The 72,089-nt window shown below is 43.7% G+C and overlaps 1 pseudogene and 2 gene segments (V, D, J or C); 2 read left to right on the top strand and 1 right to left on the bottom strand.

The window, feature by feature from the left end:
- The first annotated feature begins 34,832 nt into the window (after positions 1-34,832).
- LOC136323208 (immunoglobulin lambda variable 8-61-like) lies at positions 34,833-35,275 on the top strand. The segment is given in 2 exon segments: positions 34,833-34,895; positions 34,994-35,275. Coding segments are annotated over 2 exon segments (306 nt in total).
- Positions 35,276-46,019: 10,744 nt separating this feature from the next.
- Positions 46,020-46,647, top strand: LOC136324085 (immunoglobulin lambda variable 1-40-like). The segment is given in 2 exon segments: positions 46,020-46,096; positions 46,208-46,647. Coding segments are annotated over 2 exon segments (498 nt in total).
- An 8-nt stretch (positions 46,648-46,655) lies between these two features.
- LOC136324077 (vacuolar protein sorting-associated protein 26A pseudogene) lies at positions 46,656-54,322 on the bottom strand (annotated as a pseudogene).
- Between the last annotated feature and the right edge of the window lie 17,767 nt (positions 54,323-72,089).

The following is a 72,089-nucleotide window of genomic DNA, read 5'->3' as shown; positions in this document are numbered from 1 at the left end:
GATGATGAAATTACAAGACAGATGTTTTTAGGACACAATAGTAAAATCCATTGAACAAGCAGCTACTGACACTCTCAGAAGAAAAGGGAGAGAATCTCAAATAGAAAATAGAAGTGATAAAAAGAAGCCAAATAGAAATGTAGAGCTAAAAAATGCAATAGATGGACACTTTTCTAGATGTATCGATAATAGACAATATTTATTAACTTTGTTTGTAATATGTTTATGGATTTATTGGTTGATTGTTGAAAAGAAAATGGCTACCATTCTTACTGCAGTTCCCACCACCCTGAACAGTCTGTTTTGGATGTCACCAGGGGGAGCTGTGGATCTTCTCTAAGTTGCAAGGGCTAAAATAAACTCAAATGTTTCTAACTGAATGGACCCTGTGCTCATGCACAAGGCCTGATTTTGAGGTGACAGCAAGTGCTTCCTCTCAAGGAATAAAGGAAAAGCTTACAATCACCCCAGCCTCTTTCTAAGAGTAAAACTACAAACTGGGCCCAGTACCCAGAAATAAATGATATTGTGGGCTTATATTTGCATAATGCCACCCACACTCTCCCTTTACCCATAAGGCTGAGGAGATAAAGGGACACACCAGACAACATCAGCCAGATGAGGCAAAAGATCTTGGAAAGTCTCCACCATGCCCTGGACTCCTCTCCTCCATCTACTCCTCACTCTGCCCAGGTTCATGGACATTTCAGAGACCAGCCTTTGGAGGGATCTCTCTGTCTTCGTTCTTCATTCCTGTCTGTGTCTGTTTCTATTTCAGGGTGCAGTTCTCAGGCTGTGGTGACTCAAGGGCCCTCTATGACCCCAGGAGGGACAGTCACTCTCACCTGTGCCTTCAGCACAGGAACAGTCACCAATGGTCACTATTCACACTGGTTTCAGCAGAAGTCTAGCCAAGCTCCCAGGAGATTGAGTTATGATACAAGCAGGAAACAATCTGGTACCCCGCCCAGTTCTCAGGCTCCATCATCCAGGGCAAAGCTGCCCTGACCCTCTCGGGAGCTCAGCCCGAGGATGAGGCTGAGTACCACTGCTGCCTATACTCTACTGGTGATTGGCACAGTGGGAGACCCAGAAGGGGAGCCAGGACATTAACCTTAACAGAGTCTGGTTATGATTAAGGTCCTGAGATACTGGTGTCATGTAACCAGACACATGAGCTCTCAGGGCAGCCATATTGTTGAGCATACATGAGGAGAGGTGAAGGGAAGGGTCTGAATTGATTTCATCCCTGTCTGAGTCCTAAATTGATAAACAACTTTGGAAGAACTGGTCCACAAAAAGCAGAATTTAAATATTTTATTTTGTTGCAGGAAAGCAACCCAATGGAGGATTGACACTCAGATAACTATAAGAGGAAAAAAAAATTATTAAAGTTGGCAGAGCACGTGGGGCCTGTGGCTCCCAAGACACGTGCTCCCCTAAATTAGATTCATTACATCTTATATGCCCTTCACAGAACACAGGTGAACATACATGAGTCTCGGGATCCCTTTGTCAAAGGTACATACATCAATCACACGATTTCAAGATGTGAGGGGCTCTACATGATGTCAGAGGATAAGAGTTTGTAAGTCGCCCATTAAGGAGAAGAAAGGGGAGAGGAAAGGGCTACTCAAATCTCCCTTCCCCCTCTTGCATTCCTGGCTGTTTGCCTTCTTCCTCACAGGTGAGGGGAAGGGAGGCGGTCTGAGTCTCCTTCCTCCTTCCTCTCAAATCCTTCCAGTAGGAAAACCTCTCCATTTACAATATAACAACCCTTCCTAAGCAGAATGTGATCCGCCAGCTTGACCTGGTGTAAATCACACACAAGTATAAAAATCATATTTATAAAATCTCTCTGAATGTTTGACTTAAATCATAAAATGTCTTTTAAGCCTCTTAGTAAAAAGAAGGGTTTCTTATTTCAATTTTACAAAAGAAACAGTATTTGCTAGATCAGAACTAAGGCTTATGGTCAAACACATTTCCTCCAGATAAAAGTATCTTCAAAGCTCTTTGCCAATTATAAAGCCAGTAGCTTTAAGGACATGCATATAATAAGAATGATATTGTAAAGCCAGTAGCCACAGCCACCATCACAGCCACCTGGCCCTTGTAGGTTTGCATTTGATTCGGACAGATGGTAATGAAACAATGGAGCCAAGAACTGGTGGGCCATTAGCTTTAATCCTAGCTCACACTTGTGGGTGAGAAATATAAACAGTGGGAAAACACTTCCCTTTCCATTCAGGGCTCCCAAAGCCACTGACTTATTCAAGTTTCCTAGAATCAAAGTTTTCTACCTCACCAGCTTTATTCACCTCTGTTCCCCATCTCCTTCTCTCTACACAAACTGGCTTCTCCTTCAGCACTCCACCATCTTGGCTGCTTCTCCTCTCCACGTGGCCTTTCTCTGCTCTCCTCTCTTGCATGGGCTCCTCTGCCCCATTTTATAGTATAGAAATCAAAACCTTTAATCCAATATACAAAACAAAGAAGTCTCTGATACAACTTCACTTATCTGAGACATAATGGGATTCCCTGAAAAGGTGGAAAAGGCTTAGTCCTAAAACTAAGCTTTAGGCTACAACAACCCTGACTGTTTACAGCCTATCCCCACACACCCAATGCAAACTATAAGCACGCAAACCTATATATCATATTTACAAACCCATTTGACCAACACCAATTATGAGCAAAAGGGAAAAACCCTTCTTTTGTATGTTACTGAAGTTGATTTTATTAGGTTCTATTTTAACATAAGGCATTATTTAATAAATACCGTATTTTTCACTCCATAAGACACATGGGCATTTTCCCCTACACTTTTGGGGGGGGGGGAAGAGCTTCTTATGGAGAGAAAAATATGATATATTACATATACTTAAAATACATTAAAAATTATAAACATGAAAGGATTATTTGTCCCTAATGGTTTTGGTTAAATCGTGTCCTCCATGACTCCAAAAACAGTATGCTAATGTTATAACCCTCGGTACCGAAGAATGCCAAATATTGCTCTCAAGTCACTACTAGTCATAGAGAAGCAAGGGAGGTTCCCTTTCAGGTTTCACAGTTGCCCTGCCTGATGGATTTTGGACTTTTAGTCTCCAGAGCTCTGAGACAATAAATCACTACTGTTTAAGCCACTAGTTTGTGGTACTTCTAGGGAGGGACACGGAAATGCCATTTTCAGTGAAAAGCCTTGAGTACATTATTCTTGACACACAACATACAAAATGATGAAACAAAGAGTTAATTTGCTAGACATGTTGGTTGGAAGAAGAATAGATTGAGACAGAAAAAGTACAAAAATAAAAAAACGCACACAAAACACCTACTGCCTCCATGCGTGTGTTAAACCATTTACTCATCACACCAGTGAGTCCACTCTCCACTAGGGATTCACCAGTCTGTGACACTTTCTGGATTACCTTCAAAAATTAAAAAATAATAATAATTATATCACAATTTTCAATCCCATAAAAGAATAACAACACCCTGTTTCTAGAAGCACATGTTCTACAATTGGGAAAACTGCTGAAACCACTTTCAGGTGAGAAGAAAGACACGTGGGTTGATGCATCAGAGACAAACAAGGGTTCTGCACACTCTGAACAAGGCGGCGCTCCTGCATTAGAGCCGTCCAGCCTGTTAGTGACCTACCGTCATGAGAAAGACGGAATAAGGAAAACGTCGTGTGAGATATTCTGAAAGTATTAATATTATTATAAAGTGTTCCTCTAGGGTTCTGGAGTAATACGTAAGTATAAACCATTCAAAACTTCTGGAATGTTTCTGGGCCCTGGAAGAGACCAAGCTTCTGACTATGGGATGGTTCACAGATCGTCTGGCGAGATAGACAATATCCATGGGGTATAAGGGGCAGCTAAATTGGAGAACCGAGGAAAAACCCAAGATCCGGGCTCTTTACTCTGTGTGGGTGGGCACTGTGTGAACTGGACTTAAAGAGGAAGGAGCTGGCTGTGCATCTCAGCCTCCTCGTTCCCTACTTTCAGCACCAGGTTCCCTGTGCAGAATCTCAGGCACAGAGTCACCTCCCACAGTAACTGCACATTCAGACCTGAGACCAGGGAGGGAGAAACAGAAAGGTCTGCAGGAGTGCGTCCCTCTGCCAGTGCAGACACAGGGGCCCCGGGCAGACCCCGGAAGAAGAGGAGCAGTCGGGGTCCTCCAGGGCCTGGGGGCCACTCACACTTGGTCAATGACATGGAACAGGTGAATAGCTATGAACTGGCCCCCTTGCTGAGTGCCTTTCAGAAGGGAGCTCATTTGCATGGCAGCCCCTCCCCCACAGCGATAGGAGCTATAAGGAGAGCTGTGCTGGGGACCCTGTGGGTTTCCTGAGAACACAGGACTGAGACGTTTGCACCATGGCCTGGGCTCCCCTCCTGCTCACACTTCTGGTTCACTGCACAGGTTGGGGGGACTCTCTGGGCTGGGGGTGAGGCAGGAGGTGAGAGAGGTTACGCTGCATCCCTTTGGACCAGTCACCTCTCCTGACCTTTGGTGTCTCACCTGTTTTCAGGAGCCACTTCCAGGCTGTGGTGACTCAGGAAGCTTCACTGTCCACAACCCCTGGGGGGACAGTCACACTCACCTGTGGCTCCAGTGCTGGGACCGTCACCACTAGTAACTATGCTGACTGGTTCCAACAGAAGCCCTACCAGGTACCTCGGTGTCTAATAGGTGACAACAGCAATCTGGCCCCAGGAGTTCCTGACCGATTCTCTGGCTCCGTGCTTGGGGGCAAAGCCACACTCACCATCACGGGGCCCAGCCTGAGGATGAGGCTGAGTATTACTGTGCTCTAGATTACAGTGGCCATTTCCATAGTGACAGATGCAGGTGGGGAAGTGAGACAAAAACCCCTGTTGACTCAGTACATCCTCACTCCTAATGCCCCCCCATCTCCTGCTCACAGAGGCTGTGTCTGACTGGTGTGGACTCAGGGGACTTGTTTTCCATGGTCTCAGAGGACATGGTCAAGTTCATTGATCACATCTTCAAAGTGTTTTATTTTTCACCCACTATTTTGTAATAACAATGAGTTCCTAAGAATGAATACAAATATATATATGTATGTGTGTGTGCATATATATACATGTATTTATACACACAATAACTGGGCAACTGATGATATATATCAGGAGTGACAAAAAATGTTATACAAACATACAAACACAAACATACACAGGCACACTTGTCAGAGTCAAGGTCAGATTCAGGTCAACTGTCATTTCCACATGATTTTCCTCGTTTTTCTAACCAGAACTTCACTCAATAGCTGTGAAAATATTTAAAATTATAAAATACTGAGATAAAGAATATTAGAGAGGAGAATTATCATGATATCCTCTATCCAATTATTTTCAACTTTAAAGCACACCAACAATACCTCACTCTCTATGACCTCAGCAGAGTGGAAATTCTGAAATCTTCATGTCTACCAGGCAGGTGTCCATGAGTTTTCAGCCACTTTTCTCCCACATTATCCCTAAAAGCCTTAGACTTGAGTGTCCAAAGAAGAGAGTGACAATATAACTCAAATAGGGTCCTGGTCAAGAGTCTGAATGATGAGCTACTGTGCCTGGGCCACTGCCACAGCCAGTCTATTCTGTGATTGTGCCTCACACAACATGAGGTGGACACAGTCAAGTGGTACCAGGTCTGCCTCTCAAGACTGAGTTCTGTCCCGGTTGTTGGGAGGGCTCCCGTTGTCAGCCATCCAGGGGCTAGCCTCGGCTACGAAGTGTCCTCAAACAAGGATGTCCATCCCAGGCCAGGGTTATCTCAAAACTCATATCCACCTGGAGCCTCAGAATGTGATCTCACTTAGAAATAGGTTATTTGCAGATAAACTGGTTAAAATCAGTAAAACTCAACAATTAGGTTATCTTTTAATATATGGTAACAGAGTATTTGGTATTTCATTTAGCTGTCTGGAGGTCATCAGTGATTTGGAAAAATTAATGGTTTAACCCCAAAACCACAGAGGAAACCTACTCATCCCACTGCCCTGTGACATTAGCAACATCCAACTGCAAAACCAGAGCCCTTCCAGAAAGGATGGGTGGTGTGAAGAGCTGCTGGATGTGCGTTCTGAGACCAGCAGGGGGCGCTGGTGGACTGTGCCTGAGAGCTCAAGGTCTAAACCAGGCCCATTCGAAAAACACTTTACTGACTCTTGAATGCTTGGGCAGGCATTGTCTTCACTGAAGTGTGACTTTTTAGCACCTGGTCCCCCAATAGCCACATGAGTGCTCAGCTCTGACACACACTCATGTCTCATATCTCATCCTTCTCTCATGGAGTTATTGTCCAGGCCTGATTTATAGAAAAGAATAGATGGACAATCACACAACAGAAATAAATCTCCTTGAATAAACTTGACCTACCGTGCTCCCTGAGCATAGGATCGGTGACACCTGGGCAGGGAGTGTCTCAATGCTGACAGTTGTGTCTCAGCAAGCAGAGTTTTGGGGCCCTCACCATGGCCCCGATTCCTCTCCTCACCTCCTCAGTCCCTGAACAGGGAGTTTCCTTTGGGGAAGTGTGAAAGGATGGGGGCAGGGGGAGTACTGGCACTGCCTTTTGCTCCTTCGAGTGAGCACAAAGGGTCATTGTCCATAATTTCTGCCACCGTCTAAGTCTCCTACCAGTGTCAGTCAGATGCTGCTGGCTCGGCCATCCACGATGTCTAAGTTGCTGTTTTAAGCTGTGGAAAATTGATATATGAATATAGAGAGCATGTAGCCTAAGTCATTGTCTTACTCTAGTAAATAATGGAGCCCAACCCAATGGAAACAGAATCAGTTTTATAAATTACAAGCCAATCTCTCCCTGGCCAGCTGGCTCAGTTACTTAGAGCATGACACAAAAGTGCAGAGGTTGCTGGTTTGATCCTGGCCTGGGCACATATAGGAACAGACCAATATTCTGGTTTCTCTCTCTACCCTTTATGTATAATATTAAGGTGACCAATCTTCCTCCTTTAGGGAGGACAGTCCTTCTTTTGTAAGTTCTATCCTGCCTCGAAAAGTGTCCTCCTACATCTCCTTTTTGATATTGGAAGACTCATCTGTAAATGTCTGTATTTGATCGATGAAGACTTGACCCATTGCATGTGATGTGACATATTTGTATTTCGCATGACGATTTGTCAAGGATCAGTACAGTGCGGCAAGACAAAATTATGAGACATGTGTCTCCCTGCACGGGAGACCTTGAGAGATCGTGCGATATACTGAGTGTGCAAATGGCTTTGTGTCCTTCTTACTGAATCACAACACTGCATGCACATACAACATTGTGGACTCATGATTATTTCTTTCTCGGAATATTCAATCATAGACTGGTAAGCACACTTCACATTTTATTAATTCATTATCTATTTAATAATTTTCAAGTACATATAATTTTACTTACAAAAATTTTCCCAAAATTTGAGTTTTAATGTGGAAATCAAACCTTAAACCATATCTATTAATAATGCATTTTGATTTAATAGTTGCATAAAACAGATGTTTTTTAATTAGAAAATTATAAATATACTCAAATATCACTGCAAATTAGTGGTTTTGTTTGATATTTAGTTTTGTTAATTTAGCTTTCTGAAAATTCACGTAACATGATGTAACGTTTTCAGCTCCTAATGTGCTTGCATCGTTTGTGTAGCTCTATGTTTTATTTTTAATTTTAAATTTTACTTAAGGGATGAAAAAATCAAAAAGAGAAAATGCCATTTCAACAATAAGTTAAAAAAGAAATTTCCATTCCTCATATCAAAGAAAGATACCATTGTTTTCTGCAATATTTGCAGCAGAGAATCTTGTATTGCAGTTGGGGGCAGAGCAGCGGTAATGAAACACTTGACCACCAACAAACATAAGCAATCATTAGATGCATCAGCTTCCAGTTGTAAAGTAACAAGTTTTTTTTAAAACTTCAAGTTATTCTGAAGATGAAAAATAGTTGGCTGCAATGGAGGGAACATTTGCATTTCATACCATAATTCACAATCAAAGTTTTCATAGTATGAATTGTACAACTAAATTATTGAAAAAGTTTCACAATACAAAATTTTCATGTGCCAGGAAAAAATGCGAGGCTATTTTGAAATCAGTATTTAAAAATACTGTGACAAAATACTTACAGAGGACTTGGAAACTGCAGCATTTGTAACTATTTATCTGATGCATCAGATCATAATGAAATTAAATTGAATCCAATAATACTAAGATATTTTAATGTTACCAGGGGCATTCAAGTAAAAACTTTAAATTGAGAATCCATTGAGGACGAAACTTCTGAAAACTTGTCAAACCATCTATACAGAGTAATAAATGAAAACAATTTGAAATCAAAAGTTGTTGCACTAACGACTGATAATACAAATACAAATTTTGGTGGGCGAAGACGCAAAGGGGTGAATAATGTGTACGTAAAATTACAAGTTACTCCAAAAGAAAATACTAGGAGTAGGTTGTAATGCACACATTTTGTCAAATGCAATCTACACAGCGTCATGTACCATGCCAATTGATGTAGAAGTAATAATAACTACAATTTATTTGCATTTTAGTCATTTTACCGTTTGCATTGCTACTTTAAAACAATTTTGTGAAGAAGCAAATGTTGAATACAAAGAACTTTTAGGATATTCAAGAGTTAGATGCTTGCTCTAACACCTGCTATAGAGCGTGTTCTACATTATTTGAGCCTCTCCGTTCATATTTTTTAAGTTTAGACAAATGTCCTAAAATCCTGAAACTGTTTTTCAATAATAAAATATCTGAGATATTAATGTATTTTGTACATAATCAAGCACCTATTTTTCACAAAACAATTCAAAAGATTGAAAGTGAACACATTTCAGCTATAGAAGTTAGTCTTATTTTGAATGACTTTTTCTTCAATATAAATCTGGTTTTGAAGAAAAATTTCTTCCTTTAATTATAAAAAGAAAATTGTCAGAGGAATCAAATCCAGGCATATCAGAAAAGTTTATCAAAGAAGCACAGAATTTTTACCAGACATGTTTTTGATATATCGGAGAATTGTCTGAATCAAACATCATGGGAAATAACAGTTTTCAATGGTGTTTTTTTAATTCATCACAAGAATATTGGACAGATATTGAAGCTTGTCTTGAGTTTTTATCTAAAAAAAATGCCAGACATCAAAATAGATGACAATTGTCTCTTTGAAGAAATTAGAAGACTGAATGTATATTTAAATTCTGAAAACTTAATACAATGGGAAAATGAACATGTCAAAAATTATTAAAGATAGGTGGAAATATTCAGCCATTTCAAAAATGAACATATTTCATATGAAAATTTATTTATTTTTGTTCAACTTACATTGCGCTACCCTAAAAACTAATGCAGCAATTGAAAGAGTTTTTTCAACAGCTAATAATTTTTGGACAAGCGAGAAATTGAGATTGAATGTTGATACTCTGGCTGCAGCACTTGCCGTAAAATTCAATATGAAGGATATTTCTTGTTCAGATATTTCCAATATATTGTTACAAGATGATACATTGACAAAAAATATTCATTTAATGGTACTTTTTTCTTAAAATTATTATTAAAAATTAATAGGCATGGAAGTATAATTACAATATAAAATATTACAAATGTTTTTATTACTCATTTATTATATTATAGTGTATTAATGTTGCAATGAATAAAATGTTTCTTTCATTTGTGATATTGTTTTCTTCAATTTATTTTTGTCCTCCTTTTCATTGTAAAAAAATTGGTCATCTTACAATTACACAAACCAGAGCCCTTTCAGGAGAGCTGGGTGGTTTGAAACGGGCTGTAGGCCATGCGTTCCGGGACCAGCATGGGGCGCTGGTGGACTGCGCCTGAGGCTCAGGGCTGTGGTCCAGGCAGTCTAGGAAAATTCTGTACTGGCTCTTGCACACTTGGGCAGGCAGTGTCCTCACTGCAGTGTGACTTGCCTGCACCTGTGGGCCCGGGAAGGCCCAGAGGGCTGTGACTCACACACTTACCTCATATCTCAGCCATCTCCCCTCATGGATTCAATAATCTGGGCCTGATTTACAGCTCAAAATAGGTAGAAAATCACACTACAGTTCAATTTTCTATTAAAGACATAATTAAACTGCAAACAGAATGAAATACATATTGATACTAAATGGTAAAAAATGCTTTGAAAACTTCGTTTTGATATCATCCAAAGAATGCAAGTGATTATGTATAACATTAAAATTTAATATGAATATTACATTATTGCATTATTAAATTTCCACCACTTAAAGGAGTCTGGGTTGTATTTATTATTTAACATGTAACATTTTTGCAATCTGTGTATTTTTACCAATTATTAAGGTATAGTATATTATATTTTAATAAATATAAATAATTTTTATAATACAGCTCCAGTCCCCAATAGTAGGGAATGCCTGTCCACTGAGCAGATCTGAACAGTCTCATCACTGAGGACTATGTACACCTGGGAGTCAGCACTTGAGAATGTGCCCAACACAGTGTCATTGGACATTACAACTTTAAACAAAAGATACTACTAGTACCATTAGAATGGATAACCCTCAATACATGGATGACAGCAAATGCTACCCAGGATGTGGGCAGCAGGAACTCTATTTTATGCTGCTGGGAGTTCAAATAACGTGACTGCATTTGTAGACCCTATATCAGTTTCTTATAAAACTAAACACACTTTTATATGATACACAAAAACTTGTAGCTTCTTTATTCATGTTTCTTATAACTTAAAAAATTTACTGCTATGTACTTTAATAAGTGAATGAGTTATCAAATTCTTGTCCATTTATACAATGGAATATGATTGGAAATATAAATAATAAGTTATCAGGACACAGAAAAACATCAAGGAACATAATACATGCATATTATCAAGTGAAATGAGCCAATCTGAGAAGACTGGAAACATGAAGGGGCCCCATCAGGGCCAGGAGCCCTTAGACCCATCTGTGGCCTGACACTGCCATCTCTCCTACATCCACCCAAAGGAGCGTGTGCCCCCCCCCCCCCGTTCCTGAGCTGTGAGTCCCCTCCCTGCCTCTGCAGGTTCCCTGTGTCATCCTTGGGCTGAAGCCCTCCCACTCCTCTAGTTTCCTGTTATCAGCTGGATCCTGGCTTTTTAAAAGGAGCCTAAGAAAAAAGAAGATTGCACAACCTCCAGACTGAAGAAGATTTGCATAGACTCCCCCCTCTGTGTCAGGGGGACATATAAGAAGTGTAAAGGCTCAGGCCTGGCTGTGGGTCAGGAAGCAGAGTCTGGGGCGTCTGCACCATGGATTGGGCTCCACTCCTCCTAGCCCTCCTGGCTCACTGTACAGGTGGAGCCTGAGGGAATTCTGGGAGGGCACCTGTTTGTCACCTGGGAGGATGACCTCTCCCCCCTCCCTGGGAAAGGGGTCTGTTCTGTCCTCCCTGATCTCTGTGTTGCTCCCTCCTTGCAGGGTCCTGGGCCCAGATTGTGTTGACTCAGCCAAGCTCTGTGTCGGGGTCTCCTGGACAGAAGGTCACCATCTCCTGCACCCGCAGCAGCGGCAACATTAGGAGCAACTATGTGTCCTGGTACCAGCAACGACCGGGCAGTGTCCCCACCACTGTTATATATGGTTTTGACAAGAGACCCTCCGGGGTTCCAGATCGGTTCTCTGGGTCCACCGACAGCTCCAACACCGCCTCCCTGACCATCTCTGGGCTGCAGCCTGAGGACGAGGCCGACTACTACTGTCAGTCTTATTATAGCAGCGGCAGCAGCTTCTATCACACAGTGCTTCCGACTCATGGGGAAGTGAGACCAAAACTCCCCAGAGCCTCCCCGTCCTGGGTTTCCCTCACCGTCTGCACCACAGAGAGGAGTTCCTTTCTGTCTCCTGCTGAAAAGTTTGTGTTGAGATTGTCGGTTTCTGTGTCCTTCTGGGTTTTTTTTTCCAGATTTCCCCCATGTATTGATTATTGTCTATTTCCATTGTAATCACTTCATGGAGGTGATTTAGTTGAAAACAGGGTTTCTGAGCCTCTGCATGTCTGACATTGGAGATCAGGTCATCGCCTGTGGAGAGGGTCTTCTGTACACGTGAGACATAGAAACATCCATTAGGCTCCATGACTACATTGCTAGTAGTTCCCCGTTCTCTAAGTAATGACCCTCAAAAACAACTTCAGACATTTCCAAATGTCCTCTAAGGAAGCCTAATCATCCCGGTATGAGAACCACTGGGTTAAAAGGACATGCTCTCAGCTACTGGGACACGTTTGACTTTCAGTCCTGTTTAGGCCATTCAGCAGGATGGAGACTAGATGTGTCATCTCTCTGTCTTTCTGTGTTCCTGTTTGTTCGACAGGACAGTTACACACACTCACATGAGGTCAGAGAGCCTGTGGCCCAGTCACATGGAATTTCCTGTTAACCAGAGAACAGAGTACAATTTTTGGCCAGACTATGGATGTAGTTAATATATTGAAATTTTAAACAATGCACATGAAATTCTAGCATATCTATCTTAATATATTATCATTGGGTGTATTTATTTTTTAAAGGTGTCCTTAAAATGTATTTATCAATTTTAGAGAGGAGATGGAAGAAAGACAGAGAAACAGAAACATTTATCTTTTCCTGTGTGTGTACTGACCCGGGATCAAACACATGAACTTTGCGTAATGGGACGACACTCTAAGCCCCTGAGCTATCCAGTCAGGGCTGGAGAAGTTTTCAAGCGTGAGACACAGGATGAATAAACACGTGATAGTTCTTGTACTCTTGGTGTCTGTATTTTTCTATGGGTCTGAAAAGAACAGGCTGCTGTTTAAATTTACTGTCTTCTCCCATTTCTGTGAAGGTCAAAGATACACTTAGGCACCAAGAAACATAATGCAAATCCCTCCTCTTTGGAAGTGTTCCCAAGGATACACATTGTGAAGAGACGTCATAGCCTCATTCACCATACAGGGATCTTCAGTAAGTTTAAATCAAACCACAGCTGTAATATGATATCTGATATGAACATACCCAGAGATATTTCCACAGATTTCATCAGATGGTGTTTCTCTGGAGCAAATGCATTTCTTAAAAGTTCAGAGGACACAAAACACAGAATTTAAAGCAGTGCATAGTCCTGAGGTCACCCCTCCTGGGACTCTTTTAACTTCTCCATAATATATGTGTATAGATACACACTTTATAGACATTAACATAGTAAATCAATGATATACTTTTAAAATTGATTTACTGTAATTATTAACAAAACAAGCCACATGTTTTTCTTTGGGATTGTCTGTCTCTCTAACCTGAAGTTCTATGCGATGTAGATGACAAAGAAGGGTCAAATTTTGGAGGAGGAAACACTGGTTGTGGACAAACAGGAAGGAGCTGGAGAGGGAGGGAAGCCTTCATAGAACAGCTGCTCCCGGGAAGGGGGAGAGAAGGATGGGTAGGAAGAGCCTCAGAGCATAGCGCAGGTCTGGGGAAGTCTCAGGTGGACAGGGGAGACTGAAAGTCTCCTGCATGTGGGGTGCCCATGAAGACACTGCCTATAGCAGGAAAGGCTGGGCTTTAGGCACCTGCTGTGCCAATCATGCCTGGAGCAGCCTCAAGGCTGTGAGACTACAGGGCACCTCTGCTCCCCATTCAGAGTCTCCTGGAAGTCAGTCTGAGTGGTGCACCTCCAGGGCTGCTTAGATGGCCTGTATTCCTACATTCCACCCCAGGAGAGGGGCAGGGCCTGACCTTCCTCCTCTCTGCCTTCTCCTCTAATTTGTCCCTACATCGATAAAGATACTGTACTCACTGCACTAGCTGCAGACTTGGAGGAAAGGATCTGTAAGACACCCACTGTCTTACCTGTTGACTATCTGGAAGATGCCAGGAATCTGTCAGCCTGGAGGACCCTCCAGAGCTATCTGCACCCCTGCCTTGCCTTTGTATGGATCCTCCTGCTCCAGTGATCCAGGCTCTGCCCTGACCCCTCCCATGTCGCAAGCCTGACTCATGAGAGACATTCTTTACTTATCTGTTTAAAGCAGGGGTAGTCAATCTTTATACCTACCACCCACTTTTGTATCTCTGTTAGTAGTAAAATTTCCTAACTGCCCACAGGTTCCACAGTAATGGTGATTTATAAAGTAAGAAAGTAACTTTACTTTATAAAATTTATAAAGCAGAGTTATATCAAGTTATAGCACATAATAATAATTACTTACCAAGTACTTCATGTTGGAATTTTGCTAAGTTTGGCAGGAAATATCTTGATAAAACAACTTAAATCTATCTTTAAATTTATACTTTTTATTTAAATCTATCTTTTTATTTATACATTGGTTGCTCTGCTACCGCCCACCATAAAAGCTGGAATGCCCACTAGTTGGCGGTAGGGACCAGGTTGACTACCACTGGTTTAAAGGATGACTTTATGAATGAATAAATGCATGAATGACACATCCAAAGTCCCTTAGCAATTGATGACTTCTTATACCGTCAGTCTTCCCGTAGAGGAGGACACCAGTCTCTGCAGCACTGATTGTCTCTGAATCTTCCTAACACATCTCCACTTTCAGAGCCTGGCCTCAATGTGACAAATGGACCACAAACCCGACACACAGCCCTCGCACCTGCCCTTCCACCCAACAGCACCGGTGTCGGTGGGGCATCCCCGCCTCTCTCAGGGATACTATTCATCTACCTGATATTGTGGCCCGTTTCTCCCACTTCCCCAGATTGGGGTTCAATCAGTCACCTCCCTGTGTCCTAACTCGTGCCATGAGCCATTCCAGCCCTTCCCAGTTTTCTCTGCTGTCATTTTCCTCCAACTGCCCCAGGATGTCCCCTTGCAAAGTCCTTTGAACGATCCACAGACATAAACCTTTAATTTGAAGCACTGGAGACAGAACAGCCAGATTAATAATGTCCCTGCACACAAGACAAAGTCTCAGGATGGCCCGCAGTGGTCCCTCTGGATGTCCAGGTCACGCTCAGTCCCCTGCTCTGCAGAAGCCTCATGGGTGTGCAGTCTCCTCTCCTCTCTGCCCCGGTAGGGTGAATATTTTTCACCTTCTATGTCCTCTTCTGTGAGGATCTCTTTGCCTGAATAAGTTTCTGTTCACACTCAGCTCCCAGAGAAAGGGCTTTCTTCTGAGCTCCCACCATGGGGACTTACTGTTTTTGTTTGTTTGTTTGCTTTCTGCTCCCCTCGCTGTGTTCCTTAGCTCCACCGAAGTCCTCAGGCTCTCCTAGGTCAGGATTCACGTGTGGCAGAATCAATGACGGTCACACCAGGACCGCACTTGCATTGTCCCTGTAACGATGATTCTTAACGTGTTGAAAACACAGGAGTCAAGAAAACGGGTGAAAGCTAGATGTTGAAGCAGCTTGAAAGAGGGGCGGTTTGCCTGGCGACCAGCAGAGGGCGCCTCAAGACCATCTCTGAGGGTTTCTGCAAAACAGGAGCTCCTGTGCTCCTTGTCCTCCTCTCTCACTGCACAGGTGGGGACAGCACCCAGAGACCCAGAGCATCTGCACCCTGACCCTTCTATTCACTCTGATGTGTCTGTTTGTAGGTACCTGTCCCAGCCTGTGCTGACTCAGCCACCCTCCCTCTCTGTCTCTTTGAGATAAACAGCCAGACTCCTCTGCACTCTGAGAAGTGACAACAGTGTTGGTGGTAAAAGCATCTACTTGTACCAGCAGAAGCCAGGGAGCGCTCCCTGGTACTTTTTGTACTACTACTCAGACTCAAGCAAGGAGCTGGGACCCGGGGTCCCCAACCGAGTCTCTGGATCCAAGGACACCTCAGCCAATACAGCGTACTTGCTCATCTCTGAACTGCAGGCAGAAGACGAGGTGGACTATTACTGTCAGATCGGGTACAGTGATGGTCCTCACAGTCATCCACAGATGCAGAAGTTTGAAAAAAAAACCCTGAGGCCTCGTTTTGTCCAAGCTTCTGGCACATTTATTAAGGTGGTAAGAACTTAATGATAATAATAGACCTGAGCCCAGGGGCTTCTGATTCAATGGTGCCACACTATAGCTTTCTGATTTTTATGTAAAATATTCACTGCCTTAAAAGGGTAAAACAAACAAAAACTTACACCAATATAATAACAACAAGGACAGTCAGAGGCAGAAAAGAGAACACATCTCCAAGAGTAAAAAGCCAATGGAACAGGAAGTGAAATCCATCCATATGAAAATCCATGGTGCCGTGATATATTTTGGGGAATATGATGCTCACATCAGCACGCACGTGTGTGTGTGTGTGTGTGTGTGTGTGTGTGTGTGTGTATTAGTCTGTCTAGAAGTAACCAGATGATAATCACAGCCCCAAAGCTCTTCCTATGTCTCCAAAGGAGAAACTCAACTACAAACAGCAGCCTTCTGACATGTCTTTCCTACAAAAGTAATACTTATCAGAGATCAGTGCCAGTTCCCAGGAGCCAGCCAGAGGGCCTGATGGTGAGAGACAGTGGTCTGTGAATGCCTTGCTTAGAATAAATGATATCACTGAATAAGACATACAAGTAGCATTAGTAGTTTTTCAGACTGGCACTCACACATTTGTGTTTTTTAAATATATATTTAAATTTTTTGTTTCTTCATTTTATAGAATAGCAAAATATTGATAGTTATGTGGGTAACTGAATTCTGAAGGCACATTTCTATTAGAAATTACTGTATTTCTCATAAAGAAAAATGGGACGTTTTAAAATTTGTGCTTTACTGGACTTGACACCACTTTTGAACTTAAAATAAATATCCTTGTCCCTAAGAGATCATTATCTTAACGTCAAATGAAAACACCCAAAAATCATAGAACGTGAATAGAATAAATCCAGTTCGTCATGGTTTGTAAAATCTGCTTAAAGATTACTCTCCTTTCAAGAAATTTCAGCTCAATGATTCTAGAATCAGCACTTGGGTTTAATTTCAAAACAAAAGAGTTTGCAACAATGACTCCACATTCTCTTAAGTGATTCTCCTTTGAGTCATCAATGCATGAAAGCAATGGTGCAACAGCCACAGTTTGGTTTCAGCCAATTTTTAAAAAGAGATAGATGACCACGCGTCTTTCAGTCTTTCTTATTTCAGTTTTATGAGATGGTCCCTATTTTAAACAATTCATCGGCCCTGGCCAGCTAGCTCAGTGGATAGAGTGCCAGCACAGCTGCAGAAGTCCTGGGTTCAATCCCAGTTCAGGGCACACATGAGTAGCAACCATCTGCTTCTCTTCCCTTCCCTCTCCCCCTTCTCTCTCCCTCTTCCCCTCCCACAGCCAGTAGCTTGATTGGTTCGAGCTTCGCCCAGATGCTGAGGATAACACAGTTGATTTGAACATCTGCCCCAGACAGAGGTTGCCAGGTAAATCTCACTCTGGGCTTATGTGGGAGTCAGTATCTCTATCTCCCCTTCTCTCACTTAATAAAAAAGAAAGAAATAAACCAATCAGATTTCTATCCTTGTTACATTGGATTACCATTTATTCCATATCTGAATAACTTGCCAAACTTCACTAAACTAGTTGCTGCACCGATCAGGCTGCCCATTGGAATAAGTACCGGATATGGGCACTGCGGTTCTGGAAAGGTGGAATTGCGATCTGTTTGTAAAGGCCGGCAGCTGGCAGCGATGCCAAACAAGCACACTGTGGAGGCTCTTGGAGTCCTTTCTGATGGTGCTGAAATGGGTTCTGTAGCCCCAGGTGAAACCCTCAGAATCAGACTGGAAGAACTTACAGAAGAGGAGCTTCCTCCCGGAGCCATACTCTGAGCTCCTAATCACCTTTGTCGTTCTGGATGTACCTTTCATGCCCACATAGTGATACAGGGCACAGATCCACCGTCTGGCCAGGTTACACTGTGGGGCTACCTTTGAGGAAGTCAGAGTGACAGCCTTGATTTGCTTGGTTGACAAAAATCAGGAGAAAAAAGTGAGACTCGACCTCATTTTGTGAAACAAGCTCAAGTCTGCTTTGGTCGTGTAAAGACAGCAGGAAGCTTCTGCCTCGAGACTTGTAGAGGCTTCCCTCAGATGGGTCGCTTCAACTAAGAGATGAGGGTAAGGCCACTGCAATTGGAAAATCTCTGAAACTGCTTTTAGAGAAAGACGACACATTTTCTCAATGACCCTGCACAATGCTGTAGGGAAATTGTCCGCCAAAGCCTACATCATGGAGCCTGCTTTCTTACTTTCTGCCCGTTGACAAACATCTCCCGTATTTTGCAGACAAAATTCACAGCAAAAGTCCACATTCTGTTAGCTTTCTCATATTGAGAGCTCTGCTATGCCACTGTTGAAATTTCCCCAATATTCTTTCTTAAAAATTTTTAGAGAGGAATGGGAAACAAGAACGAGAGAGAACCATTGATTCATTGTTCCACTTATTTATGCATTTATTAATTGATTCTTGTATGTGCCCTGACCAGGGATTGAAACTATAACCTTGGCATGTTGGGACAACACTCTAACCAAGTGAACTACTAGGCCAGAACTTCCCCAAGATATTTTTACCTCTCATGATGTTTCTTTGGACAGATTTGGCAATAAGTTTGTAAGTAATGTGGATATAATCGTCTACCATAATAAAAGCCCACAGAGTCTTTTTAAATTTTTATTTTTCGCTTGCATGTACAAAATCTCTTTCTGCAGGAAGATCATTCAAGTGTGTGACAGTGTGTGCACATGTTAAAAGACAACAACCATGTTAACAAAATATTTAAAGTAAAAAAGTACATTAAAGATTACTACAGTTTTATATAGAAAGACAAATGACACATTAAAATGGGCCAAAGATTTTTAACAAACAGTTTATATAAGGAAAATTTATAAGTGGTCAATAATTAACTGAAAAAAAACCTCATTAACAATATGTTGTTAGCAGAAAGAAAATTACAACTACAATGAGATAATATGCACCATGCATAAATATGTAATTGATAAATTAGACTTCATCCCCCGCTCTTTGAAGGGTACTGTTAAGGTGATCATAAGGCATCTGAGAGACTTGAAGGATATATAGTGTATGTAAGCTGAATCTTCGATACAGGACTTGGATCAATAATATATAAAAAACTCCTACAAGTTGGTACTTAGAAGGCAAATCTCTTAAATCTGGGCAAAACTTCACCAAAGATAATATATGATGACAAGGACATGACAAGATGTTCAGAATCATTACATAATATGGAAATAGAAATTAAAACAAAACAATCAAGGCACATGTATGAGAATTTGCAAAAATAAAATTCTGATCAGACCAGTTTTGAGAGGAGATGCGACCTAATAATTCTCAGGTTGGAATGTGAAATCAATAAAGTGCTTTAGAAAACACACCCTGGCCAGACAGCATGATTGGTTATCACACCATCCTGATCCGCCAGGGTTGAGGGTGAGACCCGTGGTCAGGGCGCATGCAGGAACAGAAGGATGCTTTTGTCTCTCTTACTCTTTTTCTCTCTCAAATCAATAGATAAATTAAAATATACAGTATAACAGTTTTTAATAAACTTAAATGTATGCTTCCCTTATAATTCAGCTGTTGTTTTTACCCACAAAATTTAAAGTGCATGTCCATGCAAAGACTTGTCCACAAATATGTATAGCAACATTACTTATTTATAGTATATATGAATTTATATATTAAGATTTATATTCACTAATGAACATATTAAACATTTACATTATTAATAGACATATAGCAACACATATGCATCAATGTGTGTATTTATACTGTAGTCCAGTGTGGACACAATTCAAATGCCTGTCAGCAGGTGGATGGTACGCACGCTGTGGGATAGCGGTCTGAGGGACACTGTTTAGTGAGGAAGAGCCAGTAAGTGCAAACCATGGCGAGACCTCAGAAATATGCTAAATTAAGAAAATCAGAAAAAAACCCAAGAAAAATGAGATTCAATGTATTTAAAATTCTGTGCAATGTAAACTATCTTTAAATGATAAAAGAAGATTAGGGATTGCCCCAGATTTGGGGACTGGGTGGCAGGAGGGAAGACTTCAAAGGGGACATGTGAATGCTTTTGTGGTGACAGATACATTTATTAACTTACTACATTGCACATTTAATTAAGGGTGGTTGATTATATGAAAATTACACTTAAGTTGTCCTAAATATATCTCAGTCCCTTCCTGAGGACAGAGAGTTGTCTCCAGTCTGTCTACAGTTCCTGTGACCCACCCAGAGGCTTTAACACCATCAGGCCAGTGCAGTGGACACCTGCACGATCCACCATCAACCCCCCAAACTGATTCTATTTCATGTCCCCGAGTGTTTGCAAACTCTGCTAAACTTATAAGAATCCTCACATCTTCGCAGAATATTCGGTGCTTTGTTTGTCCCCCAGCAGGATCCTCACTCCCGATTCAGACCCAGATGGCCAGTCACGTCCTCCCTGTGTCCACTCAGGCCTTTGATGCCAGAGCCCTCTGCATTCTCACCCCCTTTAGTCCTGTCTAGTGCAGTGCTCACCTTCTCCACCTCTCTTGCTCGCAGTAGTTTAAGAACTCCCTCAATGGAAAGGGCTGTTTATTAATATCAGTTACCTTTGGACAGAGCAGGGGTTGTGGCCCATGGATGTTGGAGGAATACTGAGACCCTGGCTCTCAGGCCTGCATCTCTACCATCATTTCAATAAATATCTGAAGTTTGATCCGTGGGCAGTAGGGGGCACAGTGGGTCTCCCCCAGGGTCATGGTGCCCCCTGCTTGCAATCCCCTGAACTCTGTCTACACTGTTTAGGCATTGGTGCCCCTTTGCTGGTGAGGACTCAGGGGTTGTGCCCCTGGGCTGGGTAGCATCTCTGGCTCACAGGTCTGTGAAAGGTCCCGCAGCTGCTTCCTTCCAACTCTCCCAGGGGGAAGCTGATACTCAGCCTCAGATTGAGTTTGTGTAAATAACCAGGCTCAGACAGCAGGGCGTGGTCAGTGTGGTGCAGGCTATCCAGGAAGGAAAACAAATTTGTGTGAGCAGCCCCTCCTCTTTGAGGCCTGAAGAAGATAAAAGAAGCCTGGGCAACAGAACTTTAGCTCTGGGGTTGCAGCAGGGCTGTGAGCACCATGGCCTGGACGTCTCTCCTGCTCCTGCTCCTCTCTCACTGCGCAGGTGGGGACAGGCCTTGAGAACCAGGCCTCATTTCCCAAGCTCATTCCCTTCATGCTCACTCTCCTGAGAAACTTCCCCTGGTCCCTCCCCATCACTGACAAGTGTCTTTCTCTGCAGGTTCCCTGTCCCAGCCTGTGCTGACTCAGCCGCCCTCCCTCTCTGCATCTCCTGGAGCATCAGCCAGACTCACCTGCACCCTGAGCAGTGGCTTTGTTGTTCAGGGTTACCATATATTCTGGCACCAGCAGAAGCCAGGGAGCCCTCCCCGGTTTCTCCTGAGGTTCTACTCAGATTCAGACAAGTACCGGGGCCCCGGGGTTCCCAGCCGCTTCTCTGGATCCAAAGACGCCTCGGCCAATGCGGGGCTCCTGCTCATCTCTGGGCTGTAGCCTGAGGATGAGGCCGACTATTACTGTTACACATGGCACGGCAACAGTAATACTTACACAGTGCTCCAAGGTCACGGGGAAGTGAGACTAAAACCTCTCCTTGCCTGGGGCTGTCACCCCTGCTCTGCCTGGGGCCAAGCCTAACTCAGGGTGACATCTGTTGTTACTTCTTCAGTTGGTAACTCTTTTCCTAGAACACATAGAGGTCCAAACTTTTTCTTACTGTCCAGAGTTAAAATTTTTGCTTATCCATTGTTAACACCTTTTCAGCCTGATCATGTCTACACAGGGATAGAACCAGTTAAGATTACATAACCGTCCAGGGGGATGATAAACAAGGAAGGAGGTGGTTGAACCCATGATGCCCAGGGGCAGGCCTGATCAGAGGTGTGGGTGGTCTCAGTGCTCCTGGTGGGTCCCTGGGTCCCACATGCCCAAGCCCATCTCCCAGGAAACCACTCAGGTGTGAGTTTACTTTCCTTCTGCACGTGCTCATTGTGGCCTCTTTCTGGGAACTGTTTTCTCCCCCTGAGGCTCAGAGGAAGCAAGTCTCTGCGACTCCATGGATGCTGAGCAAACAGAGTCTTCTCCACACTGACATACGGTTGAGTGTGACCTCTCCGTGTGCACCAGGATATCAGCAAAGGCTCCCTCACTCCCTCACCTCTAAGGCAGGATTTGTAATAGAAACCTTTCTTCTTCATCCCAACGTGATTTAAGGTCATGCCGAGATGTCAGTGAGGCTGTAGACATTCAGAGGTTGGGGACTCTCAGTTGAAGAAGATGCATCCTTAATACATTTGATTGAAGACAAAGGATACATGGGAGAGTTATGTCACACACTAATGGGTCAGGAACTCAACTCTCCTGACACTCCATCCCTGGCCTGGAGTTCTCCTCTCCTCACCCTTCTCTCTGCACAGGTGAGGGGCCGAGAGATTCCTGGTGATGGCTCAGCAGGAGCACCATCGCTGTTCCTCTTTTCTGTTCACTAGTACAGTTTGGCTATTGCACTGGCTTCAAATCTTACATATGTGAAACAATGGTCTGTAGGTGTCTCAAAGCTCTCGATCAGCATGGGCTGAGCTGAGCTGGCCTGGAATGCTGTCTGCCTCTCCTGTTGACCTAACTCCCTCGAGTCTCCAGGTGCCATGAACTCAGACGTCAGTCACAGCCTCACACGTCCCCTGAGCTGCTGCTGACTCTCCTCCATCGCGTCTCCCTGCACAACCTCCCACCACTTCATTTACTACAGTGAGAGCATTTCAAGCCGGAGCTCCAAGAGAAAACCCCCAATCTATCCCAGGACCCCTGGCCACACCCATGTCTGCTTCTCAGGAGAGAGCAGAGGGGTCCTGGATCTGCTGAGCACATGTTTGTAAATGTCCACAATAAAGCCAGATGAGGGACACCACATGACATCATGGTGTTGTGTTAGCACTTGCTGCCAGATGAGGACAGTCACTCCTCCTGAATCTGGGTTCTAGAAGCTTGGACCAGCTGAGCCTTTCTGTAGCAGGAAGACACCTCTTTTATTGGGGACACTTTGTATGGTAACAACTATCCCTGATCACCTGGCATTGTGATTAATCACATAAGTGCAGTATCACCGATTCCTGGACCCTTAGTTATGCAGAGCGACACTGGTTAAAGTGCAGATTTCATCTCTTAGATGCTCCTAACAATTTTGGACTTCCTTTGGGCTCTAAATTTATAAAGGAAGTGACAAAATCCTCTCATGCTGGCTGCTGTCCTCATAGCAGGAGCAGAGTGTCATCATGCACTGAACTGCTCAGGGACTTGCTGGGGGGTGCAGGGCTCAGGTGCCACCATAGAATGGCCTTTTATGCATTTAGCACAAACACCTCACAGGAGCAGTCACCATAATGGGACATTGTCCTGTGTAGTCTGGTGGTGTTAGTGTGCTCATCAGGAGTGGAACACAGTCATTTGTCCTGGACTGAGGGCTGCAGGTAGAGTTAACACAAGAGTGACTTTTTTTTTTTTTTTTTTTTTTTTCATTTTTCTGAAGCTGGAAACGGGGAGAGACAGTCAGACAGACTCCCGCATGCGCCCGACCGGGATCCACCCGGCACGCCCACCAGGGGCTACGCTCTGCCCACCAGGGGGCGATGCTCTGCCCATCCTGGGCGTCGCCATGTTGCGACCAGAGCCACTGTAGCGCCTGGGGCAGAGGCCACAGAGCCATCCCCAGCGCCCGGGCCATCTTTGCTCCAATGGAGCCTTGGCTGCGGGAGGGGAAGAGAGAGACAGAGAGGGAAAGCGCGGCGGAGGGGTGGAGAAGCAAATGGGCGCTTCTCCTGTGTGCCCCTGGCCGGGAATCGAACCCGGGTCCTCCGCACGCTAGGCCGACGCTCTACCGCTGAGCCAACCGGCCAGGGCAAGAGTGACTTCTAACAGAAGACGACACTGATTTTTTTTTTTCAGCCAGGGACATCGTAAGGAATGGGATAAACTTTGTGGTGTCTTTATGTTCCTTGCCCCAGAGACTAAGGTCCAGAAATAGAGACCAGATTTTTATTCTAGACTGTGATATGTCTTCAAAATGATGCACCAGGAGCCCTGGCTGGACAGCACCGATTGTTAGATTGTCATACCATCCATAAAGGTTGCGGGTTCGATCCCCCATCAGGGCACATAGAGGAACAGGTCAATGTTTCTGTCTGTCTCTTTAAATCAATCAATAAATATTTTTTTAATGGTGTGCCAGGCATTTAACTTTTGAATGGTAAGGTAATTTATCTGCTGAGAGTTATAACATAGATGATCTTATATATATATTATAATTAGTGAATTATAATTATAAATTAAATGATCATATTTTATAAACAATAAGAAAGTCATTAATAAAACAAGATCTGAATGAGCCTAGAAATCTGGAGGGAAGATATTTAGGTTAGTGTACGAATGTCTGCAAATACAGCCTGTAGCAATTTCCTGATTAAAAAGTTTGCACCATCAGACAGCCACCATCCAGGCTGAGAAAATAGCAGAGCTGTGTGGGTTAGACTGATTAGATCTAGAATTAACCTTAAGAATTCTGTAAAGCATTTGGAGGACGTCTGAGTTCTAACCTGCCAGAGTGGAGAGCCTCTGTTAAACACACTGAATAAACCAACAGTAGAGATACACAAGCCTGTGAGTGACCATCATTTACTGCTGACAAGAATGCAAAATGCTGTCGGCCCCTTTGGAGGACAGCCTGGAGATCTCTTTAAAAGCTCAGCACACTCATAACATAAGATGCAGCAATCATAGCAGGTGTTTATCCAAATGAGGTGGAAAGACATATCCACTCCAGAACCTGCACACACACGTTTCTAGTAGCTTTATTCGTAGTTGTTATATTTGGAATCAAAGAAAATACCTTGTAATATCCAAATGGAGATACAAACTATGGTAAATCCTACGATTGATTCTGTGATAAAGGTATGATTCAGTGATAAAGATTAACATGTTATCATGCCACAAAAAGCATAGGTGGGGGCCTTAATATCATGTTGTTAAGTGATAGAAGCCAATTTGTAAGAAGAAAAATAAAATTGCTGTACAACTCTAACAACATGACACTCCAGGAAAGGGAAATGATACAGATAATAAAAAGATCAGTGGTTGCCAGGAGGTCAGATGTATGAAAAGAGCTATGAATAATAGAAAAATGGGGATATTTAGGGCAGTAAAACTATTCTTCAGCCTGGAAATTGACTCAGTGAATAGAGCATCAGCCAGGCATATGGACATCCCAGGTTCGATTCCTTTTCAGGGCACACATGAGAAGCGACCATTTGCTTCTCTCCCCCGTCTTCTCACCCTACTCTCCTTCTTTCCTGCCCATAGCCAGTGATTCATTTGGTTTGAATGTCAACCCAGTCACTAAGGATAGCTCAGTCAGTCTGAGCATTGGCCCCAGATGAGGGTTGATAGGTAGATTCCAGTCGAGGTGTATGCAGGATTCTGTCTCTCTATCTTGTTGTTGTATGTCGGGGGGCACAGAGAGAGAGAGATCAGCAGATGAAATCATCGTGGACTAGCAAAGGACCACCGCTCGCTCAGACCAATGGCTCTGAGTTCAGCTGTGTCTTATTTTTATTCAAAAGACTTCAAAAAGCTTGTTTACTGAGAAATTGGCTTAACATCAAACATAACTTTTACTTAAAGATACATGGAGTACACCTGCATGATAGCTTAATAACAATATAATATCAAAAGGCATTAATTGCTATTGCTTCTATGGTCCCACAACATTCCTCTCTTTATCTCAAGGGATAACCTTGAAAGGAACAGAAATCTTATGAGAATGTTTTACTGAGAAAAAAGCCCAGCAACTGCCTTCAGTCACATAGACCTGTTTCAGTGACCCGCCTTCAAGTCACAAAACAATTCTCTTGGCAAAACATTCTTTTCTTGTTGGCTGTGTTCCCATCCAAGGCCATGCAATGGGTTATTCCACTACACTATCTCCCTTTATCAAAAAAGAAAGAAGAAAAAAACACTATTCTTCACACTTGATCTTCACCAAAAGGCCAAGAAGCAATAAAACTAGTCTATGTCACTGTGACAGTGACATGACACACACATTGATCAAAACCCGTAGTCTTGTGCAACTCAAGCAGTCAACTCTAGGTAAATTTTGGACTTTAGTTAAAAACAATGTATCAAAATAGTTTATCAATATTGGGTTCTGTGATTTCATCAATTGGGCAACAGCAAAGCAAACAGTTAAGACAGGGGAGCTGAGGGCAGAGTGGAGAAATGCTCTCAGCTGGAACACCAGGCCGTCCCCTGGTCTCTGCTCAGTGCTCACTGGGCCCAGCAGCTGTGTTCTCTCTGGGCCCCTGGGGAACCACAGGCCAGGCCCAGTAAGGCCCACCCCTTTAGGTATTGACATTCAATCACTGGGGAAGACCCACAGGATGCAGGGAGATGTTTTCTGTGCTGGAAGAGATAAACTAATTTGCATGGAAGGCCCAGTTCTCCTGGGTCACAGGGGATAAAGGAGACCTGCAGGATGTCACCTCAGCAGAGCTCTGTAGTGTCTACGTGGTGTATGGCCTGGACTCCACTGCTCCTCCTCACCCTCCTTCACTGCACAGGTCAGGACATCCTTGGTGTCCTGACTCCCCAGCTCTCTTGGACCCCCTCCACCAACATGCTGGAAATGTCCTTCTCCATTGTCCTTCCTCTAGGGCATAATGGGTGTCTGTGTTTCAGGGTCCCTCTCCCAGCCTGTGCTGACCCAGCCGCCGTCTGCATCTGCCTCCCCGGGAGCCTCGGCCAAGCTCACCTGCACCCTGAGCAGTGGCTACAACTGCTACAATGTGGACTGGTACCAGAAGGGCCCAGGGAAGGGCACCCGGTTCCTGATGCGAGTGGACACCAGGGGGGTCTCTGGATCCAAGGGAGATGGAATCTCGATCGCTTCTCAGGCTCAGTTTCTGGCTTGGATCAGTACCTGACCATCCAGAACATCCAGGCAGAGGACGAGGCTGACTACTTCTGTGGAGCAAGGCACGTCAGTGGGAGAAGCTTTGTGTAACCACAGTGACACCGGCAGAGGAGAAGTGAGGCAGAAACCTCCACTCACCCGCCCTGTCCCCACCGCCCTCCCGTTGGCCAGGCTCACAGTTCAGAGGGAGCCTTTGACCTGCCTGAGGGTTTCCACCTCCCCAAATATTTTGGAGATTTCAAGCCCCCTGAGGATGGTTTGCCATTGCACAACCTACCTGTTCTTTTTACTCAGAGAATGTTCCCCTGGCTATAAAATGTCTTCTCAGCTATTCTTGAAAATGAGAGTTTGTACTTGCACATGTCTGGCTCCCTATCACAGAAAGAGCGACCCTGCATGATTCACCCAACTTTTAATCTTTGTCACATGAGAAATGAGACGGTGAGGCTGCTTTTCTCCATCGTGATTGGTCAGACTGAGGTGCTGGAAGGACAGAGGCCTGCAGGGCGCTACGGTCATGAGTAAGTGTCCCTGTTACTCACCAAATAGAGCGGTGATTCTGAAACACAGCTTGTCTACTTAGAGCCTGTGAGCATGTAACCCAGGTGGTGATGGATTTTTTTTTGTAAAGTATTGAGTTATAGTCACATAAAATAAATCATACACACTGAAGTGTAAAATGTGGTAAATCTTGAAATACACACATAGTAGTCATGAATATAAGGGGTTTTTAAAAAAATTATTTAGAGATGAACACTGGCAGATATGCCATTTAAGGGACACAATTCTAGAGGAAAACATACACATATGCACACTCAGAATCACACCCATAAAAACACCCCATTCTGTGCACACAAGCCCACCCCACCCAGAAGGAACAAAAGTGCTGTTGAAAGACAGGTGTGTCCTTTACCCGGAAACTCACTCCTGTCACTGCTCCTCCAGTCTCATTCCTGTGGGAACCCCGCTGTCAGGGTGGCCTTACAGCCGACAGCCAGCAGCAGAGCCCTGCTTTCCTACCACCTCGATTTCTTCTCACCAAGCGAGCGATTCCAGAACAGGGACCGTGTGAGCTTCCTCTAGAGACCACGTGTGAGGACAGACAAGAGCACTCTGAGGGTCAGGTCATGTGTATGCTGTGGGCGCAGGTCCTGTGTTCTCCTGGGACTCTAAGGGACTGCAGTACACTCAGTGGCCCCCAAAAGAAGTGTAGACACAGGATTGAAAAGGGCATGAGCTTCTCCTGGACAGTCTGTCACTTGGGTCCTTAGTGGTTGCCAACGGCAAAATTCTTAACCCAAGGAGGGAAGGTTTCTTCGGAGGAAATGCGTCCACCACACGGTTTATACACTGATGCTGCCCTCTGTGAGATCACTCTTGAATCAGTTGTGTAATATGTGGGTTATAAATAAATCCATGCTCCTTTTATTATTATATGCCAAGAGTTGGGAGCTCAGGATCTACTGAAGGCAGAGGTAGGAGGGCTGAAGAAAAAAGAAACCCAGATGGAGAGAGTCCAGGCTCCAAGGACAGAGCCCGGATCTGGGGAGAGGCTCTGGTCTGTCCAGGTTGTTGCTGGAGGAAGCTTATCCTGGTGCCTTGGGAGAAAGGGTGGCTGCTGAGTCCCCATTGGATTTCCTGCTCTGCTGCCCCCAGAGGTCTCCATCAGGGAGCCCAGATCCCAGGACAGTCTTATACACCCCGTGTGCAGAGCAGGTAAGTCACAGTGGAGTAGAGCTGGGAGAAGAAATGAGAAATGCCTGGTACATGGACGCTGTCCATCTGGATGCTTTGGGGGAGGGTAAGCGGACAGTGGAGAAGACGGAGCCTACTGTTGAGTCTGCGTGTCATGTGTCACTGAGTGCTGTGACCTGTACCCGAGAGGTCTGCGCTGTGATCCCACCTGGGAGACAACACCTGACCCTAGTCTGGGGCCCTCTTTTCTGTGCTCATGGGGATCCCACAACTGTGTTCTCACAGGTCCTTGGGGAGTCACAGACCAGATCCCCTGCCCCAGCTCCACCACCTCCCAGGATAAGCTTTCCAGGCAGCAGGGGAGTATTCAAGCTCTAGGGTGACCTTGGACAGGCACTGGCAGGGGCTGGTTTGCATGAATGGCCCCTCCTTCAAGGTGAGCTGCAGAAAGTAACCAGAGGGACATGGGGAGCCCAGATCCAGCTGAGGAGTCTGGGACAGAGCTGGGTTGGAGTCTCCACCCTGACCTGGGATCCTCTGATTGGAACTCCATTCACTGCACAGGTGGCCGTAGGCCAGGAGCATGGCTGGGCAGGAAAGGGCCAAACAGCCCTGAGCCTGTCCTTGCTCACTGACCGTCCTTGCTCTTCCTCTGTGTCTCTCTCATGACCATCAGGTTCCTGGGCCAGTCGGCGCTGTCTCGGGTGTCTGCAGGGTCCCAGTCCATGGGGCAGGAAGTCACCAGCTCCTGCAGGGGAGTAGCACGGACATTGGGGGTGTGGTGTGTCCTGTTACCAGCAGCTCCCAGAAGTGCCCCCAAAGTTCTCAAGTGTGGGGACAATGGTTGGCCCCACGTGTCTTGCCCAGATTCTCAGGAAGGCCAGGAGAACTGGCCTCCCTGATCATCTCTGGGCTCCAGCCTGGGGACAGGGCTGATTATCACTGCGCAGCGTGGGACAGCAGCCTCCGTGCTCACACAGTGCGCCCAGCCTGTGGGGCTGACACATGCACATGCTGGCTGTCCAGCTCCACCCATCGGCCACCACGTCTGCTGGATCCTGTTCATTTGTTTGGCAAAAGCATAGGGTTTCAGACTGTTAGAGTTTTCCAGAGAAAAAGATGACAGAAATTATACACCTAAAAATTAAGCTAAATTGTGAACCCCAAGAACTAAGATAACTACTAAGAAGGTTCTTTGTATCTAAGTGAGCTCACATTTAAAAACAGAGCTTAGCAAACAGAATAGAGCGCCCAGAAATAAACTCATGCCCATGTGGTCAGTTAATATCTGACAATGGAGCTGTTAGAGATAAAATTATTCAAGACTTATAGAGACAAAATACCTTGGCAAGGCAACTTTAATAACTTCTGCAGAAGGGCGTGCAGCTGCTATAGAAATACAGCCAGCAAGTAGGTGTTCAGAGGGCAAATTCTGATTTTATCCGTAATGCAGGCCCTAGGATGCTGGGTCTTGCTCCATTGGCTGGAGTGTTGAACATACAGTCTTATTTATTCTCAGTGGCTAGTTTAAATGGCTGCACCCAGGTGGAAGGGAAAGATGGGGATATCATTAACTAGGTAAGGGGCTTGGGGAATGGTTGGATGACTGGACATAGGGGCTGAGGGATTGGTAAACAAGTTAGCTATTTCTCATTCTATTCCTGGGTTAGAGGAATCCGAATGAGGGGGGTTGGGAATTAGTTGAAAAAAAGAACCTGAGTTAAACCTTTCCTTCAGATCCAAGAAGACACAATATGTTAAGCACAGTCTATTCAATAAATGGTGTTGGAAAAATTAGACAGATACATGCAAAAAAAGAAAAGAAAAGAAACCAGACCAATTTGTTAAATTATACACAAGAACAAACCCAAAATGGATTGAATAATTAAACGTAAGATTTGAAACCATAAAACTCCTAGAAGAAAACATAGGCAGTAAAATCTCTGACATTTCTCTTACCAATATTTTTTTCTGATATTGTATATCTTCACAGGCAAGAAAAACTAAAGAAAAAATAAACAAAAGGAAGTACATCAAATTTAAAGGGGTTTTCACAGCAAAGAAAACCATCACTGAATGGGAGAAAATCTTTGTAAATGATATTGTACATCTGTACACTTGAAACTTATGAAAACTAATACTGAATATAAACTGCAATTGAAAATAAAATTTAAATAAAAGAAAAACAGATATCCAGGATATGTGACCTGTGAGCCCCAGGTGGCCTCTGACAATCTCCTGCCTGTGCCCTGCTCCTTGCCTTGGCTGTGATGTCAATTTTCTGAGTGCTGTCACCTTAGGGAAGCTGGGGTCCTTTCCCCTGAGATCACATGCTGAGGAGCTTCTGACCTCCAAACACTTGTCCCTCCACATGAAGACCCTCCAGTTCATCCCATTGGCCTGTCCTCTCTTTTGCTCTGTGGGTCTTTGTTTGGGAAAATATGCAAGAAATATTAGTTGTTTTTTACCTAGACCTTATAGACCCAGTTCCCATTCTATCCTTGGAGTTTTTAACAAATGAACTTGATCAGGGCTAATGAAGATTGGAGAACGGGAAATGAGAGTTTGTAAGTCCCATAATGGGAAAAGAACCTCTTTAAAAAAAGGTAAAGTTTTATTCATAATAATATTCTTTTCATATCAATCCTTGTATTGAAAAAAATTTACAAAACTATATAAAAATGTTTTAACTACGTAAAGAGTCAGAAGAAAGGAAGTATTGTCGGTATCACCTTCAAGGGTAAATGAGAACCTGCAGAAGCATCAGGAACACAAGACATTTTTTTCCTGACAGCACGGTGTTCTCATGGCAAAGGGGACATAAAAAGCCAAGACATGTCCACTTGGGACCAGGGACCTGACAGGAAACCCTCACCATGACAAAAGCAAACAGCAAAAACAACAACCAAGTATCACCTGTAAGAATCACCCAGGTAGACCTATTATCTGGTGTGAACTAACGGGGCTCTCTACAAGCATCAAAAAAGAGACTCAAACTGATCATGTACCAGTATTTACCTAACTCAGGGGCCAGAGAGAAGTAAACTCAACTGTCATGTAATCCTTGAATTTCTGATAACGTAGCATTTTAATGAGCTGTCTGGAGGTTATTAGTGACCGGGAAAGAATAATGCCTCGACCCCAATGACCTGCTCATTCTACTGCCTGGGGTACTGACATCAGAAAAATCCAGCTGTGAAAATAAGAAATCTTTTCCAGGAGAGCTCGGTGGTGTGAAATAGGCTGGAGGACATGAGTTCTGAGACCAGCAGGGGGCGCTGTCGGACTGTGCCTAAGAGCTTCTGGGTCAGAAAAGGGAGCAAATGCTCTACTGGCTCTTGTGCACTTGAACAGGCAGTGTCCTCAATGAAGTGTGACTTTCCTACATCCAGTCCCCCAATAACCACATGAGCACTGAGCTCTGACACACACACACTTGTCTCTTCTCTCATTCTTCTCCCATCATGGAGTCACTGCCCCGGCCTGCTTTACAGGCAAAGATACATGCACAATCACACAATAAAAATACATTTGCTTGAGCAAATTTTACCTACAGTGCTTCTGGGAAAAAGATAAGAAACACCTGGGTAGGGATTATCTCAAAGCCAAAAAACCGCAGCAAGCAGAGCTCTGGGCTCTCTGTCCTGGTGGGGTTCCTCCCCTCCCCTCCTCACTCCCTGCACAGGGAGTTTCCTTTAGTAGAAAGTAAAAACTTATAACGCAGGGGAGCATTTGCATTGCCTTTTGCTCCTACCATCTGGGCACAACTGGTCGGTCAACCCATTTGTTCAGCCACCTTCTAACTCTGCTCCCTGGGCCCTGAATCCGATGATCCTATGGTGCTGTCTCTTCCAATAGAGAGAGAGAGAGAAAGAGAGAGAGAGATTGAGGAAAGAGATCATGTAGCTGAAACTAATGTTGTCATTCTAGCAGTTTAAAGGCACCAAACCCAAGAGAAACAGTACTATGTTGGAAAATTACCCCAAAAAATCTCATTGATGATCATAGTTGATAGTTGCACAAATACATCTTCATATGAGCAAGAAGAATCCGTGTCATATCAAGAAAAATTCTCTTTGACCCCTCAGGGAGAACCGAGCCTAGGTAGGATATATGCGCTCTTCCTGGGTGATGGTGGCCCAGGAATCTGGGGGGAGCAGATGTGAGGAGGCGTGGTCAGCCTGCAGCCACTGTTCTCTCAGGGATGAAAGCACCTGTCAGTGTCCTGCAGGACCCACAGGGGGCGCTGCTCTGTCTCTTTCCTGCATTTGAAGGGCTCTTCTCCCAAGGGCTGTATCTCTCAAATCCAGACTTTCAATACCTGCTAATTTCATGGGAATTAGTTGGTTTGTCATTCCCACCCAGATCTGCCCCACAGAAAAAGTTGCTATGACCCCCAGAGCCAGGAGATGCCTGCGGCAGTCTGTAAGGGTGGCCGACCTCAGGGATCCCTGTTGCTACCATGACTCCCAATGTGTTCATGATGGAATATGTCCTAAGTGCATTGGTCCTTTATCTGCATCATGTTAGCTGTTATTGTTACTGTCTGTTATTTCTCATTTATTTCAGCATTTTATAGTGATTTATGGAAACTGATAGTTTGCATTTTCAGCTTTCTAATTCTTTTTTTTCCTTGAGTGTTAATATGCCTTACCTCAAAATTTGATAGATATTAAACTTTCTCTATTTCTGTACAATCTCCGCTGTATGTTTGTATAATAGGAATAAAAACTTACTATGAATTTTTCTAGGGCATGAGTTGTGGCTCTTAAACACATATGAAGAGAAAGAGAATGAAACATGACAGTTTTAATACACAGAGTATTGGCTACTGATTCCAAAATAAATACTGTAATTCATAGTTTTATTCCACACTCTGATGAGCACCCATTGTGTGTGATATATCCCCAGTTACTGGAAGCATTCCATCTCCCTGCTCATCCTCTTACATCCCAGATCCCTTGTTCACTCTTTCCATTCCTTCTGCTCCATGGTAGAGTGTAAAGGGAATAAGAGTTTTTAAATGTTCTATGAGGCCTTAGCCAGTTGGTTCAGTGGATAGAGCGTCACCCACCATATAGATGTTCTGAGTTCAATTCCTGGTCAGGGCACACAAAATAAATGACCATCTGCTTCTTCCACCCTCCCTCTCTCCATTTTCTCCCTTTTCCCCTCCCAAACCAGTGGCTTCCTTGGTCAGCGCATCAGCCTCAGGCACTAAAATAGCTTGGTTGGTTCAAGCACTACAGCCCTACATAGGAGTTGATGGGTGGATCCCAGTCAGGGCATATGCAGGAGTCTGTCTTACTATCTCCTCTCTTCTCATTTAAAAGAAAAAAAAAGATCTATGATATTCACATCAACTTGTTCACATAGTGTTGTTTCACTTCTGCTAATGAGATATCTGTTCCTATTTTGTTATATTAGATGTTAATACATATCTCATAATTTCATGGTAACACTGTAACATTTTCTTCTCAACCACCTTTCATTTGAAGCTGCTCCATACAGTTAATGTCTTCTTAGAACAAAGCAGAGTTTCCATCCCTCCTGATAGTGCCGCTCTGTGTCAGCAGCCCCAGCCCTGGTCACCCAACTACTGCCACTGGGACAGGGCTGAGGACTGCATCAAGGAGAAACCCCTGTCCCTTCATAGCCCACACATGAAATCTGTGAATTCCCAGAGAGCTCACTGCTGGTGGGTGGACTGACTGCTCAGCTCCTCCGTAGAAGACAACAAGGGATTTCCCTAAGGAGAGAAGAAATGTTCCCAGGGATGGGGTTGGATTGGGATGAACTAGATTTCTCAGTCCAGGAGGCAAACACAAGCATCTCATTATGCAGTCTGCAGCCATTCCAGAGAAGAAATTTAGAATTCAGACACTAGGAATGTGGGGCTACTAATTTGGTGACAGATGTCAAATCACCTTATTCGGTGTCTCAGTCACCGTGCAGTCACTGTCTATGTGAGGTTCCAGCATCTGCTTCTTTCAAGATCTTGCTCAGGGGACATGAGATAAAAAACTGATTTGCATGAAGCACCTTTTCCTCCTAATGATCTGGAGGAGGCATATAAAGTCCCCAAGGGACACACACTGCAACCAAATAGCCTGAGGTGGCATCCGGAGAGTCCCCACAATGGTTGGGACGGTGCTTCTGCTCGGGCTCCTCGCTTACAGCTCAGGTCAGGGGAAGGGACTCTGCATTTTGGGGGGCACATAAAATCAGGGTCTCAGGGTGAACTTGGCTCCCATAACACCTGTGTCTCCTTGTGGATTTTAGGTGTGGATGCTCAGACTGCAGTGACTCAGGAGCCATCACTGTTAGTGTCTCCAGGAGGGGCAGTCACACTCACCTGTGGTCTCAGCTCTGGGTCGGTCTCTACTGGGAACTACCCCAACTGGTTCCAGCAGATCCCGGGCCAAGCTTTCCACACTCTCATCCTCAGCACAAACAGCCGACCCACAGGGGTCCCTGGTCGCTTCTCTGGATCCATCTCTGGAGACAAAGCCGCCCTCACCATCACGGGGGCCCAGCCCTAGGACGAGGCTGAGTACTACTGTGCTCTGTGACAGCAACCATTAACACAGTGACAGATGTGGGTGTGGAACTTGGACAAAAACCCCAGACTCAGCCACAGTTCTGCCCCTTTCTGCGTGTGCAAAGCTGAACACAAGGCCCAGAAGTGTGTCTGGTGTGTGAGAGAAATGTGAATCTTTGGGGGTCAAAGGGCAGACTGTGTAAACAACCACTGAGACGCCCCACCTCCTGGTGCTCAGGCCCTGTGTGAGCCCTCCCTGGAGTGTGGGCTGGGCTGCCTGGGCGATGAGTCTGAGGATTTGGGGCTGGGACAATGAAAAGGCGTGACCACACCTTGGCAGTAGCCTGAAAAGAGCTTCTTCGGGCTGCACCTGGACAGGTTGTTACAGGGACAGTCTCCAGTGAGGAGAGCAAAGGGATTCCCTGGGAAGGGGGAGCTGAAGAGGGGACAAACATGCTCTGAAGGTGTCACTCAGCATCAAAGTGGGGACTCCTGGGGCAGAGAGCTCCAAAGGCAGCAGCAGTCTGAGGTCTGTTATGACCCCAGGGCTTGTAGTCAGCGGAGAGTGGGTGTTGAGTGCAGTTCTATAGGGTATGTAATGTAAAGCAGCCGGGCTCTGAATGGCTTAGAATAATCTCTACTGGGCTCTACTGACACCAGTTGGGTGTCTAACAAAATTGAATTTAACACTAATAATCCCAGCCTCCTGTAAAGAAATAACAACATAGTGACCAAAATGCAGAGGTGTACAAATACATATATGATATATAGCTCTTCATTCTGATTCTGACTCTAACATTGTAAGAGATAGACACAGCAGAAGTGATGTGACGTCACTTGTGATATTAGGTCATAAAAAGACTAGCCTGTCTTCATTGTTCTTTCTTGGTTTGTCATTCTAGAGGACATGTTGAAACTGGCAGCAGACAAAGGTCACGAGTTCGAGGTCTAGATGGTTGCCAGGTCCACATGGCTACATATACTGCAATACTTACAGGCTGGGAACGGTGACCATGGGTCAGACTTGGATTCCAGGGTTCATAGGGTGACAGTGAAAGGGGCATGATAGTCCTCCAGGTACCAAGTAAAGAAGCCACGGGGAACAAGTGGATGGCAGAGCAAATTCTGAGCACAGGACACAAGTTTCATGAAAAAATGACCTGCAAAGTACAGTAAGTTGTATGAACATCTGCTAATGTTTCACTTAAATAACTAACTGGAAGATAGCCGTTTGTCCACAAAACGTCAAATGCAAAGCTCAAAGTTCACCCCATGATCAAGAAATACTAACATTTGATGCTTTAAGCAAAAATCTCAGAAAGAACCTTGTTGCAAATCTCTGGGAAAAGATGTTTGGGTTTGTGAGCTCTGTGGACAGAGAAGCTTCTGACCTGCGAGAAGTGGGTAATGAAAGCCCGTAAATGATTGTCGAGATGTGTGGTCCCATTTGACCTTTTTTCTTCTACTGTGTCACATGCTGTGAGTACAGACACTGCACACATTACATACTATTGATTCTACAGTCCTGGATAGTGACATCAAAAATATCCAATTGCCCAAACCAGAGTCCTTTCAGAGAGCTGGGTGGTTTGGAAGGGGCTGCAGGATATAAGTTCTGTGACCAGCAGGGGGCGCCTGTGACCTGTGCCTGAAAACTCTGGGTTCAGGGCCAGGCCCAGTGGAAAAATACTCCACAGGCTCCTGCACACTTGGGCAGGCAGTTTCTTCAGTGAAGTGTAACTTGTTTGCACATGAGGACCCAGAAAGGCATATGAGCAGTTGACTTTGACTCACACACTTACCTCATATCTCAGCCCACTCCCCTCATGGATTCAATTGTCCAGGCCTGGTTGATAGCTTAAAAGAGATAGGAAACAACAAAACAAAACTATATTTTCTTGAAGAACTTGACCTGCACTGATCCATGGGCACAGGATAGGAGACCCCAAAGCAGGGATTTTTAAATGCCAACCATTAGTCCTCAGCAAACAGAATTCTGGGAATTCATAAGCATGGCTGATATTTCCTCTTACCTTGTCTCTCCCTGAACAGAGTCTCCTTCACAGGAAAGAGACGGAATGGAAGGAGCGGGCGTTTGCACTCCTCAGCTCCATCATCTGGCACCGGTGCTCATCACCCAGGATGTCTGCCTCCATCTAACCCGCTTCCGGGGGCCGGGTCAGATGCTGCTGGCTCTGCCATCCACAGTATGGAAGTCCTTGTGTACATATGTTGAAACTAGAAAGCTCGGTGGTCATACAAAATGACCGCTGTTCTAGATATTATAAATTGTAATTAAAATGATTTGTGCAAAGATGTCTGCTAATTCAAACTGAATTACCCAGGGCAGGCGGCGAGGACACCCCTTTGCTTAGTGCCCCACGGGGTTTCCCCCTTCTACTTGCTTAATTGCCACGGTCAAATCAATTAGTTTCTAACTTGAAGTTTAAGGACTGACACTGTTCACATTTAATATTCATGTCACTAGAGGAATGCTCAAAAATTAAAGTTTTTCCGTTTAAAACTGTTTTAATCCTTTTTGCGTTTCGGTCAGCATTATTCTGTCATTTTTTTGCATTTCTCTCCTGCCTTTGTTCAAGGGACTCATTTTGTCAAGACAGGCTTTTTTGTCTTGCATCTGAGGCAAGTCTTGTTTCTCTATGTTCAACAGTCTCATTTTGCCGAGAAAGACGCATTTGCTCTGTGACTGAAGCAAGCCTTGTCTTTCTCTGCTCAGTGGATTCTTTTTGTCGAGAAAGCCGTTTTTGTGCAGCTTTAGCTCCTTTTCTCTCCTCTTTAGTGCTATATTTTCTAGGAGGCATTCTTAAAAGAAATTACGTTAAGACGTAGTTTTTATGTAAAACAGATGATTGCCAATGCAAACAAATGTTCACCTTCCCCCTGACCCGCTCAATTTGCGTTCAGCCATGGCAACTTCACCCCATTGGCTAGTACAGTTACACAAGCAACCAATAAGCTATCGGCGACAAACAGACACTTAAGCCACATATAATAAAGAAGTATTGGCCTGACCTGTGGTGGCGCAGTGGATAAAGCATCGACCTGGAAATGCTGAGGTCGCTGGTTCGAAACCCTGGGCTTGCCTGGTCAAGGCACATATGGAAGTTGATGCTTCCGGCTCCTCCCCCTTTCTCTCTCTCTGTCTCTCCTCTCTGTCTCTCTCTCTCCTCTCTAAAAATGAATAATAAAAAAAGTATTTACTAAAATGAGCTCATCCATTCTAAACTCATTTTCTCCTTCTAGGAAATCAAAAAATCCCTACCCAACAGGGACAATATCAGGATTGAAGATTAGAAGCCAGTCTCATTTATAATCATAACTGAGAGATGCATGAATCACTCAGCATATGAGCGAGGGGGAGGCATGAGGATGGGGTCATGACAACATTCCCGAAGATGATGAGACTCAATGCTCACAGTGCTGTGTGCTCAGGAGGAAGCGGGACACATAAACCCCCTTTGAGACCCCTGAGCAGCCTCAGATCTTACCTGGGTTTCCAGGCACTGGAGATGAGAGTGTTGGGAAAACAGGTGTTTTAAATAGGGGCTTTTGAGCCCTGAGTGGCTGTAGATCATAGCCAGTGTGTTGAATTCCCTGGTTTGATTCCATGTCAGGACACAGGAGAAGCAATAATCTACTCCTCCAACCCTCACTCTTCTCTTTCTCCTTCTCTCTCTCTCTCTCTCTCTCTGTCTTTCTCCTGTAGCCATGGGTCAATTCCAGCAATATGGTCCCTGACTCTGAACATGGCTCCATGGCCTCACCTCAGGTATTGAAATAACTTGGTTGCTGAGCAACAGAGCAGCCCCTAGTAGGGGGCTTGCTGGATGTATCCTACTTGGGACACATGTGGGAGTTTGTCTCTCTGTGTCCCTGCCTCTAAGTAAAAAAAAAGAAATTTAAAGAAAAGGAATAATTTTGGGCATTTGGTCTATAACATAATAAAGGGAAAACAGTCTATATTTTTGGAGGTGAAATGGATGATATAGTAAACATCAGTGTGTATGTATTGCTGGCCAACATGAAAGATAAGGTCTCTGATACCCCTTAGTAGCGAAAGTTACAACCTTAGCCCAATGCCCTCTTTGTCTACAATCCTAGAGGTCCAAGTCTCTCTGTGATGTCACAAGCAGCTTCAGAAGAGAGGACCAGGACAGCAGTGCTCCTCTACTGGAGGACCCAGTGTGTCAGAGAGGACAGGAGGGGTTGGGGGTCTGAGGGCAGAGTGGGACAGTGTGTGACAATCCTGAGATTGCTCCAACCAGCTGGCACATCACTCAGTGTCTCCAGGGAGCTTCAGGTATCAGTGTGCTCACTGGGTGAGCTGTCCCCCCAGGACCCATGGTGATCAAGAGCCAGATGCTTCTGGCCCGGGCTCATCTCCTCCTTCCTCTCCTTCTGGTCTGTGAGGACCTGGGCACAGAGGATAGGAATATGTGTAGAATGCTGTGAATAACAATGGAGATAAAGGTCACCTTTTCCTGTTGCTGATTTTTGTGGAAATGTCCCTTCCCCATTTCAGTAACTAAGATGCTGCATTTAATACTAAGTTATGCACGTGTGTGAGTGTTATTACCACATTATAAATGCATATGTTGCTATTTTTATATGGCTTTTCAGAAGTTGGTGTTAAACCTCAAAGTGCTTTGCTAGCATCAATCAAAACAAAATGCTCATATTTATTGATGTATTAATGTATTTTTTCTATTAAAATATTTCCTAATAGTAAACAAAATTAGTGTCATTAGAATAATACACACTTTATAATACTGCATAGAATTATTTATTTTACTAAGCTTTCTTATTTTATTTTAAACATTTGTAGCAATATTTAATGTGATTGGACTGTGATTTTCCTTTTTGAGTAACTTATGAATAAGTGTGTTTATCAATGCTGTAACCAAAAAATATTACAGTCTACATACTTTTGGGTATTGAGGAAAAATATGAAGAATATAATTGGAACCATCTAATCTCTGAAGGTTTGGTCGTGGTTTCTTGTTTTATATTAAAATATTTCTTACTATTAAACAATTTCTACTGCCGCGGACCAGCGCGGCTCCAAATAACGGTGCGGAATTGAGGAAACACACTTGTCAAAACAAAACCGATGGGACCAGAAGGACTCTTCAAACTGCCTGGCAGTATCTGAGTGCCTCACAGCCCCAGTTTGCTTTATTATATAGGCCTATGCAAATCAAGGACCCTGATACAAAGTTGCACATCAAAGGCTAAGACAGGAACTCTCCCAAGGCAAAAACAGGATACATTAGTGAAATTTACAAACATCTGAAACAAACAAAGAGTCAGAGGAAGGGCTTGTATATTGCTTCCTGCAACCCAAGGAAGGAAGTGGAGTAGGTGCAAATACTCAGCATCAAAGCCAAATATGGAGATGGAGGGGGGAGAACTTAGCCCCCTGCCAAGCCTCGAATCTATAATGGCTTTTTGCCATTAATGGTCCACAACATATCCCCCTTTTCTTTTTAATTTGTGTGCTGAGATTTGCACTCATCTGATTTTTTAATTTGGAGGCAGACAGAAAAATTACAGAACAAACACAAAATTAGTATAGCCAATGCTAACAGATACCCAAAATAAGTATACTAATACATCACAGTGATTAAAGTCTTTAAGCAAACTCTTTAAGCTAATACAACAAGAATCTATAAAAGAGTAATGTTCTTAAAGTGTTCACCAAGTCCAAGTTGGCACCAACACCATTCCAAATCTCTACAAATGCAACCCAACCCCAGTTCAGTCCATCAAAAACTGTCACAGGAGCAGGAGTCCAGGAAAAGTCCACATTCAGGAGAAGTCCACATGGCACTGGAATTGCCGTCACACTTCCACATTCTGCAGTTAGCGTCAAAGTCCCAATAATCGCTGCTCCCAGCTGGCAATGACCCAGGTAGACTGGAAAAGCCATCGGCAGCACACATGAAGACAGAGCTTCCATTTTCTTTAAACAGGAAAGATGAACCCGGGGGTCCTATACTGGAGCTTTACAGCCATGGGGTGGTGAGGAGAACCTTGGGATACACTAAGCTGGGTGGCAGAGGTAAATTTGTAAGTTGGCAAAAAAGGAAAAAAGGAGCTCTGAATTAGGAGTAGGTCCTAGCCTAAAATATGCATGGGACATTGAGGCAGGAGGAATAAAGGAAAGACTATATATTAATCAAAGCAGCAGAAAACAGGACTATCAATACCCACAACAGAGATCTTCGAGGGAAGAATAAAAAACCCGAATATTCAGGCAAGACATAGTTAAGTGGCCCTTGTGTAAATGAGACCAGTCTACCAGCTACTTGGAAGAAATACCCCAGGCTCATCCACAGTGTTGTAGATGGGGCCGACGGCCCTGGGCACCTTTTAGCCTTCAGTGGCAAATCCCAGTATTCTGGGCAAGGTTAGGTCACAGATGGCTGGAGCAGGGCTGGAAGAGACTGAACCCTCCCTTAGAGGAGTGAGGGGGAAGCCTGCCTTCCAGTGTGTCCCTTCTTCCTCACAGCAGAGGCATGTAAGCCTGACAGGCTTTGGCTCAAATGACCATCCTTTCCACTATTGAAGCAGGGCCCTGATGAAGTTCCAGTTTGGAGTGTTGGAGCCTCTGAGGGTGTATGCCAAGAGCTAGTATTTTACCTGATCTCCTTTGGGCTTTTTTGGCCTCTTGATACCTTAAAAGCCATGCTCAGAAGATCTCGCTGAGGGGCTTGAGAGTCCCTATCTGCCTATATATCTGGAGCTATTCAGAAAAGGACAAAACAGTGTTATTAGCTGGAATCAAATAAAAATAAAAAAGGGGTAGTAGTTTGCAGGACAAAAAAATTTGGCATCTCTTGTACATCAGCATTCAAAAGAAACTGTTTGAAGTAAAAAGCATAACAGGGTAGACCTGCAGGAGCTCCAGGATACTTTACAATATTTTGACTTCAAAGATTGCAAGAAATTCTTGACTTTGTTAACTTTTAACTAAAATAGAGTAAATGCACCTTTAAGCAACATTCCCACACTTATCAAAACACCTCCTTAATATTAATTAACAGGCACCTTAAAGAGTACATATCAAAACTGAAAAATCCTAGTATAATCTTCATTATTCTCCTATAGTAAAAAAAATCTTTACACTTTTATTATGTAAATTTATGCTGCCCCAAGCCTTCCACTTGCAGCCTGGAGCAGCCTGGCCAAGCCAGCAAGTCTTTTGGATCCAAAATGAGCGTGCTTTACTTATTCCAAACAAAATTATATTTATATAGGGAAATGAAATTATCCCCATTTTGTTTTCAATACTAGAGCCAGCACATCCAAAACTATTATCATCATTACTTTTCATGTAAGGACTTAATTCAGGCCTTATAAACAAAAACACTTAGACATTATACAAAGACTTCACATACAATCACACAAATCAAGAGTGAAACCCGGGGTTTTAGAGATTAAACTATGGCCTGCTTGATCTTAAGTAGGGCTACCTTAATAGGAACATAATAAGGATATATACTAAACAGAGATCTCTCTTGAAAAATCTCAAGATGGCCGTATGAGATTTCTGTTCAGCAACACCCAAATCAGGCCCCCCTTTCACCCTCTTTTCAAGCAATGGAGCAGGAAAATAAAATGATCTAAAACATTAAAAAAATTAGATAATAATTGAGAAAGGGAAGAGAGCATAGTAAAATAAGCCTCATACAATTGCTCTTGTGAAGTGAGTCTCATCTAGAATCATGGTGTCTCACCAGTTCTTCAGGGATCCACCAAGAAGCTTCAGCAGACCTAGGAGAAACACACATATATCCTCGGCCCCATAAGAGAACAGGGTCTGGCCCTTGCCAGAATCCTGTAAGCGGGTCCCTCCATTGCACTTCAGGGAAGGCTTTCCTTGCAGAGTTCCAGAGTCTCTCTGCTGCTGAATGACTGTCCATCAGTATTCAAAAAACTTAAAGTAAAAAGAACATGACAAAGAGGATTTGCAGGAGTTTCCTAATACTTAAGTTGCTATTTGGCTCCTAACTCTGAACACACCTCACAATGCACTAACCAAATCAGTAAGTCTTAAGGATCTACATTCTATTCTATTTAAATGTAAATGAGTGCTCCTTATAAGTTCTAAAAACATTTTATTTTTTCTAAATATTAGAGCCAGCATTTCCAAATTTGCATGCAAAAACAAACTTAATTCAGGCCTTAAAAACAGACACATTTTGACAACATGAAACAAAGACTAAACAGAAACAAGAATTAGACGAACCAGACAAACCAGAGAGAAACCCTGGATTTCAGAGCACATCCAGATTAGAAAGATGCCTGCCCAATTTTAGTCAGGGAATTTTCTGACAGAGAGACTGAAGGATGTGACTAAACAAAATCTCCCTGAGAAAATTTGCTCTCGGCAGCTGCTGGGATATTTTCTATAGTCAGATCCAACACAGGTCCCCTGCCTCAATTTCCAGGCAAAGAATAAGAAAGAAACAAAATGATAGTTCAGAAGATCATAGTTAAAACATTAAAGAAAATCAGATCAGGACAGGAAAAGCTGTAACTTTCCTAATACCTGAATCTCCTATCCATTCTCAAATTCTATAGTTGCTGTAACCGGCTCAGGTTGACTAGGCTGAGATTTTTCTCCTACCTCAACAGCCCCTTCATGAAAGGCCAACTTCCACAGCAAATAATCACCCCTGGAGAGACAAGCACAAGCAATCAATCACCTTCCAGTCATTTGGGGGAAGAGCCTTTGCCCTAATAGTATCTAATAAACCAAGTGAAAAAGGGGCAGTAGGCCCATACTGAACACAAGCAAGTTTAAGCTCTTTCAGAGTTCTAAAAGGTACAGGTTCATGTTCTCACACTAGTCTCCCTGTATCATCCTGTCTTTCTACAACAGGAAAATGGGTAAAGCCATCATTTATTGTTTCCCCTACATTTCGAGCCTGGTAATCAGCCTGATAAGGGAACGGAGGAGCAGAGGGTTGAATGTAGGAAGGAGCTGAGGGCAGCGGTGGCCCCGCAGCTAAGGCAGCCATAGCCACGGATTTTTCATCCCCCCTGTCATCCTCAGACTCCAAGTTATCCTTGTATTCACATCCCTCTGTTTCCAGCTCACCCTGATACTCTTCAGACAACAATTTGTCTTCATATGGAAACATTTCTACAAAAAGATCCCTTACTTTTGACCCTATCTGTCCCATATTCTTTTACTCCCAACTACACTTTCCCCAAAAACTTTCTTTACTCACTGTGCACACTTCACTTTGGGGAGTTCCATCACCTTCCTTCAGTTTTAGTTTCCTCGTACTCATACTCAAGTCATCTGTTCGGGCGCCACTTGCCGCGGAGCAGCGCGGCTCCAAATAACGGTGCGGAATTGAGGAAACACACTTGTCAAAACAAAACTGATGGGACCGGGAGGACTCTTCAAACTTTCTGGCAGTATCTGAGTGAGTCGCAGCCCCAGTTCGGTTTATTATATAGACCTATGCAAATCAAGGACCCTGATACAAAGTTGCACATCAAAGGCTAAGACAGGAACTCTCCCAAGGCAAAAACAGGATACATTAGTGAAATTTACAAACACCTGAAACAAACAAAGAGTCAGAGGAAGGGCATGTATATTGCTTCCTGCAATCCAAGGAAGGAAGTGGAGTGGGTGCAAATACTCAGCATCAAAGCCAAATAAGGAGATGGAGGGGGGAGAACTTAGCCTCCTGACAAACCTCGAATCTATAATGGCTTTTTGCCATTAACGGTCCACAACATTCTACATTAGAATAAATTACACTTTATGAAAGTGTATAGAATTATTTATGTTACTAAGCTCTCTTATTTTATTTTAAAAGTTTATAGCAATATTTAATGTTATTGGACTCTAATCTCAGACTTCAGCTCCACAACTGAGAGAGAATTCATGTCCTGTGCTCTAAGTCACTCAGTGTGTGGTACTTTGTTGCAGCCGTCCCAGGACATAGGACGGCGGGACAGCACACAGCCACTGACAGTGCTGAGGGCATCAAGTTCACAACAGTTGGAAGTATAGCAGAAGCACCAACCTCGACATGATGACTTGAAGGTCAGGGAACGGTGTCCATAGTGTATAAATGTGACTCATCACTGCTGTGCTGGGCTCTGTGTTGAACGGGGACACTGTCTGAATCCCTGGAGGACAAGGTGTGTAACTGGCCCCTCTTCTCATCAGTGTGGGAGAGCCCCACCAGGTCAAGAAACACCCATCATGAGAAGTTAACCTTCAGGAAATGATCCTGCTCAAGAAGAGTTATAGCTGCTCTAACACATTAGGGTTGAGTTTCTCGGGGTCTCTTGTCATGTCACCTCTGCTCAATTTGAGGTAAGTAGACAGCTACAGCAACAGTTGTGGGAGGCAGGAACTGTGTCTGATGGGCATTATTCACCATGCTACACCATGCTGTATCTAAGCCTGGGCACCAGGGGGCGCACAAGGACTGTTCCTGAAGGTCTGGGAGCAATCAGAGTTGGGACCTGTTACTTGGCATTACCTGAGGCTCTCTGCTCAGGGCTCACAGCTGTGACCTTGTCACCCTTCTGGGCAACAGAGAACCCCACCACTACCCACTCTCTAACATCCTCTGACGCAGGAATGTGAGCCCAATTCAGTGAGGGATAAAAAATCTGGTGGAGTCTCATTTGCATGAGTAGCTCCTCCCCCTTGCAGAGTATGAAGAGGGGCAGGGAGAGATGTGGGGGAAGCTCTGCTTCAGCTGTGGGGCCACAGAGACAGGACTCAGGGATGAGCCCCACCATGGCCTGGTCCCCTTTCCTGCTCACCCTCATTGCTCACTTCACAGGTGACTGGATAAGAAGACAAGGGAAGGGACCTTGGGAAGACACATGGGGTCTGCTTTGTCCTCCTGCCTCCTGACCCAGAATCACCATCTCTGTGTCTCTCCCTCTTCCAGGATCCTGGGCCCAGGCTGTGCTGACTCAGCTGCCTTCAGTGTCTGGGGCCCTGGGACAGCGGGTCACCATCTCCTGCACTGGGAGCAGCTCCAACATCGGGGGTGGTTTTACTGTGCAGTGGTTCCAACAGCTCCCAGGAACAGCCCCCAAACTCCTCATCTATGGTGATAGTAATCGTGACCCAGGGATCCCTGAGAGATTCTCTAGCTCCAAGTCTGGCAGCTCAGCCACGCTGACCATCACTGGGCTCCAGGCTGAGGACGAGGCCGATTATTACTGCCAGTCCTATGACAGGAGTCTCAGAGCTCCCACAGTGCTGCAGGCCTGTGGGGAAGTGAGACACAAACCTGCTGTCTCCCTGCATTGGGGCTTCCCTGAAGAAACCATCTTCTGCCAGACAGCTTCTTCCTGTTTGCTTTGGATAAAAGCTGTGGTTTGAGAACCTCATTAAGAGACTTTGTCTCGAGGATCTGCCCTCAGAGTCTCAGATTCTGCCCTCAAGCCTGTACTTGGAGGCAATGCATAGTCTAACTTTCAAGATGAGCAGAAATTCCTGGTTTCCGGAGCTAGTTGAACAGGGTCCATGGATACAGGTTAGCGCAGGACCACTGAGCTAACACACAGACTGGGTGGCTTATCCAATGGAAATGAATTTTCTCACTGGTCTGAAAGCTGGAAGCCTAAAATCAAGGTGTTGGCGGGTTTTATTTCTCCTGAGACCTCTCACCTTGGCTGGCAGAGGGCTGTACTGTGGCTGAGACTCCACATGGCTTTTGCTCTGTGTGTGCTCACCACTGATTTCTCTGCCTCTTCTTATATTAAAACAGCCCTACTTGGCCCTGGCCAGTTGGCTCAGTGGTAGAGCGTCGGCCTGGCGTGCGGAAGTCCCGGGTTCGATTTCCAGCCAGGGCACACAGGAGAAGTGCCCATCTGCTTCTCCGCCCCCCCTCCTTCTTCTCTGTCTCTCTCTTCCCCTCCTGCAGCTGAGGCTCCATTGGAGCAAAAAGATGGCCCGGGCGCTGGGGATGGCTCCTTGGCCTCTGCCCCAGGCGCTAGAATGGCTCTGGTCGCGACAGAGTGAGGCCCCGATGGGCAGAGCATCGCCCCCTGGTGGGCGTGCCAGGTGAATCCCAGTCGGGCGCATGCGGGAGTCTGTCTGACTGCCTCCCCATTTCCAGCTTCAGAAAATTAAAAAAAAAATTAAAAAAAACCCCAACAAAACAAAACAGCCTTATTTGATTTAGCCATCCCCTCCATATGGCCTTGTTTACTTTAATTACCTCCTTCAATGTGTTGGTACCAAAGACAGTCACGTTGTGGTTGGGCTTTACCACATGATATTGGGGAGACACAGTTACATTTATATCAAGGGGTGAGGGCAGAACCAGAGGCTCAGAGTCCAGGACAGTTGACTTTCCAGATGATGTGCATCCACCCCATTTGCTCAACATCTACCACATGCCGGACGTAGGTCTAGGGGCTCACATAGCCTGGACAGGGCAGGAAAGTTCACCCCACTGCTAGGGTGATGTAGTCTGGGGAAGAGAGGTCAAATAAGCAGAAATATTCTTTCTACAGGTTGGTTTCTGACATGGACACAAAATGTCTCTGTAGTCACAGGCATCCCATATACATGACAAACCCTGGGAATGAAGAGGCGGTCCCTCCCTGACCATTGACCTGGAATCTCATTTTCAAGGTGACCAAACCCAATAACTCACACCATCGCCCCATCAACATTCTTGTGATAAGGAAAGGCTGATCACATTGGTTTAGGTAACATAGAGTTTGTCCATTTGGAACTGGGGTTAGTTACAATTCAACCATTTTTTAGTGAGATTTAGGGTTCATATAGGAAAAGAAAATGATGGAAATTTTTTTTTCCTTTTTTTTTCATTTTTCTGAAGCTGGAAACAGGGAGAGACAGTCAGACAGACTCCCGCATGCGCCCGACCGGGATCCACCCGGCACGCCCACCAGGGGCGATGCTCTGCCCACCAGGGGGCGATGCTTTGCCCATCCTGGGCGTCGCCATGTTGTGACCAGAGCCACTCTAGCGCCTGGGGCAGAGGCCACAGAGCCATCCCCAGCGCCCGGGCCATCTTTGCTCCAATGGAGCCTTGGCTGCGGGAGGGGAAGAGAGAGACAGAGAGGGAAAGTGCGGCGGAGGGGTGGAGAAGCAAATGGGTGCTTCTCCTGTGTGCCCTGGCCGGGAATCGAACCCGGGTCCTCCGCATGCTAGGCCGACACTCTACCTCTGAGCCAACCGGCCAGGGCCGAAAATGATGGAAATTTGACCAAACATGTCTCCACTAGGCTCATCACCCTTTCTTCCAATCCCATCATTAGTTCACTTTGGGACACGTACTGCGGACACTGGGATCGGGCAGGGGACACAAGCCAGGAGGTTCCCATCTCATGAACTGCAGCTCAGCTCCCTGGCCATTCAGTCATCCCTGCACTGACTAGTCTGGGCCAGCACTCTGATCTGTGATGCATTGAACTGAAATTTATGTATTCTCATGAGAAATCAAAAGATTGCTTCATCTTAACAGAGGTAGTAAGAAGTTAAAGAAAATTTAAGAAACTTTAATGGTAGTTACCTCCACACTATGCCTGGGCTCCACACTTCCACCTGTCACTCTGTCGGGTGAGGCCCAGACAGAGTCCAGCACCCAAACTACTTTCTGTCCACACACTCCCATGGGGGCTCCTTCTGCTCCCAAAACAAAGCAACTTCTCCTTCTGTAATCTTCATGCCATTGCTGAAAATGTCTGCCTCACAGGGGCCTGGTCACAGAGTGACATCAGAATCAGCCTGACTCTGATTCCATTGTGACAGGACATAAGCCAACCATGAGAGCCACAGGGAAACTCTCCTGGTTTGTCCACTTTGTCTCTTCTTGTCACTGTCCTTCTGGAATCATCTGTGTACACCTATCAAGTCATGTTATGTCCTCAGGTTTAGGGTCAATGATTTTTCTGAGTTCTAGTCTCTTATGTTCTCATTTCCTCCACCAATCAGATGATGACCACAAAAAATCATCTCTGGCCATTGTCAAAAAGTGTCTGTGGGTATAAGTTTCTGGAAAATCACAAGGCCAACAAAGCTTTTGGTAAATACTCAAGGATTCTAAAACAGTAATTTACTGAGGTTTTACTTCGTACTCAGTCACAACAGTATAAACAGATTATGTATAACAATCCACTCAGCTATCTCAGTAAATAACACCAACATATAACACAACAGTTTTTTAAAAGTCACACATATAATTCTCAAACAGGGCAGGAACTAAGACAGTAAACATTTTTAGGAAATATTTTTAAAACATAATATTTTTATTGTACCAAGATATGGCCAGTGATGGGAATTGTGTGTTGGAATAAAATAATTAATGTTGCAAAGGGTAATGAAATGATAAGTGTTGGGTTTACTTTTTCCTGTGACCAAAATCTACAAATCAACATATAGAACATTTAAAGAAGGACATCTAGATTTTGGACATTCTCTTAGAGTTGCCATCTGATCTGTCCTAACGGGGACTCTGTTGTCCCTCTGTCCACCTTGTTACCCTCTCTTCACGTCTCACCCCCTGACACATGGCTGCTACCACTCTTCCATTCCAGGAACCTGAACCATCTCTGTCTTCCCTGTTCCTATTGCCTGTGGATCTCTCTACATCTTCACCCAGACCCACAGGAACTTCATGTCATGTCCATGTCCCCTCAGCTCTCATGTTGTGTCTGTTTCCTTCTCCTGCATGACCCCACCCACATTCACCCCTTTGCAGCCCCCTGAGGGAATCAGCAAACTCTCTGCGGTCCCTGTATTCAGTGTAGAAAGGAGAGAGGGGCCCTTATACACTCCCTCCCTCATGTTCCTTCTTTAACATCAGAACCGTGAGGCTGAGCTGAGGCTGTCTAGCTTGGTCTGGAATTCACAGTGAACCGCCATGTGGGTACGAGGCACTACTACAGGAGATGCTGTGTGAGGATGCAGTCTAGGGATGAATTCCAGGCACAAAGCTGAGCTGCATTCTCGCAGTACCTGTCCCTTCAGATGTGATGTCCCAGAGACGGTAGTTAGTCAAGAGGAGATGTGATTTGTGGCCTGAGTCCAGCACATTTTGTAAGGTTAGAGTTAATCTGCTTGCTATTCTCTCTCCTAACAGCTGACTGGCCTTCACTTTGAGGGGATGCTCCACCGCTGCTGGGACAATGCAGAGCTTGCTTCGTGGAAGCTGGTCAGATGAGTCCATGGATGAGACCACAGTATTCAGGGCTGTGGGGACTTCCATGAGTTTCCTGAGCCCACAGGCCCTGACTGTGTTCTGTCCTCTCACACCCTACGGGAGTTTTCCAACAATCCATGGTGTGAGCTGGGCCATGGAGCATCAGGGGCAGGAACTCCCTAGTGTACGCCTCTGACACTCCCCTGATGAAGCTCTTGATGAGCCCAGACCTGAGGTGGCCTTCTTCTGCAGCAGGCGAGGCAAATACATGGAGGGTTACCATGGCAACTGTTCCAAGGACTCCTGGACAGATAGATCTCTTACCTTGTGACATAGACAGGGGTGACTGACCCTCAGGGTTTCCAACTCTTCCCTGGCTCCTGTGTGTACAGACAGCCTCCCTGACCCCCAGGCTCCAGCTGATAAGGAGGCTGACCATCACTGCCACATAGTACAACCGAATGCCACAGAGAACTTCCCGCCATAGAGAAGTGAGGGGAAAATTTACCCTCCTTGCCCTGTGACCCATCACTGCTTTGTCCTTGACTGTGACCATCCTTGGTCAGGTTTTGACCTCTGATGACACTTTTGGTTTAAAACGAGGCCTTCTCATGATCTCACCTAGGCCTGTATCTAAGGGTCAATGACAACACCTCCATTTAAGTTTCTAGGTGTTGTGACAAGGAAAACAGAAATAGGGAATATATGACCTGGTGACCCAGGTGGTGTCTCTAAACCCTATGCCTGTGTTGCTCCTGGCCTATGATTTGATGCTCATTCTTTGAACCCTGACACCTCAGGGAAGCTGGGTGTTATTTTCTTCTGAGATGACACTCTGAGGAGCTCCTGACCTCCAGCCCCTGGGAGCTCCTCTCCAGAAAGGGCGTTGCTCTGAGGCCTGTCTCCTGCTCACTTCCTCTAGTCTAACCCTATGACTCTTCTTACTTTCTGTACAGGTTCTCCTGCTGCAGTGATATGGAATAAACATTAGTTCATATGGACCTAGACCTTATTCATCCAATTCACATTAAATCCAAGTAGTGCTTAATAAATGAACTTGAGTAGTGATAATGGAGATTGGAGAAGAGAAAATAAAGAGTTTATAAATCTCATAATAGGGGGAGGGTTAGGGTTAAGTTAGCCCCTGAAAAACTCATATTCCCCTCACCCAAACATTTTGTAAGGTTAGAGTTAATTTGCTTGCTATTCTCTCTCCTAACAGCTGACTGGCCTTCACTTTGAAATGTGGCAAAAATTTACCATCACAAAAATATCTAGAAAAGCTTGCATTGGCAAGGAATATTACCATTAGAGGAGCTTTAAAATCACAATAGCTGGGCCCTGGCCGGTTGGCTCAGTGGTAGAGCATCGGCCTGGCATGCTGGAGTCCTGGGTTCGATTCCCAGCCAGGGCACACAGGAGAAGCGCCCATCTGCTTCTCCACCCCTCCCCCTCTCCTTCCTCTCTGTCTCTCTCTTCCCCTCCCGCAGCCAAGGCTCCATTGGAGCAGCGTTTGCCCGGGTGCTGAGGATGGCTCTGTGGCCTCTGCCTCGGGTGCTAGAGTGGCTCTGATTGCGGCAGAGCGATGCCCTAGATGGGCAGAGCATCGCCTCCCTGTGGATCCCGATGGGGCGCATGCGGAGTCTGTCTGACTGCCTCCCTGTTTCCAGCCTCAGAAAAATACAAAAAAAAAAAAAAATCACAATAGCTGTTTGTAAAAGCAGGCTCACAGACTCAGGCCCCCAGCTGTTACTGGGAGACTGACCTCTTGGCTGTCTTTAGGATTTACCAAGGACACCAAGTCTTTGCTACATCAGAGAACTTGTGTCTCTGCAGCAGAATTCCCCTTGTTAAGTTAGTAACCAAGGCCACAAGGACCCTGATATGCTAATCTAAGCTTGCCCAGGTGCATGGACCCCATGCTGACAAATTCCCTGTATCTAATGCCCTTTCCTGCAGCTCAGGGTTGATACTTGCTGGTTTCAGCCCACTTGTATGTTTGTATCCAGGCATTTCTAAAATAAATTTTTCTTTTGGAACACACTAACCTCATGTTTCTGCTTTGTCCTGTGGTTTCTACCTAACAGGAAGAATTTCTAAATGGGTAGAGTTCTATTCATAAAAATATTTATATCAATTCTTTTTTTTAAGTGCTGCATTAGTGTTTTATTTTCTCCTTTCATGAAGTTTACCATAATTTTTAATTGTGTAAATTCTTGAGTATTTATTACTAATGCAGCCAAAGCAACAAACATGTTCAAAATGACACTCCTTCAATACTGAAAAGATTGCTATTCAGTTGCATGGCTTCTCTTTCCTAAGGGTAACTACTTCCATATTCTGTTGGGAATCTTTTTACATAAAAAACTGTGGCTGCTGGAATTTTACCAAGTAATAATTGCATAATATAAGGGTATATACATATAGGTCTTAGAGTCAGAAAGGCCTAGGCTTAATCTCCAACTCTGCAATAATTTGCTATTGAAGAGTTCTATGTCACCACAAAATATCCCTGATATAAAAAGTATTTTGAGCCCCAGGCAGTTAAGAAGCAACAAACGCAGGCCCTGGCCAGGTGGTTCAGAGGGTAACACCTAATCCCTGTGCACCAAGGTCATAGTGTCAATAGCCAGTCCAGGCATGTACAAGAGGAAATCAATGAGTGCACAACTAAACAAAACAACTAAGTGGAACAAAGAGATGATGCGTCTCTCTCTCTTTCAAGTCAATGGAAAAATTAAAATATAAAAATAAAACAAATTAGGCCCTCGCCAGTTGACTCAGTGGTAGAGCACTGGCCCAGCGTATGGATGTCCAGGGTTCAATTCCCAGTCACGGCACACAGGAGAAGCACCCATCTGCTTCTCCACCCCATGCCCTCCCACTTCTCTCTCTCCCTCTCCTGCAGCCATGGCTTGATTGGAGCAAGTTGGCCCCAGGTGCTGAGGATGGCTTCACGGCCTCTGCCTCAGGCACTAAGAAGAGCTCAGTTGCTGAGCAACAGAGCAGTGCCCGAGATGGACAGAGCATCGTCCCCTAGTCGGCTTGCTGGGTGGATCCCAGTTGGGTGCATGCAGGAGTCTGTCTCTGCCTCCTCTCCTCTCACTTTAACTGGTGCACCATCCATTATTTCATATTTAGCAATTGTTTCTGTTTCTGTTGTGGTACTGGGTCCAATTCCTGTGATCTCTCTTTTTTTTTTTTTTGTGATCTCTTTTTTGATCAGTTGTAACTCCATATGTTGGATTTTTATTCTTACTAATAAGAAGTAAATTTTTCCAACAATCACATCCTTTAAATGATTCTTTGACTTATTATATTCAAATTCTATATGTAAACAATCTTCAATGCCCACTTCCATCTTAATAGAGTTGTTAACATCAGGATAGGTAGCAAGTTGGTGAACAATAAGATCATATTCTTTTATAGAGTCTGTCAGTCTTCTTAATATTGTCACTTTAAGAAAATACCTAAAGTGAACGCTGGCACCGATGTAAGATTCATATGGCTTTTCAACTTGCATAAATTCAAAATCGTAACTTCTGCTCTGGGTCAGTTCTCCAGGTAAGGTTAGTTCTTTCACTAGGTTTACAAATTCATGAGTATTACTCTTGTCATTGAAAAGTTCAATTTGACCTACAAATTCAATTCTAATTCCTTGGTGCTCCAGCCTCTTTCCAGGTTGCTTAAAGGCTAGGTTTACCTTTCCTGAAACAGATTCCCCGTCATAGAAAAGATAGTGTTTTTCTACTTTGCCATCTTCAATTTTCATTTCTGCCATTTTCCTGGTTTCCCCATCATTAAGAACAACATCTATCTCACAAATGGGACCAAAAGAGCCGCCAGGAAAACTCATTGTCAGCGTCGCGCCCCCGCGTCCCCCGCGATTCACTCCGCTTCCCTCAGTGGAACTCCCAGGCCCCGTCTATATCAATTCTTATACTGAAAAATTGCATAAATGGACAAAACTATCTTAACTACCTCAAGAGTCAGAAGAGAGGAAGTACTGTCAGAATCACATTCAAGGGTGAATGAGAACCTGCAGAAATATGAAGAACATAAGACACTTGCCCCCAACACAAGACACTGTGTTCTCATGGTAAAAGGGACATAAAATAATAGTCAGGGTATGTCCACTGGGGACTTGGGACCTAACAAGCTTCACGACAACAAACAAGAGCAAGTCAAACATATATTTCAACCTGTCATGATCATCCCAGTAGAATTATTACCAGGTATGAACTAATGGGATTAATGGGGAACTTTCAGCCTAAGACTTGACTCAGTGTGTTCGTGGCCCTGGCTGGATAGTTCAGTTAAGTTAGAGCATTTTCCCAATATGCATAGGTTATGGGTTTGATCCCCAATCAGGAAACATACAGAAACAGAAGGATGTTTCTCTCTGTCTCACGTCCTTTCTTCCTTTCTTTCTACAATCAATAATAAAATAACTTTATAAGCAAGAAAAAACAATGTGGTCATGTACCGGTAATGAGCACAGAGGCCAGGCAGAGATAAACTCAGCTATTGGGTAATCCTTTTTATTTTAAATTATTAATCCAAATAATTTTATTTTTATTATTTATTTATTTATTTATTTATTTTTTACAAGGACACAGAGAGTCAGAGAGAGGGATAGACAGGGCAGACAGACAGGAACGGAGAGATGAGAAGCATGAACCATTAGTTTTTTGTTACGTATTGCGACACCTTAGTTGTTCATTGATTGCTTTCTCATATGTGCCTTGACTGCTGGCTTTCAGCAGACTGAGTAACCCCTTGCTCGAGCCAGCGATCTTGGGTCCAAGCTGGTGAGCTCTGCTCAAACCAGATGAGCCCGCGCTCAAGCTGGCGACCTCAAGGTCTTGAACCTGGGTCCTCTGCATCCCAGTCTGGCGCTCTATCCACTGCGCCACCACCTGGTCAGGCTTTATTTTTAATTTTTGTGTGACAGAGACAAAGAGAGGGACAGATAGGGACAGACAGACAGGAAGGGCAAGAGATGTGAAGCATAAATTCTTTGTTGTAGCACCTTAGTTGTTCACTGATTGCCTTCTCTTATATACTTTGATAGGGGTGGAGGATTGAGGGGGGACTACAGCAGAGCTAGTGACTTTTTGCTCAAGCCAGCAACCTTGAACTTAAGCCAGCAACCTTGGGCTTCAAGCCAGCAACCTCTGGGCTCAAGCCAACGACCATGGCGTCATATCTATGATCCCATGCTCAGGTTGGAAGCTTCACATTCAGCTAGCTACCCCGCACTCAAGCTGGCAATGTTGCGTTTAAGCCAGCGACCTCAGGGTTTTGACACTGGGTCTTCTGCATCCCAGTCCGACACTATTCACTGCACCACCGCCTGGTTAGATGAGTAATCCTTTAATATCTGGTAACATAGCATATAATTGAGCTGTCCAGAACTCATTAGTGACCTGTAAAAATTAATGGCTCAACACCAACATCACAGCAGGAATGTACTCATTCTACTGCCCTGGGTAGTGTCATTGGAAAGATTCAACTGCCAAGTCAGGGCCCTTCCAAGAGAACTGGGTGGTGTGAAATGGGCTGCAGGATGTGCGTTCTCAGACCAGCAGGGGGCACTGGTGGACTGTGCCTGAAAGCTCAGGGTTGTGGTCCAAGCAGGCTAGGGATGTTCTCTACTGGCTCTTGCACACTTGGGCAGGCAGTGGCCTCAGTGAAGTGTGACTTGCCTTCATCTGGTGCCTCAGAAGTCATGTGAGCACTCAACTCTGACTCACATATTTGCCTCATATTGTATCTTCTCCTTTTATGAAGTCATTGCCCCAGTCGTATTTACAGGAACAATAGAAAATGACCCACTAAAACTAAATCTTTTGAAGAACCATGATCCACAGTACTTCGTAGGCAAAGGAGGAGACACCTAAGGAGGGATTTTCCCAGTGGCAACATTAGTCCTCAGCAAGCAGAGCTCTGGGCTCTCTGTCATGGCCCAGGTTCCTCCCCTCCCCTCCTCACTCCCTGCACAGGGAGTTTCCTGTGGTGGAAAGTGAGCTGGTATGGGGGAGGGGCATCACTTTCTCCTTCCACCAGCTGCACACAGCGGGGCTGTTCCATTAGCTGTGAGGGTGCTCAACCTGCTTCAGGGTCCTGGGCCAGAAGGTGCTGAGGCTGTTGCTGCCATCCTCAGTGTCTAGATCTCTATATATAATAGGATATAGATATCTATAATTATATATTTATACATATAATTATGTATGTGTGTATGTATGTATAGTACTAAATTTTAATTAGTACCTAAGTTTCTGTGAAGTAAAACTATACATAAATATTGTTGGGTGGATAAAATGTATTATGCTCACTTTGTTAAAGATGGCGCTGCCCACGTGGAGGCCATTGCCCAGGTCATATTAATGTGTGTTGGGGGCAGGCTATGAGCAGGCAGAATCCTTGTAGCCTGGGGCTTGGTTTTGGGACTAAGCCTTTCCCACCCTTTTTGATGTGGGATGGAACAATCCCATCATGCCTCAGAAAGTGACTTTGTATTAGAGACTTCCCTATTTTGTATATTGGATTAAAGGTTTGGATTTCTACACTATAAAATAGGGGCAGAATGGGAGCTTGTGCTCTTGGTTCCTGAAATTATCACTAGAGGAGACAGCAGAGAGCAGAGTGTTAGATTCAAGGAGTGCTGACATGCTGGGTCTGCCAAGAGTGTACAAGGTCCCTGTGACGCCAAAAACAAAGAGTTCAGCAACATCCTGCATTGAGTCAGAGACCCTTATCAGAAGTTTATGTTTGAAATTCTCCACTGAGTAATACCCCCCCCATAACTGCGCACAACCTCCCTAGCCAATGACTAACAGCCACATCAGCTTCTGTATGATGCTTGCTCATCCTAGATAGCCACCCTATAAAAAGGAGCCATTTTAGAAGCTCGGAGCTGCAGTCCCTGCGCAGGTTTGGGGGGCTGCAGTGTTCCCCTGTGTGGGTTACCTGCAGTCCCTGTGCAGGTTTGGGGGGCTGCAGTGTTCCCCTGTGTGGGTTACCTGCAGTCCCTGTGCAGTTTCTGCAATAAAACTGTATCAAATTTACTTTGTGTCTGCTGTGGTCTGTCTCACCAGGATGTAACAGATGGAGGCCCCAGCGAGATTGGCTGTGTAAGACCCCTCCTCACAGAGTGGGCTGCAGCAGACGTTGGTAGCTGGCCGGCCTCCGGCAGTTGCCATTTGGAAACTGAATATAAAATTTACTTTGTGTCTGCTGTGGCCTGTCTCGCCAGGATGTAACACAGAGAGCAGAGAAAGGCCACATGGAAGAGGCCAGGAGAAGCAGCCAAGATGGCAGAGTGTTGAGTGAGAAGCCAGTTTGTGCAGAGTTTGTGCAGGGAGAAAGAAGGAGATGGGGAACAGAGGTGAATAAGTCTGGTGAGCTAGAAACCTTTGATTCTAGGAAACTTGGATAAGTCAGTAGCTTTGTGAGCACTGAATGTGAATGTGTTTTGGAGCCCAGTGTGTGTTTTTACTTGCCTGCCAGGTGCAAGCTAGGATTAAAGATAATGGCCCATCAGTTTTTGGCTCCGTTGTTTTTTACCGACTGTCCGAATCCAATGCGAACCTGCAAGGGCTGGGCTGCTGGGATGGCAGCCCTGGCTGCTGGCTTTACAAATATATAATAGTGTTGACTTAATTATAAAACACAGGGATGGCCTGACCAGGCGGTGGTACAGTGGATAAAACATCGGACTGGGACTCAGAGGACCCAGGTTTGAAACCCCGAGGTCACCAGCTTGAGCTGGGGCTCTTCTGGTTTGAGCAATGCTCACCAGCTTGGGCCCAAGTTCACTGGCTTGAGCAAGGGGTCACTCAGTTTGCTGTAGTCCCTGTCAAGTCACATTTGAGAAAGCAATCAGTGAACAACTAAGGTGCTGCTGGGGTCCAGCCCTGGGGGGAATCCAGGGGTCCCACAGGAAGAGACGGCATTGGCGAAATCGAGTGAGAGAGCCGAATTCTTTTCTTTCTCTTTATTCTCTAGTTAGCATTTACTTCCAGGCATCTCTGCCAAATGCTGGTCTAGCTTTCTTTTTATGCACACACACTAAGTTACAATCACATGGTATTTTGTTTCACTATGGTTACATATTTCCAGATAACAGTTAATTTATATCTATAAGCTACAAATCAGGTGGTAAATCATTCAAAGTACAATTATACAATAACTTGAATAGCGATAACAACATCGGTACAAATTTCTAAAAGATTAGTACTAATTTATAACTCTACTTTACTGTTGTTGTGAGTCAAGGGCACAGAGAGAGATTAGCAGATGAAATCATTAAGGACTAGCAAAGGACCATCACTTGCTCAGGCAAATGGCCTTGAGTTCATACAGTGTCCTAATTTTTCTCACAAGACTTCAAAAAGGCTTGCTCATTAAGAAATTGACATAACATCAAGAGTGGCTTTTGCTTAAAGATATATAGAGTGCACTTGCAAGATAGCTTAGTAGCAACATAATTTCAGAAGACATTAATTGCTATTGCTTCTATGGATTCCCCCACATTCCTCTCATTATTTGAAGGAAAAATCTTGGAAAGTACATAAATCTCATGAGAATGTCTCACTGAGAAAAACCCAGCTACTGCCTTCAGTCATAAAACAAGTTTCTTAGCAAAACATTCTTTTCTTGCCAACTGCGCTCCCATCCAAGGCCACGCAATGGGCCATTTCACTACACCTTACCTAAGATTCTATTGTCTAGTCAAATTTTATTTATTTACTATATTCATACACTAGTTAAGTTCTAACTATATTCTTCTCAGAGTGTTCCACCACCTGCAGGTCAGGTATGCAAAAAGAAAGGAAAGTTTCTCTACTCTATCACATGAAAAGGCGAGGGAGGAAAAATGATGAATTAAGTGAAGGCCGAAAGGTGCTCTGTGCACAGCCACTGCCTCCTTTCCATTTACAAGTCACAATCTATTCTTTCTAAGATGATTAATAAGAAGAAGTTCTCCTACAAACTTAACCCTTTATGAGGGATATCATAGCTAGCCTCTTATGTTTAAGTTCAAGGGGCTTACAGGCTTTTCTGTGGAACTCACACCCTCTGTCTCATTTCCAAAGAAATCACTATGAATCTACAGGGAAAGCACGGTACTATTATCCCTGTGCCACAAATAATAGCATACACCCAGAAAAGGGGGGATATAAGGCCAGATTAATTCAAAAGGTCAAAGGGGGAAGTATCGTTGTGCCTTTCCTTTGTGGTGACTTTGTCAACCCGCAGCCATTGGTCTTCACTGCGGTGACTTTGTCACCCCACAGCCATTGGTCTTCTCTGCTGTGACTTTGTCAATCAGCAGTTTTTGATCTTCTTCTGCTGTGACCTTGTCAGCCAGCAGTTGTGGGTCTTCTCCTGCTGTGACCTTGTCAGCCAGCAGTTGTGGGTCTTCTCTGCTGTGACCTTGTCAGCCAGCAGTTGTTGATTGGCTCCTGACAAGGTGCAGCAATGAAGAATTGATGCTTCTCATCTCTCTCCCTTCCTGTCTGTCCCTATGTGTCCCTCTCTCTGTCTCTCTCTATCTCTGTCACACACACAGAATAAAACACAAGGATAGATTCAATAGACAAACCAGAATACATGTATGGGTAAGGATACATGCACAAACAAACATTACATACACACATATGTGCACATGTGCACAACTCATGACTTTCAGAGGCAAGAGAAGTTCTGGGTCTGGAGAAGCAAAGATTCCCCCTCCATAACTCATGCTAACTCAACTGTGCTTATACTATTGTAATTATTATTATTACTACAACTGTGATAACGTGCCAAGAAACTATAAAACTTAGCATTAGCAACGCCATTTTAAGGAGGAAAGTCAGGCGTCTTACCCCCTCCTTTCTGTGGAGAAAGGAAAGAGAAGAATGCAGGAGGAAGGGCTTGCAAGGGCAACTGGGTCAGATAAGTCATAATGTAACTACAGAGCAAGGAAAATAGAATTTATCTGAGAATTCCTTCACTTCTCTTTTCTTTTCTTTTTTTTTAATAAATTTTTATTAATGGTAATGAGATGACATTAATAAATCAGGGTACATATATTCAAAGAAAACATGTCTAGGTTATTTTGTCATTAAATTATGCTGCATACCCCTCGCCCAAAGTCAGATTGTCCTCCGCCACCCTCTATCTAGTTTTCTGTGCCCCTCCCCCTCCCACTAACTCTCTCTCTCCCCCCCTCCCATGTCCTCCCTCCCCCCACCCCTGGTAACCACCACACTCTTGTCCATGTCTCTTAGTCTCGTTTTTATGTTCCACCAATGTATGGAATCATGTAGTTCTTGTTTTTTTCTGATTTACTTATTTCACTCCGTATAATGTTATCAAGATCCCACCATTTTGCTGTAAATGATCTGATGTCATCATTTCTTATGGCTGAGTAGTATTCCATAGTGTATATGTGCCACATCTTCTTTATCCAGTCTTCTATTGAAGGGCTTTTTGGTTGTTTCCATGTCTTGGCCACTGTGAACAGTGCTGCAATGAACATGGGGCTACATGTGTCTTTACGTATCAATGTTTCTGAGTTTTTGGAGTATATACCCAGTAGAGGGATTGCTGGGTCATAAGGTATTTCTATTTGCAGTTTTTTGAAGAACCACCATACTTTCCTCCATAATGGTTGTACTACTTTACAGTCCCACCAACAGTGAATGAGGGTTCCTTTTTCTCCACAGCCTCTCCAACATTTGCTATTACCCGTCTTGTTGATAATAGCTAATATAACAGGGGTGAGGTGGTATCTCATTGTAGTTTTGATTTGCATTTCTCTAATAACTAATGAAGCTGAGCATCTTTTCATATATCTGTTGGTCATTTGTATCTCTTCCTGGGAGAAGTGTCTGTTCATGTCCTCTTCCCATTTTTTTATTGGATTGTTTGTTTGTTTGTTGTTGAGTTTTATGAGTTCTTTGTAAATTTTGGATATTAGGCGCTTATCTGAGCTGTTGTTTGAAAATATCATTTCCCATTTAGTTGGCTGTCTGTTTATTTTGATATCAGTTTCTCTTGCTGAGCAAAAACTTTTTATTCTGATGTAGTCGCATTCATTTATCTTTGCCTTCACTTCTCTTGCCATTGGAGTCAAGTTCATAAAATGTTCTTTAAAACCCAGGTCCATGATTTTAGTACCTATGTCTTCTTCTATGTACTTTATTGTTTCAGGTCTTATATTTAGGTTTTTGATCCATTTTAAATTAATTTTAGTACACGGGGACAGGCTGTAGTCGAGTTTCATTCTTTTGCATGTGGCTTTCCAGTTTTCCCAATACCATTTGTTGAAGAGGCTTTCTTTTCTCCATTGTGTGTTGTTGGCCCCTTTATCAAAGATTATTTGACCGTATATATGTGGTTTTATTTCTGGGCTTTCTATTCTGTTCCATTGGTCTGAGTGTCTATTTTTCTGCCAATACCATGCTGTTTTGATTATCGTGGCCCTATAATATAGTTTAAAGTCAGGTATTGTAATGCCCCCAGCTTCATTCTTTTTCCTTAGGATTGTTTTGGCTATTCGGGGTTTTTTATAGTTCCATATAAATCTGATGATTTTTTGTTCCATTTCTTTAAAAAATCTCATAGGAATTTTGATGGGAATTGCATTAAATTTGTATATTGCTTTGGGTAATATGGCCATTTTGATTATATTTATTCTTCCTATCCAAGAACAAGGAATATTTTTCCATCTCATTGTATCTTTTTCGATTTTCCTTAACAATGCTTTGTAATTTTCATTATATAGGTCCTTTACATTCTCTGTTATGTTTATTCCTAGGTATTTTATTTTTTTTGTTGCAATCGTGAAGAGGATTATTTTTTTGAGTTCATTTTCTAATATTTATTGTTGGCATATAGAAAGGCTATTGACTTCTGTATGTTAATTTTGTATCCTGTGACCTTACTGTATTGGTTTATTGTTTCTAATAATCTTTTTGTGGAGTCCTTCGGGTTTTCGATGTATAGGATCATATCATCAGCAAAAAGTGATAGCTTTACTTCTTCTTTTCCGATATGGATGCCTTTTATTTCTTTGTCTTGTCTGATTGCTCTGGCCAGAACTTCTAGAACCACGTTAAATAAGAGTGGAGAGAGTGGACAACCCTGTCTTGTTCCTGATTTAAGGTAGAAAGTCCTCAGTTTTATGCTGTTTAATAGGATGTTGGCTGGTGGTTTATTATATATGGCCTTTATCATGTTGAGATATTTTCCTTCTATACCCATTTTGTTGAGAGTCTTAAACATAAAATTGTGTTGTATTTTATCAAAAGCCTTTTCTGCATCTATTGATAAGATCATGTGGTTTTTGTTTTTTGTTTTGTTGATATGGTGTATTATGTTAACCGTTTTGCGTATGTTGAACCATCCTTGAGATTCTGGGATGAATCCCACTTGATCATGATGTATTATTTTTTTAATATGTTGTTGTATTCGGTTTGCCAGTATTTTGTTTAGTATTTTAGCATCTGTATTCATTAGAGATATTGGTCTGTAGTTTTCTTTCTTTGTGCCATCCTTGCTAGGTTTTGGTATGAGGGTTATGTTGGCCTCATAAAATGTGTTTGGAAGTATTGCTTCTTCTTCAATTTTTTGGAAGACTTTGAGTAGAATAGGAACCAAGTCTTCTTTGAATGTTTGATAGAATTCACTAGTATAACCGTCTGGGCCTGGACATTTATTTTTGGGGAGGTTTTTAATAGTTTTTTCTATTTTCTCCCTGCTGATTGGTCTGTTTAGGCTTTCTGCTTCTTCATGACTCAGTCTAGGAAGGTTGTATTGTTCTAGGAATTTATCCATTTCTTCTAGATTGTTGTATTTGGTGGCATATAATTTTTCATAGTATTCTACAATAATTCTTTGTATATCTATGATGTCTGTGGTGATCTCTCCTCTTTCATTTTGGATTTTATTTATTTGAGTCCTGTGCCTTTTTTCCTTGGTGAGTCTTGCCAAGGGTTTGTCAATTTTGTTGATCTTTTCAAAGAACCAGCTCCTTGTTTTATTGATTTTTTCTATAGTTTTTCTGTTCTCTATTTCATTTATATCTGCTCTGATTTTTATTATTTCCTTTCTTCGGCTGGTTTTGGGTTGTCTTTGTTCTTCTTTTTCTAGTTCCTTAAGGTGGGAAGTTAAGTGGTTTACTTCGGCTCTCTCTTGTTTGTTCATATAGGCCTGAAGTAATATGAACTTTCCTCTTATTACTGCTTTTGCTGCATCCCAGAGATTCTGATATGTTGTATTTTCATTTTCATTTTTCTGTATATATCTTTTGATGTCTGCGCTTATTTCTTCTTTGACCCATTCATTTTTTAGAAGTATGTTGTTTAGTTTCCACATTTTTGTGGGTTTTTCCCCTCTTTTTTTGCAGTTGAATTCTAGTTTCAAGGCTTTATGATCAGAAAATATGCTTGGTACAATTTCAATTTTTCTAAATTTGCTGATATTGTCTTTGTAGCCCAACATATGGTCAATTCTTGAGAATGTTCCATGTACACTAGAGAAAAATGTATACTCTGTCACTTTGGGATGAAGTGTCCTGTAGATGTCTATTATATCCAGGTGCTCAGGTGTTTTGTTTAAGGCCACTATATCTTTATTGATTCTCTGTTTGGATGACCGATCTAGAGCCGTCAGCGGTGTATTGAGGTCTCCAAGTATGATTGTATTTTTGTCAGTTTTTGTTTTAAGGTCAATAAGTAGCTGTCTTATATATTTTGGTGCTCCTTGGTTTGGTGCATATATATTAAGGATTGTTATGTCTTCTTGATTCAACTTCCCCTTAATCATTATGAAATGACCATTTTTGTCTCTGAGTACTTTTTCTGTCTTGTAGTCAGCATTATCAGATATGAGTATTGCTACACCTGCTTTTTTTTGGTTGTTGTTTGCTTGGAGTGTTGTTTTCCAGCCTTTCACTTTGAATTTGTTTTTATCCTTGTTGCTTAGATGTGTTTCTTGTAGGCAGCATATAGTTGGATTTTCTTTTTTAATCCATTCTGCTACTCTGTGTCTTTTTATTGGTAAGTTTAATCCATTTACATTTAGTGTAATTATTAACACTTGTGGGTTCCCTACTGCCATTTTATAAATTGCTTTCTGTTAGTTTTGTAACTTGTTTGATTCTTCTCTTTTGTTTTTCTATCATTTGTTTTTGTTTGTTTGTGTTCCATACTTCTTTCCTCTGTTGCTACCTTTTTTAAGTCAAGTGTTTTTGTGGTGGTTTTTTCAAGGGTGGTTACCATTAAGTAATGAAAAGGGTACCTACCATATTTATTGTAGTACCCTATCTTATGAGTATTTCTGCACTTCATCGTCCTTTGCTACTGTTAATCTCCATCCTCTCCCCCCTTTTTTTCCTTTGTTGTCACAGTTTAAGTTTGGTTTTATTTTGTTCTTGGTGGAGCTGTTACTTGTGGTGTTGTTTTCTTTTGTTCTTTGAATCTGGTTGGAAAACCCCCTTTAGTATTTCCTGGAGTGGGGGCTTTCTGCTGATAAATTCTCTCATCTTTTCTGTATTTGTGAATGTTTTTATATCTCCTTCGTACTTGAAGGATAGCTTTGATGGGTATAGTATTCTTGGCTGAAAGTTCCTCTCTTTCAGGGCTTTAAATATTGGGGTCCACTCTCTTCTAGCTTGTAGAGTTTCTGCTGAGAAATCTGATGATAATCTAATGGGCCTTCCTTTATATGTTGTACTCTTCTTTTCCCTGGCTGCCTTGAGAATTTTTTCTTTGTCATTGGTTTGTGTCATCTTTATTATGATGTGCCTTGGAGTGGGTTTGTTGGGGTTAAGAAAACTCGGTGTTCTGTTTGCTTCTTGAATTTGAGGCTTTAGTTCTTTCCACAGGCTTGGGAAGTTCTCGTCTATTATTTCTTTGAGTATATTCTGCATTCCATTTTCTTTCTGATATACCTATTTCTTTCTGATATACCTTTCCCTCTGATATACCTATTTCTTTCTGATATACCTTTCCCTCTGATATACCTATTATTCTTATGTTATTCTTTCTGATGGAGTCGGACAATTCCTGTAGGGCTTTCTCGTTTTTTATTATTTTTGAGTCTCTTTCTTCTTCTCTCTGTTGTGCCTCAAGTTGTTTGTCTTCTATTTCACTAATCCTATCTTCAATCAGGGCTGTTCTGTTAGCTAAGCTTGTTACCTCGTTTTTCAGCTCATGAATTGAGTTTTTCATTTCTGTTTGATTTGTTTTTATAGTTTTAATTTCCTTGGTAATATATTCTTTGTGTTCATTGAGTTGTTTTCTGATCTCCCTAAATTGCCTTTCTGTGTTTTCTTGTATATCTCTGAGTATTTTTAAGATTTCTATTTTAAATTCTCTGTCATTTAGCTTCAAGGCTTCCAATATGTTAAGTCTTTTCTCCATAGATTTTTCCACATCTATTTGTGTTACCTCTCTTTCTTTTGTATCCATAATATTCGATTTCCTCTTTCTTATTGGCATCTGAGGGTGGTCTTGTTGATAGCACCAATTAGAATTAATAAAGAGTAAAAAGTAAAAAAAAAAAAAAAGATAAAACACCCCACAAAAAAAAAACCAGTAATAATTTATTATTTCTTCCTTTTTTCTTTCTTCTCTTTCCCTCCTCTCCCCTCCTCAGGGAAATATCATTATGACTTGTGAATTATATTATGCTAAATGGAACAAAAACTACCTATAATGGAGGGCCTGATTTGGGTTGAAGAGTTCAAGGGGTAAAAAAGGGAGTAGGGACCTACTAAATGCAAAAAAAAAAAAAGAAAGAAAATCTTAGACAAGTATAAGATGATTTGCTTGTAAGTGATGGTCGACTAAGAGATATAATGAGAGGGATAAGAGGGAACCAGAAAAAAGGAGGAAAATAAAGAATAATAAAGAAGAAAAAAATAAAAATAATAAATAAAAATCTGTTGTATTAAGTGGAGCGAAGACTAAATACAATGGAGACCTTGGTTTGGGAGGAATGCTAGTGAGTTAATAAAGCAACGTAAAAAGTACCCAAAATGCCTCAAAAATAAACAAACAAACGAAAAAACAAAAACAAAAGCGAAAAAGAAAAATAAAGCCAAAAAAAAACCCATGAGTCCCAAATTAACTAATTTGTTCGTGATTGAGGATTAAATGGGAGAAAAGTAAAAGGAGAAAAGAAACAACGAATAGAAAGGAAAAAATAAGAAAAAGAGAAAAACAAAGAAAGAAAAAAAAGGAAGAGAAAAAAACAAAATAAAGCAAAACAAAAAAAAAACAAAAGAGGAGAGAGTGAGAGTTACGTGTTTTGGAGTATAACCTTAAAGGAGGGTGAGGATGAAGAAGAGAAATAAAATGTAACACTCATGGGTAGTGTAGTTCAAGAAAAGGGAAGCATAAGATGGGCAGAGAATAGAAGGACCGAGGTGGATGAAATAGCAATAATAATAATAAAGGCAATAAGATAGAAGAAACAAACAAGAACAACAAAAAAATTAGTGGAAGAAGTTGTAAAGTCTGTGGATTTTTCTTGATTTTGAGAGGTTAACTTCTTCCTTTTTCTTTTTTCTCCCTCTTCCTGGTCGGTGACTCTGTACCCCAGGCTCTGCCCCTGTGTCACACTTAGGTAGGGATTTGCAGTTGATGTGATTCTATGGCAATGTCATATAACTGGCTTTAGTCTTGCTGGTAGTCAAGGCTTGTTGGCGTTTGCAGGGTCCAACGATGAGAGAGTTTGCTTTCCTGGATTCTCTCTCCTAGTCCCCCCTTCCTGAATTAGCAGCCTGGTGATCCAGCTATAAGGCTGCAACTGCTTCTGCCTGGGGAGTAAGAGGCTCAAAGAGCTGGGAAATCCCACTCTATCCCCACTCAGTGCAAGGCTTTGGGAAAGTCTCTGGCAGTCAGAACCTCCAGTGTAATCAGGCGGGGGTGGGAGTCAATTGTTGTCAAGGTGACTGTTCAGCGCCTAGCATTCAGTTGGACCACTCAACCCAGGCTTTCCACACTTTGTAGCCTGTTTTGGCTGGGAAGAAGAGGCACTAGTCTCTGCTTGCGACTAGTGTAGTATAGATCTTATTATCTGCCATGTCCCTCTTGTTAGCGTTTATCCCTGAATATGGAGGCTCTATCAATCAGAAGTTGCCCCCGCCCCTTTAGCGAGAGGCACTAAAAAATATCATGCCTCTTGTCTTGGATCGCTGATCTGAGAGAGATCTTATCAGTTAGAGCCCCGTGGGTGCGCAGATTTCATGGGTTAAGCTACTTTCAGTGATTGGGTCCGCAGCTGTGCTCCCAAAGGTATTTCAGGCTGCCTGTGTGCCCCTCCCCCAATGCTTGATTGTTAGCTTGAATGACTGGGTGAGGTGCCCCGCCCACGGAGAGAATCTTCCAAGTAGGGAAGACCGCCCTGGCGCCTCTCCCGCTCCCCCCACCGCTGGCGGCTGGGGTGCACTGGGCACAGGATAATGGGGCACCCTGGGTGTGCGGGCCAGTAGGGCGCTCTGAGCGCATGGAATGCCCAGGGCACGCGTGCAAATGGGGTGCTCCGGGCACCGGTGGCTGGGGACTCTCACTCGCAGTGCGTGGGCCGCTGGGAACGTTAGTGATGCTCGCTCTGCAACTGGACCGGGCGCGCACCGGCGGCTGCTCGCCGCTCCCGAGTGTGGGCTGACTCACCACAGGCGCACTCCCTCTGCGGCTTGAATGAACGTCCCTGCGGTAGCTTCCTCCATACCCTCGTCTCTCAGATTCAAGTGATAACAGTCCTTTTGCTTTCAGTTTGTGTGGAACTCCGGAATGCTCCGAGGATAAAATTTTCTGTTTCTAGTTGATAAATTTGTTGTGATTTTGGGGAGATCTGTCGGACGCGCTGCTCACGGTGCCATTTCCGTTGAAGGTATATCACTTCTCTTTTCTTAAAAGCCTGTAGATTGTAGCAATGTTTTCCTTTTGATAGATCCTATAGATAAACATTGTAACAGGCAGTAAAATTCAATGAGCTTGTTAATGAGATTATCGACTTTTGTGCCATGCTCCCTCTCCTGGCCAGTGTGTAATTGGGTTTATAAAAAGGGGCCTCAGAGCTGTGTTAGGGGCTCAGGATTTGGGTTTGTACCAGCCCCCTGCAGTCGCCGGTCAATAAACTCCTCAAAAATTCATCTGGACTTGGTGTCTTTGTGAAACTCTCTGGTCACTTTACAGAATTTCTATACAATTTCAATTTGTAAGAGCTGAGAATGCTCTCTTATTAAATGCTTTTTGTTGGCTCAGTTAACTCAGTTTCTGTAACTTCTTAGTAATATAATTTAGAAATATAAGTTTGTAATAAGGAAATATTAAAAATTTACAAAATTTAGCCTGACCAGGTGGTGGCACAGTGGATAGAGCATCGGACTGAAATGTGGAGGACCCAGGATCAAGACTCTGAGGTCACAAGCTTGAGCGCAGGCTCATCTGGTTTGGGCAAGGCTCACCAGCTTGAGCCCAAGGTCGTTGGCTTGAGCAAGGGGTCACTTGCTCTGCTGTAGCCCCTCCCCCCATCAAGGCACATATGAGAAATCAATCAATGAACAACTAAGGAGCTGCAACGAAAAATTGATGTTTCTCATGTCTCTCCCTTCCTTTCTGTCTGTCCCTATCTGTCCCTCTCTCTGATTCTCTCTGTCTCTGTCACAAAAAAAAAGATAAAAAAATTTACAGAATTTATAAAACAGAGCAAGTGATCTCCTGATTATGATTCAATTTATTTTATCAGTGAGATGATTTGGAGTTTGTCATCATCCTTTATTGTTATAAAGTGTGGTACCCCAGATTCTGAAAGGCACCATACCTCACTCCATCGGATTCATGTAGAGACATCCAGTCCAGATGAATTCTGAAGAGTTTAATAGAAGGAGGAGATTTGTTAAATATGCCAGCCGCATATGGCTGACACGGGGCATAGCAGACCCAAATCGTGTGTGCCAAGTATATTTCAGAGGCTGGTTATATACCCTTTGACCACATATAAGTTGGGGGAGGGCATGACAGCATGACACAGTCATTAACAAGATTATAGCATTTGTTTAGGGGATTTACAAAGAATGTTAAAATTTTCAAGGTAATACAATCAAAGACATTCACAAATCCTTTCAGTGTCTATCTCTCCTCCTTTGCCTAGAGGTACACATTAATCTCAGGATTCCAGGAAGGGAGGGAGAGCTAAAATCAGTGTAGGGTGGTATGTAAATTTTGCCTCTTATTGAAAGTGAAAGGGAGTTCCTCAGATAACCTTAATGCTTTCAGAGAACTAAAAACCAAATGACCCTAGTCATCCTTGTAAGTCAGGAGATTTCTATATTCTTCTTTTTTAATTTTTTTTTTATTTTTTCAGAGACAGAGAGAGAGTCAGAGACAGACAGATAGGAACAGAGAGATGAGAAGCATCAATCATTAGTTTTTTGTTGCGCATTGCGACACCTTAGTTGTTCATTGATTGCTTTCTCATATGTGCCTTGACTGTGGGCCTTCAGCAGACTGAGTAATTCCTTGCTCGAGCCAGCGACCTTGGGTCCAAGCTGGTGAGCTTTTTGCTCAAACCAGATGATCCCGTGCTCAAGCTGGCGACCTCAGGGTCTTGAACCTGGGTCCTTCCGCATCCCAGTCTGACAATCTATCCACTGAGGCACCGCCTGGTCAGGTTTCTATATTCTTTTTCCTACATTTTCCAAGAAAGGACAGGAAAGCCTGACCTTTTCCTCCTAGAATATCAATATTAATTTTGCAGTTTTTTGATACCTTACAACACTGTCAGATTTATTTGACTTAGCTTGTTGTCCAAAAGATCTAACCTTTTATAGAAATAAATAATTTTAATATATATTCATATATATAATATATATTCATTATTTTATTTATATTAAGTTTTCTTTTATTTACAGAGACAGAGAGAAAGTCAGAGAGAGGGATAGACAGGAACGGAGAGAGATGAGAAGCATTAATCACCAACTTCTTGTTGCCACAACTTAGTTGTTCATTGATTGCTTTCTCATATGTACCTTGACCGGGGGGCTACAACAGACTGAGTGACCCCTTGCTCAAGTCAGCAACCTTGGGTCCAAGCTGGTGAGCTTTGCTCAAACCAGATGAGCCCATGGTCAATTTGGCAACCTCAGGGTCTTGAACCTGGGTCCTCCTCATCCCAGTCTGATGCTCTATCCACTGCACCACCACCTGGGCAGGCTATATATTCATTTATTGATGAACATTTAGGTTGTTTCCAAATCTTGTCTGTTGTAAGTAATGCTGCCGTGAGCATGGGGGTGCATGTATCTTTCTGAGTTACTTTTTTCCTTTGGTGCAGATAATACCCAGAGGTGGAGTAGCTGAAACAGATGGTAGTATATTTTTAGGAGTCAGACCATGGAGGTGTGAATACACAAGTGATCTGGTGAACTGCCCTAACTACCTGAAATCCAGGCACTTGGGACATGAAGAGGTGTGTGACCTGCAACCAGCAGGAGGCACAGTAGGACAGTCCTGAATTCCCATCACAGCTGGTGAGAACCATTCACAAAATAGAGCCTGGGCCTGGGGGCTGGGCTCTGTGCTCCCTGATGGGGACTCAGCAACTGTTCTCACTCCGACCTTGAAGAGCTCCCTGACCCTCCTTTGTGTGGTGTCAGCCGGTGCTCCCTCCCAGGGCTCTCATAAGCTGTGAAGCCAAACTCCATCCTCCTCAGTCTGGGGTGTGAGCTGAGCTCAGCACCAAGGCTCAGGGATGGCTATGCAGTCACTGAGGGACACACATTTGCATGGACAGCCCCTCCTCTGGCAGAGGGGGGAGAAGAAAAGGAGGCCTGGGGCAGCCCAGCCCCACTGTGGACTCAGGGCTGTGAGCACCATGGCCTGGACCCCTCTCCTCCTCATGCTCCTCTCTCACTGCGCAGGTAGGATCCGGTCTTAGGGACACAGGGTATTTTCAAAAATCACTCTTATCTTGTTCACCATCCTGATAATATTTACTTGTGTCTGTGACCTCTAATCTCTGAGTGTGTGTGTTTACAGGTTCCCTGTCCCAGCCTGTGCTGACTCAGCCACCCTCCCTCTCTGCATCTCCTGGAGCATCAGCCAGACTCACCTGCACCTTGAGCAGTGGCTTCAGTGTTGGTGTGTATACTATACTCTGGTTTCAGCAGAAGCCAGGGAATCCACCCAGGTATCTCCTGAGGTTCAAGTCAGACTCAGATAAAGGTCAGGGCTCCGGAGTCCCCAGCCGCTTCTCTGGATCCAAAGACACCTCGGCCAATGCGGGGCTCCTGCTCATCTCTGGGCTCCAGCCTGAGGACGAGGCGGACTATTACTGTTCTATAAGTCATAAAAGTGAGAACAGCCAAATTACTCACAGTGTCTCAGATGGTTAGGAAGTGAAACAAAAACCCTTGGGCACACAGACATTATTTCTAAGCCACTTTTATTGAGAATATGCTGTGGAGATGCCTCACTGAGGGGAGAAGACGCAGTTAGACCTTCTCATGCACGTGAATGAGTAACTCAGTTACGCAGTGTTACGATTTCTTTACGGTTCAGACTCGCAAGAAATAAGACACATCAGATAAAAGTAGTATAAGCAGAGGGCTGAAACTCACAAGGTGGAATCAGCCCCGAGAAAC

This window comes from Saccopteryx bilineata, chromosome 2 (genome assembly GCF_036850765.1).
Source record: "Saccopteryx bilineata isolate mSacBil1 chromosome 2, mSacBil1_pri_phased_curated, whole genome shotgun sequence".
Taxonomy (NCBI): domain Eukaryota; kingdom Metazoa; phylum Chordata; class Mammalia; order Chiroptera; family Emballonuridae; genus Saccopteryx; species Saccopteryx bilineata.
The sequence above is the reverse complement of the archived record's forward strand: the minus strand, read 5'-3'. Positions and strand labels throughout refer to the sequence as shown.